The 71,911-nt window shown below is 47.9% G+C and overlaps 1 protein-coding gene across 1 annotated transcript; it reads left to right on the top strand.

Moving 5' to 3' along the window:
- Nucleotides 1-25,803: 25,803 nt before the first annotated feature.
- On the top strand, nt 25,804-68,445 carry LOC115459211 (interferon-related developmental regulator 2-like; the record flags this gene model as incomplete). Its single annotated transcript, XM_030189076.1, has 4 exons — nt 25,804-26,016; nt 34,845-34,904; nt 66,252-66,368; nt 68,361-68,445. Coding segments are annotated over exons 1-4 (308 nt in total), but the record flags the coding sequence as incomplete, so codon positions are not given.
- Nucleotides 68,446-71,911: the final 3,466 nt, after the last annotated feature.

Below are 71,911 nucleotides of genomic sequence, written 5' to 3'. Positions count from 1 at the left end.
CTACCTGTCGGTAAAACCAGTTTCTTATCCAGTTCACCACTTTCGGTCCTAAGTTCAACCCTTTCAGCTTATTCACGAGTCTTCTGTGGGGGACCGGGTCCCTCATCCAGTTCTTTGGTCACCCAGTCAAAAAAGTCAATAAGATTCGTTTGGCAGGATTTTCCTTTGGTAAAGCCATGTTGCCTCAGGTCCTGTAACCCGTCAGTTTCTAGAAAGTTAACTATCCTTTCTTTCAGCAGCGGCTCCATTGTTTTTCCTACCACCGACGTGAGACTTCTTCCCTGTCTCCACTTTTCACAAAAGTGGAGACAGGAACCACATCCGCTTGTCTCCAATCTTGCGGAACTTCTCCCGTCTCTAAAGATCTATTAAATAAATCTTTAAGAGGTACCGCCACTACCTCTCTGAGCTTCTTCAGTATTCTGGGATGTATCCCATCCTGCCCCATAGATTTGTTCACCTTCAGATTCTCCAGATGTTTATAAACTCTTTCTTCCGTAAACAGCGCAGTATCCGCTCCATTCCCAGACATTCCCTCGGCAGCCAACCATGGTCCTTCTCCAGGATTTTCCTCCGTGACCACCAAAGAGAAATAATTGTTTAGCACATTCGCTTTATGTTCATCACTCTCCACATAGCTATTCTCATTATCTTTCAGTCTCGCAATTCCATTCCTCTCTCTTCTCCTTTCTCCAATATATCTGAAAAAAGTCGTCACCTCTCTTTACATCTTTAGCCATTTTTTTCTTCAGCTTGCGCTTTTGCTAGCCGTATTTCCCTCTTCGCTTCTTTCAGTTTAATCCGATAATCTTTTCCATGATCCTCTCGTTGCGTTCTTTTGTATTTCTTGAACAAAGCCTCTTTTGCTCTTATTTTTTCAGCTACTTGTTTGGAGAACCATATAGACTTCCTGCTTCTCTTGTTTTTGTTTACTTTCCTCAGTCACCATATTTATAGCAGCCTTTAGCTTGGACCACTGTTTTTCCACTTCTCCTACGCCTTCCCACGCCAACAGCTCCTTCTTCAGGTATTCCCCCATTTTATCAAAATCAGTACGTCTGAAATCCAGTACTTTGAGTTTTGTGCATCCGCACTCCGCCTTAGTCCTTATATCAAACCATACGGTGTGATGATCACTATTATATAGGTGGGCACCCACCCGGATATCGGAAACACTACCTCCATTAGTGAGCACTAGATCCAGCATCGACCCTTCCCTCATGGGTTCCGTCACCATTTGTCCGAGCAAAGCACTTTGACAGACATCCACAATCTCCCTACTTCTTTCCGATTCCACAGAAGGGATGTTCCAATCCACGTCAGACAAATTGAAATCTCCCAACAGTAGCACCTCCCCTTTCATACCAATCTTTTGAATATCTTCTATCAGATCCTTGTCTAACTTCTCCGTTTGCGCAGGAGGTCTGTAGATAACTCCCGTGTGGATACAGGTTTCATCCGAGAAGAGGACAAACACAACAGACGCCCACAGGCGTTTATAAAACGAACACTTTGAACCAGCCCAGTAGTACATAAATAGAGGCTGCTCTAAAGCAGGTGAAAATATGTTTGTGTTCTCTTGTATTTTCCAAAACCGGTGAATACATTGCAACTCCAGCCAAAACTTCTTCTAAAGTATTGTTTAAAATCTTTAATAGTTTGGTTAAAACGGATAATGTATTATCAATTTCTAAAAACGTACAGCCATCTGCAAAATGTTTGACAAAGTTTTTCCAATCCAAGGCCTCTTTCCCTTATCAAGCAGCATAGTGTTGGAAGCTTTTGCCTTCCTCTCTTAGACAAATAGGGGACTGTTATCAATTTAGAAAGTTGCTGAAGATTTTCCTTTTTAGAAAGTACCTTTTAAGCTCTAACTGACTGGCCTCCAAGTTACTATCAGGCTCATTCTCGAAAGAGATGGACGTCCGAAAAGTGACATAAATCGGCACTTGGACGTCCATCTCACAAAAACGTCCAAATCGGTATAATTGAAACCGCACTTTGGACGTCTTTCTTGGAAGTCCGTCGCAAGGACATCCAAATCTCAAAGGGGCGTATCGGAGGCGTGTTCAAGGCGGGAATTGGGTGTTCCTAAGACTAATGGAACAAAGCACAAATGCCCAGCACTAAAACTTGGACATTTTGAGCTGGATCTGTTTTTATTACGAATAAAGCACAAAAAGCTGCCCCAAATGACCAGATGACCACTGGAGGGAATCAGGGATGACCTCCCCTTACTCCCCCAGTGGTCACTAACCCCCACCTCCAAAAAGTGTGGTGAAGAACATTACTTGCCAGCCTCAGAAGTCATATTCAGGTCCATGACAGCAGTATGCAGGTCCCTGGAGTATTTTAGTGCACTTCAGACAGGTGGACCCAGTCCCATCCCCTTACTACCTGTTACACTTGTGCAGGAAACTCTGAGCCCTCCAAAATGCACCAGAAACCCACTGTACCCACATATAGCTGCCCCCTTCACCCATAAGGGCTATGGTAGTGGTGTACAGTTGGGGGTAGTGGGGTTTTGGGGGGTCTCAGCACACAAGGTAAAAAGTTGTGTTCCTGGGAGCATTTTATGAAGTCCACTGCAGTGCCCCCTAGGGTGCCCAATTGCTGTCCTGGCATGTCAGGGGGACCAATGTACTAAAAATGCTGGCTCCTCCCACGTCCAAATGGCTTGACTTTAGACATTTTAAACTTGGACGCCTTTGTTCCGAAAATGGACGAAAATCAAAGATGTCCAAATCGCAAAACGTCCAAATCCAAGGACGTCCACGGTATTTTCGAACACAAAAGATGGGCATCCATCTTTTTCAAAAATGACCTCCCCACCTCGGAATTTGGACGTCTTAGTAAAACGTCCAAATTCTGACTAAAGATGTTTCTTTTGAAAATATAAATGCCAACATAAATGCCCGATCTCTGCAACACAACATAACTAAATCATGGTACAGACTGGACACATCTTCCGTTGCACCACATTAGCTTTATCAAACTACTTAACTACAACATCATTTTGTATTTGTCTACACCGGAGTCCGCAAGTGCTGCTCCGGAACTATGTAAGCCACATTGAGCCTACAAATAGGTGGGAAAATGTGGGATACAATTATGTAACAAATAAATAAATAAATAAAATGCCCCTCTATATCTTTGTCTTCATCCAGACTATACTGGTTATAACTAATAATTGCTGTTGCTGAAATTTGTTTGAAAGATGCTATTTTTATTACCAGAACTGTTTTGTACCTGCATTCCATTGGTTCAACTGACCAAAAAAAAAAAAAAAAGAAATTCTTTTCACTTGCAAGGGTGTTGGCCTCTAAGTTACTATATTTCAGTCTTCATCCTGATTTTATAAGTCCCACTCTACCCACCCACCCCTAGGTTAACTGTCCATCTAGAGACAATTATCTTCAATAAACCTTACATTGGTCAATACTCCTCATTCATATCCCTTAACACAGTTCACCTTTTCACACTTGTAAACCACATCAACATGTACTTCATTCAGTGCAACATGTTGGGCTTTAATCCTAAGGCGAACAATCTGGAACCTTAGAGCTTGCCCCACCTGTCTCCAAATATCTGCTGTGAAAGGTGACATCAACAAACTCAAGAAGGAATTGGACACAATTAAGGAAGCATCCAAGATTAATCAATTCTCAGCCAATTTACCACAAGCACTGCCACAGAGATTAAAGCAATTGAGGAATAGATGGGCCACAGTAGGCTCTAGTAGATTATGACCTGTGACACAGAAGCATTCACCCTCCCACCCATTGCCCTTATATAATTCCTTTGCTGTATTGGAGCATTATGGTACTCGAAACAGAAGTACTGATGTGGATCCATAGGCAAAGAATGTAACACAATCCAAGAGACATGCCCAAAACAATGAAAGATTGGTGCAATGCAGAAAATTCTTACTGCTAGGAAACTCCATTATCAGAGGCATTAGGAACACAGTTCAAAGGACCCAACCTAGTGAAGTACCTTCCAGGATCCTTAGCTACCAGAAGTACCGACCAAATACTGAACTTGATCTGAGAGTGTAGGATTACCATATGGCTCCAGAAAAAGGAGGCCAGATTGAGCCAGTCTGGGTTTTACTTCCATTGCTTTCAATGGAAACAAAACCTGGACTGGATCGATGTCCTCCTTTTTCTGGAGCTATGTGGAGGGGAATAATCGAATGGTGCCGGCGAAATACATGGCCGGCGATGTATTTTGGTGGCGCCACAAAGAGCTGGCCAGAACCGTATTTTCGAAAAAGATGGACGGCCATCTTTTGTTTTGATAATATGGTTCCAGCCAGCCAAATGCATTGGATTTGGCCGGGGTTTGAGATGGCCGGTTTCGTTTTTTAGCGATAATGGAAAGTTATGTTGGCCATCTCAAACCTGGCCAAATTCAAGGCATTTGGCCGTGGGAGGAGCCAGCATTTTTAGTGCACTGGCCCCCCTGACATGCCAGGACACCAGCCGGCCACCCTAGGGGTCACTGCGGTGGACTTCAGAAAAGCTCCCACGTGCATAGCTCCCTTACTTTGGGAGCTGAGCCCCCCAACCCCCCCCCCCCCATCAAAACCCACTACCCACAAATGTACTGCACCCACTAAAACTGCTCCAGGGACCTGCATACAGCCTCTAGGACTTATTGCTGCTGTATAACTTTGGCACACCAGTTCACACCTGAAGACTAATCTCTCTGAAAAAATCCTTTCTTGGCAGTTTACTCACAGTTAACTGCAGATCAGAGGTTGTGCTCCACTGGCAAAGAGGCCCCTAGTACTAATATTAGCAGTAGGTCAGAGCTGGCACAATAGTGTACAGTGCCCTCTTTCAGCACCATTCAAGGTAAGAACTACGTTCTCTAACGTGGGTAACACAGGAAAGGAATCTAAAACTATCTTACAAAAATGGCCACTACCGCATGGACTACAACAGGAAACAAAACAGGGCACACTCTGACCCAGTAAGCAGGGGGAAAAGCACCACGGGAGTAGAGTCTACCAACTACCAATACCTACACCCACCACAATGCATTGCTGATGTGACTCTGCAGTGCAAATAATAGAAACGGTGCTACACTCACCCCAGAGCCACATCACAAGCAGGCAAAGGCTGTCAGAAGACAGAACACATTCTGCTGTCATGGAGATGGGTACGGAATTTGAGGCTGGTGATAGAGGCTGGCAAAATATGTTTCTAATTGATTGTCTTAAGTGGGAGGGGGTTTGTGACCCCTGGGGGAGTACGGGGAGGTCATCCCCGATTCCTTCCGGTGGTCATGTGGTCAGTTGGGGCATCTTTTTGAAGCTTGGACCTGAAAAAAAAGGGACCAAGTAAAAGCGGCGAAATGCTCTTCATCGACGCTTTTTTTTCCATTATGGGCTAAAGCCAGCCATTTCTTAACCCCGCCCATGTCCCGCCTTCGCTTCGCTGCCAACACGCCCCCTTGAACTTTCGCCGGCTCTGCGACGGGAAAGCGGCGATGGTGTCAAAATTGCGACTTTCAATTATACTGATTTGGCTGCTTTTGCGAGATCGCCGGCCATCTCCCGATTTATGGCCGGCGATCACTTTCGAAAATGAGCAGGATAGTAACCCTATCTGAGAGGAGAGTAAGGATTCTAATACAGATGTCGTAATCCACCTGGGGACAAATGATCTGGCCAACAATAACAAGTTTAGAGCGCAGAGAGCATTCCAGAAGCTGGTTCGGACAGCAGCTTTTTCTGAAGTTATTTCTACATGTGGGAAGGGAGAAGAAATACTAGGTAAAACAGGGGAATTTCAAGAAGTGACAAAGTTTGGTGTAAAGAAGAAGGTTTCAGATACATAGGAGGATGGCAAAATCATGAGATATACAGTAATGATGGGCTACATCTTTCTGTGACGGGAAAAAGGATCCTTGGGGTGAAATTCAGACATATGTTTCTAGACATTTAAACTGGAGGGTGAGGGTAACAAAAGGAAACAAAGGAATTCAGAAAGTCACCCCCAGAAAACACATGATGGCAGAGGGAAAGGTCATGTAAATTAAAAATAAACATCCTAACTCAATCAGCACATGGAAAGAGAGAGAAGCAACCATTATTAACTAGTTTCCATGGTGTACAACTCTTTTCCCCATAGTTTTAAACTGAAACTTTCTCAAGAGGTAGAAACTTATCAGCCACAAGTATTAAAAAGGATACTAGCAAGGCTCAACTGTCCTAAAAGAAATATATTTTCTGTTCTTTGCCAGTGGAGAGGTAGCACTGCTACTGTCCTGAATTAGGTGTTAATTAAGGTGTGAGGATGTAGAATATTTGCAAAGGTTACTAAGGGCAATCTGAATTCTGGGTTAGGTTCAAAGGGTTTGTTTGAAGCAGTGTCCTTAGAATCTCTGAAATCTATGTAGAGAGGAAAGGTCCCACGTAACTTTCTTTCTGAGAAGTTCTGCGAGAAGAGGACATTTTACTGGGTAACTAACATTATTTTGCTTTGTGCTTGGTAACGTAAAGATTGAGTTTAAAAGAGGAATTGTAGGTTATTGATAAACAAAGTTTGAATTAAAAATGAATAAAGCAAACTTTATTAGCTAGTCTCCATATCCTTTTTCCCTATACTCATTCAAAGGAATCTTCAACACTCTGTCCTGTACTCTGTTTGCATAAGGTCCAAGAGTGCAAAAGTGGGGAATGTTTCTATAAGGGGCTCAATTTGAAATTACTCAGTTGCAATGTTTTGATCAGTCTGGCATGGTACCTTGTGTCTTTTCTGTTAGTCTGTTCCTATTCATGGAATTTAGGCAAATTTAGGGTCCATTTTACAAAGGTGTGGGAGGGCTAACGTGCAGGTAGTGCATGCCAAATCTGCACTACTGCTGGGAGGGGTTAGTGCTTGTTTGGCGTGCGCCAAATCCCACGGTAAAAAATATTTTTCTATTTTCTACTGCAGGGGCATTTCCAGCAGTAATCTGCAGCTTGGCCACATTGGTGCATGCTGCATGGTTACTGTGCAAACCCTTGCCACTAATGGCTGGCGGTAAGGGCTCAGGCAGTAAATAACCTTTTCTCCATCTCACTCTTAACTGCAGTCACCTGTTTATGCATGATGTCCCTTGCAGAACCTTCCAAGTACCACCTGAAATACTGTGTCCATTGATCCTGTACCACTGTCTTAGCTTCCAAGTTTTTGCATCAAAAGTGCAACATCAAGTTTATAAGTGAAAAATGCCACTTAAATGGTTGATCCCAAAAGTGAGGGTGTTGAAATTACTTTCAGTACTACTCATGTTAGATTCAGAGGGTGAAACCTCTAACAGCCAGTGCCTTTTACCTAAGGACAAGTCTCCTGGCCCCAGACCGCCAGGAGCCTACCTGATTCCAGCACCTCTGAAATCTATTCAAAATGAGTCTGGCAATTTTTGGGATGGGACTCCCCACATCTACCATATCCTGCCCAGAGAAGGTCCAATCTACTTCTGTCAGATCTGGTTGACCTCTGGTCTCCCAAGCTAGAAGACCACACTAGAATCTGCCTCTTGAGTCCCCTCAAGCATCACTTGGGGTCCATCCCAAGTGCAGGAACTCTTATTAGAAGCCTTGTGGCAACAAGCAATTAGAGCTCCACACAGCTTAAATATATTTAACCTGGTGTTCTAAATATATAATGCACAAAGTAAATAAAACCAATCAAAGAATCTTTAACTAGGCTGGTGAGAAACTTAACAAATATGATAATGATCTTGTATAGACAAACTCACTTGGAGAACAGTAAATTTACAGCAAATAAGTCACTTGCATTTATTCCTCTTAAGAATTATCTACTTGTACAACTAAAGCAATAATAGGAGACAAAAGACTCAGATCTTCATAGGCGGACTGGAATTATCAAACATTTCCCTTTTTAGTAAACACTATCTGTATGTGGAAAGATGTAATACATATGACATCTCCCAGTTGGTGAAATGTCATATGTGTGTGCTCGAAGCAAAGAGCTCCTATCTCTCAGAGAACATGTTCGTTCTCTTGAGGCTAGAGTAGCAGACTTGGTGGAGCTCAGGGAGACAGAGAGGTACATAGAGGAGACCTACAGGGATGTTGTAGAGAGGTCCCACCTCCAGTCCAGTAGCCCCTGTGCTACCTTGGAGGGAGGTCTCCTAGAAGGAGAGCATCACCCTGGTGAAGTAGGAAGTACTCCTGTAGACAGGACCTGCCCATCAGGGGATGTACTATCCTCTCGCACTGAGGATATGTCTCCAAGTGCTGCCCGGGAGGGAAAGGTTAGGGCAGCTGTTGTAGTTGGTGATTCGATCATCAGGCATATAGATAGCTGGGTGGCTGGTGGACGTGAAGATCGCCTGGTGACTTGCCTGCCTGGTGCGAAGGTAGCGGACCTCACACATCACCTAGATGCTGGGGAGGAGCCGGCTGTCTTGGTACATGTGGGTACCAATGACATAGGAAAATGTGGGAGAGAGGTTCTGGAAGCCAAATTTAGGCTCTTAGGTAGAAAGCTCAAATCCAAATCCTCCAGGGTAGCATATCTGGTGACTGAGGGACCTGGGCAGGGAGTGAAGGGGTAGGAACCCCTGGTAACAGCAAATCTCCAATAACCAGATCTATCCGATCAAGCACGGCCATGGGATTAGTTTGCAGTGGACCAGCAGGTACCTGCCATGAAAAGATGGGAAGTCCCTAGGAAGGGGGCAGGTTAGGGGTGGCAGTATTGAGCATCATTGCAGGGAGAGTAGGAGGACGGGAGTCAAGATTAGGGATAGCAGGTGTGCCCATGCTGGGGACACCAGACATGCGTCTGGGTAGGGGTACAGGATGATGGGGGGGGGGGGGGAGGAAGAGTGGGGGGAGGAACAGGTATCACAGCAGCTGGTATAACTGGTTGGGGGATGGTAGGGATAGCAGCACCAAGAGCTGTGGTTTGAGGAAGGGGTGAACAAACGTAGATAAAGGTGAGCCAGTTGATATTGTGTATCTGGATTTTCAAAAGGCGTTTGACAAAGTACCTCATGAAAGACTCCAGAGGAAATTGGAGAGTCATGGGATAGGAGGTAGTGTTCTATTGTGGATTAAAAACTGGTTAAAATTATAGAAAACAGAGAGTAGGGTTAAATGGTCAGTATTCTCAATGGAGAAGGGTAGTTAGTGGGGTTCCCCAGGGGTCTGCTTCTTTTTAACATATTTATAAATGACCTAGAGATGGGAGTAACTAGTGAGGTAATAAATTTGCTGATGACACAAAGTTATTCAAAGTCGTTAAATTGCAGGGTGGATTGTGAAAAATTACAAGAGGACCTTACGAGACTGAGAGACTGGGCGTCTAAATGGCAGATGATGCTTAATGTGAGCAAGTGCAAAGTGATGCATGTGGGAAAGAGGAACCCAAATTATAGTTACGTCGTGCAAGGTTCCACGTTAGGAGTCACGGACCAAGAAAGGGGTCTAGGTGTCGTCGTCGATGATACGTTGAAACCTTCTGCTCAGTGTGCTGCTGCGGCTAAGAAAGCAAATAGAATGTTAGGTATTATTAGGAAAGGAATGGAAAACAAAAAGGAAGATGTTATAATGCCTTTGTATTGCTCCATGGTGCGACTGCACCTCAAATATTGTGTTCAATTCTGGTCGCCGCATCTCAAAAAAGATATAGTGGAATTAGAAAAGGTGCAGAAAAGGGTGATAAAAATGATAAAGGGGATGGGACGACTTCCCTATGAGGAAAGGCTAAAGCGGCTAGGGCTCTTCAGCTTGGAGAAAAGGTGGCTGAGGGGAGATATGATTGAGGTCTATAAAATAATGAGTGCAGTTGAACGGATAGATGTGAAGCGTCTGTTTACGCTTTCCAAAACTACTAGGACTAGGGGGCATGCGATGAAGCTACAATGTAGTAAATTTAAAACGAATCGGAGAAACATTTTCTTCCCTCAACGTGTAATTAAACTCTGGAATTCGTTGCCAGAGAATGTGGTAAAGGCGGTTAGCTTAGCGGAGTTTTAAAAAAGTTTGGACGGCTTCCTAAAGGAAAAGTCCATAGTCCGTTATTAAAAAAAAAAAGTACAAATGAGAATGAAGTGGATAGAGCACCATTCACGGAAGAGAGCGTGTATGAACAACTTGAAAAGCTAAAGGTGGACAAAGCCATGGGACCAGACGGGATCCACCCCAAGATATTGAGGGAGCTCAGAGAGGTTCTGGCGGGTCCTCTTAAAGATTTGTTTAATAAATCCTTGCAGATGGGAGAGGTTCTGAGGGATTGGAGAATGGCGGATGTGGTCCCTCTTCACAAAAGTGGTGATAGGGAAGAAGCTGGAAACTACAGGCCGGTAAGCCTCACTTCGGTTATTGGAAAAGTAATGGAAGCAATGCTGAAGGAAAGGATAGTGAATTTCCTGGAAGCCAATAAGTTGCAAGATCCGAGACAACATGGTTTTACCAAAGGGAAATCGTGCCAAACGAATCTCATTGAATTCTTTGATTGGGTGACAGGAGAATTGAATCAGGGACGAGCTATGGACGTAATCTACTTAGATTTCAGCAAAGCTTTTGAAACTGTTCCCCACAGGAGACTTTTAAATAAACTGGATGGGCTGAAGATAGGAACCGAAGTGGTGAACTGGATTAGGAACTGGTTGACGAACAGACGCCAGAAAGGTAAAATTATGTATAATCATACCTGATAATTTTCTTTCCATTAATCATAGCTGATCAATCCATAGACTGGTGGGTTGTGTCCATCTACCAGCAGGTGGAGATAGAGAGCAAACTTTTGCCTCCCTATATGTGGTCATGTGCTGCCGGAAACTCCTCAGTATGTCGATATCAAAGCTCCATCCGCAGGACTCAGCACTTAGAGAATTACACCCACGAAGGGACACTCTGCCCAGCTCACCACCGCCGAAACGGGGGAGGGGAATTAACCCAGCTCATCCCCACACAAGTGGGGGAGGGGAATCCGTCCAGCTCATCCCCGCGGAGCGGGGGAGGGACACCACACCCGCCGATGCGGGGGGATCTGGCTTATCCTGCAACCGCACCCGCAGGAGGAGCTGACTGACCCTAACACCGCCGAAGCGGGAGGGGTACAAAACTGCCCTACAGCCGCACGAAGCGGGAGGGAGTGCCGGCAGAATTTTAAGTCTCAATCCAGCCCCGTAAAACAGAGGGGAGAGGAATGCAGCAGCTCACTGTAACACAAACTCGTCTTAACTCTTGAAGAATCCAAGTGAAAAAAACTTGAACACGAAGTCTTTCTGAAGTAACTGAAGACTGAACTTGAACCTGAAATGCAACCAGAATAAAAACAGTACAGATATCTGGGAGGGGCTATGGATTGATCAGCTATGATTAATGGAAAGAAAATTATCAGGTATGATTATACATAATTTTACCTTCCATATCATCAAGCTGATCAATCCATAGACTGGTGGGATGTACCGAAGCAGTACTCACCCAGGGCGGGACATAGAAATCCCTGACCGCAACACTGAAGCTCCAAACCGGGCCTCCGCCCGAGCAGCCACAGTCAAGCGGTAATGCTTGGAGAATGTATGGGCCGAAGCCCAAGTTGCCGCCTTGCATATCTCTTCCAAGGAGACGGAACCGGCCTCTGCCATCGAGGCCGCCTGAGCTCTTGTGGAGTGAGCCTTCAGCTGGATAGGCGGCACCTTCCCCGCGGCCACATAAGCCGCTGCAATGGCTTCCTTGACCCATCTTGCCACTGTAGGCTTAGCAGCCTGCAGACCCCTACGAGGACCTGCATACAGGACAAACAGATGATCCGATTTCCGGAAATCATTGGTCACTTCCAAGTATCTGATGATGACTCGTCTCACATCCAGATATTTAAGAGCAGAGTACTCCTCTGGGTAGTCCTCCCTACGAAAGGAAGGGAGACAGAGCTGCTGATTCACATGGAAGCGAGAAACAATCTTGGGCAGAAAGGAAGGCACTGTGCGAATAGTCACTCCTGCCTCAGTGAACTGCAGAAAAGGCTCTCGACATGAGAGCGCCTGGAGCTCGGAAACTCTTCTGGCTGAAGTGATAGCCACCAAAAAGACTGCTTTCAACGTCAGGTCTTTCAGAGATGCCCTTGACAAGGGTTCAAACGGCGGCTTCTGCAATGCTCTTAGCACCAGGTTGAGATTCCACGCAGGCACCACTGAGTGCAGAGGAGGGCGCAGGTGATTAACTCCCTTGAGAAAGCGCACCACATCTGGCTGCGAAGCCAGGGAAGCACCCTTCAGGCGGCCCCTGAAGCAAGCCAGAGCCGCTACCTGGACTTTAAGGGAACTGAGCGACAGGCCTTTGTCCAGACCTTCTTGCAGGAACGCCAACACTGAAGAAATTGGAGCAGTGAAAGGAGAAAGTGAGCCTGCTTCACACCACGCTGCAAAGATACGCCAAACCCTGGCGTAAGCAGTAGAAGTAGAGCGCTTCCTCGCTCTCAGCATAGTGGCGATGACCTTGTCTGAGAAGCCCTTCTTCCTCAGACGCTGCCGCTCAATAGCCAGGCCGTAAGACCAAAGGGGGAGGGATCCTCCATCACCACGGGACCCTGATGTAACAGGCCCTGCTCCACTGGCAGCCGCAGAGGATCGTCGACTGAGAGCCTGATCAAGTCCGCATACCAGGGACGTCTGGGCCAATCCGGACCCACCAGGATTACCCTGCCGGGATGCTTTGCCACCCGGTCTAGCACCCTGCCCAACATGGGCCAGGGCGGGAACACATAGAGAAGCTCTTGTGTCGGCCACTGTTGGAGAAGAGCATCTACTCCCAGGGATCGAGGGTCCCGTCCTCTGCTGAAAAAGCGCGGCACTTGGCAATTGGCCGATGACGCCATCAGATCTAGGCTCGGCTGGCCCCAGCGCTTCGTGATGTCCAAGAACGCCTGAGCAGATAGCTGCCACTCTCCGGGCTCCAAGGTATGGCGACTGAGAAAGTCCGCCTTGACATTCATGACTCCGGCAATGTGGGCCGCTGACAGCTGTTCCAGGTTCGCTTCTGCCCACTGGCATAGACTCATAGCCTCCTTGGCTAGAGGGGCGCTCTTGGTACCTCCCTGGCGGTTGACATAGGCCACAGCCGTGGCATTGTCCGACAGGACCCGTACAGGCTTCAACACCAGTACAGGGATGAACTCCAAAAGCGCCAACCGAATGGCTCTGAGTTCCAGGAGGTTGATAGACCACTTTGCCTCTGCAGGAGACCAGAGCCCCTGCGCTGTCCTTCCCAAACAGTGGGCTCCCCAGCCCGACAAAGAGGCGTCCGTCGTGACGACAATCCACTCTGGGGTCACCAGAGGCATTCCCGCAGACAACTTGTCTGTCTGCATCCACCAGCTCAGCGCCTTGCGCACTGCTGGATCCAAGGGAAGGCGCACAGCATAATCCTCCGACATCGGAGTCCAGCGCTGCAGCAGAGAGTGTTGAAGTGGTCTCATATGAGCCCTGGCCCAGGGCACTACTTCCATCGTGGCCGTCATAGAGCCCAACAGCTGCACATAGTCCCAAGCCCGAAGAGGAGAGGCTACTAGGAACTGGTCCACCTGAGCCTGAAGTTTGACAATCCGATTGTCTGGCAGGAACACTCTGCCCACTTGGGTGTCGAATCGAACTCCCAGATACTCCAGGGACTGAGTCGGGCGCAGCTGGCTCTTCTCCCAGTTGATGATCCATCCCAGGGAGCTCAAAAGAGCAACTACCCGGTCCACAGCTTTGCCGCACTCTGCATAAGAGGGGGCTCGGATCAACCAGTCGTCCAGATAAGGATGGACTTGTACTCCTTCCTTTCGCAGGAAGGCCGCTATGACCACCATTACTTTGGAAAAGGTCCGCGGAGCAGTAGCCAACCCGAACGGGAGGGCTCTGAACTGGAAGTGTCGGCCCAGGACTGCAAAACGCAGAAAGCGTTGATGAGGAGGCCAGATGGGAATATGCAAGTATGCTTCCTTGATGTCCAAGGATGTCAGGTACTCCCCTGCCTTCACTGCCGCTATAACAGAGCGGAGAGTCTCCATGCAAAAGTGCCGCACTTTCAAGGCCCGATTGACCCCTTTGAGGTCGAGGATAGGCCGGACAGAACCTCCTTTCTTTGGTACCACAAAGTAAATGAAGTAACGCCCCTTGCCAAGCTGACTTTCTGGCACCGGAACGACCGCACCCAGGCGGATCAGATTGTCCAAAGTCTGCTGCACTGCCACAGCTTTGACCGGAGACTTGCAGGGAGAGAGTACAAACCCGTCTCTTAAGGGTCGGCAGAACTCTAGCTTGTAGCCGTCTCTGATGACTTCCAGCACCCAAGCGTCTGAAGTTATTGTGGTCCACTCGCCCAGAAACGAGGACAGCCGTCCTCCAATCTGCACTGGGGCGTGGACCAAGACCCCGTCATTGGGTACGAGACCCTGGGGGAGGACCGGAGGGAGCACCTCCGGGACGGCGGTCTCTGCGAAAGGAATGCTGCTTGGGGGAGAAATTCCTCTTAAAGGAAGAGGGGGCAGAAGAACCCGACCTGCCCGGGCGGTACCGACGGGCTTCCTGAAACCGTCCTCTGGAGGTACCGGGACGAGCACTAGCCCGAGCCCTGACCTCTGGTAACTTCTTGCCCTTAGACGTGCCGAGATCGGTCACGATTTTGTCCAGCTCGACCCCAAAGAGCAGCTTGCCTTTAAAAGGCAATCTAGCCAGGCGGGATTTAGAGGCGTGGTCAGCAGACCAATGTTTCAGCCAAAGCCACCGCCGCGCAGAGACTGTCTGAGCCATGCCTTTAGCTGAGGCTCTCAAGACATCATACAGCAAGTCTGCCAAATAGGCTAAGCCCGATTCCAGGGCCGGCCAATCAGCCCTCAAGGAAAGATCCGAGGGGGAAGCCCGCTGCACCATAGTCAGGCACGCCCTGGCCACATAGGAGCCGCAAACTGAGGCCTGCAAACTTAAAGCAGCCGCCTCAAAGGACGACCTTAAGGCCGCCTCCAATCTTCTGTCTTGGGCGTCCTTTAGGGCCGTGCCACCTTCCACCGGCAACGCCGTTTTCTTAGTCACCGCAGTGATTAAAGAATCCACGGTAGGCCACAGATAGGCCTCACGCTCACTCACAGCCAAAGGATAGAGGCGGGACATAGCCCTAGCCACTTTAAGGCTCGCTTCTGGGGCATCCCATTGAGCCGAAATTAAGGTGTGCATGGCATCATGCACGTGGAAGGTTCTAGGCGGGCGCTTCGTCCCCAGCATAATGGCAGAGCCAACAGGGGCTGAGGGAGAGACGTCCTCCGGAGAGGAAATCTTCAAAGTGTCCATGGCCTGTAACAACAGGTTGGGCAAATCCTCTGGGCTAAAAAGCCGCGCTGCAGAGGGGTCATCCGCTCCAACCGAGCGGGGATCCGTCTCCTCCAAGGAATCCGCAAAGGACCGTTGGGAGACCTCAGACACGCTGCCCTCATCTACATCGGAGGAGACAAATTCCTCCAAGGCCTGGGAATCAACCCGAGGGCGTTTGCCTCTGGGAACCTCAACCTCTTTACCAGACGAGGGAGCAGGGGCAGCGTTGTGCATGAGGAAGGCCTGATGCAGCAGCAAAACAAACTCGGGGGAGAAACCCCCCAGACTGTGCACTTCCGCAGCCTGGGCAACAGCCCTAGACGCACTCTCAACCGGCGCTCGAAATAGCGGGGGAGAGACATGCTGCGCATCCAAAATGGCGTCCGGCGCGAAACTCCGCGAAGGAGCCGCGCGGGAAGAACGGCTCTTAACATTAGCCGGTTTTGTGCCGTCGCCCAAATTAAGGGCGTTCATGGCATTAATGTCTCCAACCTCAAGGGCGGCCCCCGAAGAAGCCGTCCGAGCCGCGTGGCCGGCCAAGATGGCGGAGGCGAGGAGCGGGGGATGGGCGTTTATGGCGGGAAAAACCGCCACGCCGGAGGAAGGACCGGGACATTCATCGGTCACTAAACTGTCACCCATCAAGGGCGAACCAGGCTGTAAAACCCCCGCATCCCCTCTAGAAGCGCTCCAGCGATCCGGGGAGCGACCCTTTGCGCCCTCGCCCTCCGACGCCATATGCCACGAGGAGAAGAATCGGGGAACCCCCTGCCCGCTATAAAAAGGTAAAATTACCTGCTTGCCGCTCCGAGCTGTAACGAACTGGTGTCCCAGTGAGTAGCTGCAATGAACGTTTAAATAAACGCCAAAATAAACGCCTTTAAAGACGTTAAAAATTTTTTTTTTTTTTTTTTTTTTTTTAAACGGAGCCAGCGGGAGGGGGGAGAAAAGGAGGGACCTGGCACCACCAGGTTTGCACTTGCTCAAAAGAGCCCTCAACCCCAGGCCTCAACAAAACCTAAGGATTAGGCTTGGAGGCCTAGCCAGAGCTGCTGCTGTGTGTGACCACCACCTGCTGAGATAGAGAACATACTGAGGAGTTTCCGGCAGCACATGACCACATATAGGGAGGCAAAAGTTTGCTCTCTATCTCCACCTGCTGGTAGATGGACACAACCCACCAGTCTATGGATTGATCAGCTTGATGATATGGAAGTGGTGGTTAATGGAATTCGCTCAGAGGAGGGAAAGGTGAGTAGTGGAGTGCCTCAAGGATCGGTGCTGGGGCCAATTCTGTTCAATATATTTGTGAGTGACATTGCCGAAGGTAAAGTTTGCCTATTTGCGGATGATACTAAGATCTGTAACAGAGTGGACACCTCGGAGGGAGTGGAAAACATGAAAAATGATCTGAGGAAGCTGGAAGAATGGTCTAAGGTTTGGCAATTAAAATTCAATGCGAAGAAATGCAAAGTGATGCACTTAGGGAATAGAAATCCACAGGAGACGTATGTGTTAGGCGGTGACTGGATGGACCATGCAGGTCTTTTTCTGCCATCATCTACTATGTTACTGTGTAAATGGACTTGGGGAAAATCCACTATTTCTGGGATAAGCAGTGTAAAATGTTTTGTACTTTTTTGGAATCTTGCCAGGTATTTGAGACCTGGATTGTCCATGGTTGGAAACAGGCTGCTGGGCTTGATGGACCTTTGGTCATTCCCAGTATGGCAGTACTTACGTACTTAAGTACTTACGAATTTTAATCAACAAGTTTGGTTTATCCTACAACTGCAATATTCAATATAGACACGAGATGGCAGTGTTGTGTAAATAATGCAGACAGCAGCAAGAATTTTAAACAAACATGACAGGCCCAAATAGTAGGGCAGAACAGACAATATTCTAGGTAAAGAGAACAAAACAATTAAACAGAACCTCAGAATGTATGAACAGGACACACTGACACAGAACAAGTTAGGGATTCCCCATTGTACACAACAGAGATGGGGGGGGGGGGGCGATACTTTTTAAAAGTACTTAAGTAAAAAGTAAAAGTACTGGCTTCAAAAGGAGTGAAGTAAAATGAAGTCTTATAAAAAAAAAAATACTAAAGTAATAAAGTACTGCTTACTACAAAGTAAAAAATATTAACAAGTTGGACCACAGAATCTAGTATGTTTACAAGCAAACTTCCGGGGGGTCATACAAGGTCCTTCCTAGACAAAAACAACACCCTGAGCATTGCCAGGGCCGCCGAGAGACTGAACCGGGCCACTGCCGCTCCCCACCCCCCCATCGCTGCTGCTGCCTAAACCGAGCATGCATGCCTGAGAGGAAAAGCAGCCGCTCAGCAATTGGGCAGAAGAACAACGCTGGAGGAAACTCCGGGTCCTCCCCGGGCTCCAAGGTTAGCCCGGCGCAGGAGTTCTCTCTCCTGCTCCTGTCAGGACGCGATCACTCAGATCCCATCAGGAGCAGGAGAGAGAGAGAAAGAGACCCAGGCGCCGGGCCCCGGGAATTTTGCCCCCCACCACTTGAAGGCCCTGAGCATTGCAGTCAGCAGAAGAACATTAATACATCTATTGGAAAACACAAGAAGCTGGATTAGTACAGATTAGTTCCACACAGACACTTGATGAATACCCGGCCTTTTTCACACATGAACAGAGGTAGCCCCTCATGAAGTATAGAATAATAGCCATAAACTAAAAACAGAAATATGTAGACAAAAATGAAACTGAACCACCGAGAAGCCATACTCTGCATACAGCACAAAACCAAAGAAACAGAACTAGTTATACATCCCTTTGTACCATGCAAAATATAAAGAGAGCAGATATACATTTTTAAAACTTACATATTCCAATTGTTACATTAAATTAACAAATAAAACAAAAATAGAAAATAAGGTAATACATTTTTATTGGACTAACATTATATTTTTTGACTAGTTTTTGGAGGCACAAAGCTCCTTCCTTAAGTCAGGACAAGCATACTATTACAGCAGTATACTGTCCCGACCTGAAGAAGTAGGTTTTGGTCCAATACAAGTGTCACCTTATTTTATTTTTTTTCTTTTATTTATAGTTATTAATTTTTAAAGTGTACTAAACCGCATTACTTCATCCTAAATTAAAAAATTAAATTATTTTTTCTACCTTTGCTGTCTGGCTATTTAATTATTCCAATTGTGTTGGTCTCAGTGTCTGGTTACTGCTTTCCTGTCTTCTTTGAACTCTCTTTCCAAGGGTCTTCTGTCCATGGATCATTTTTTCCTCTTCTGTCTTCTTCACCTCTTCCACTATAACCAACTCCGACACTGATCTGTTCCAGCAATGTGGGTGCTTGAGCACCCCAAATATTCAGCAAACCCTGTGTGTCCAAGGAGGGGTAACTTCTATTGGGTTTAGCATCCCCAATCATTTTAAGTTGACTCCTATGTTCCCACTTATCCAGTCTTGGCCAATTTCGCTCACTCTTCCCAGCCCATAGCCTCTGTCTCTCCCCCCACCCCCTCAATCTGTCCTGCCATGGATGATGGTAAGTAACAGATAATACCCCAATGTTTGGTAACAGGCCTGCAGATATGTCATGTACACAAGTGTTCATTCAAAAACTGCATATGTATTTCTTATCAAACATCAAGTTATATGTACAAAGATATGTACAAATTATCTATGGCAACATACTAAATTGACAAATGAGCATAACTATGTCTTGTCGGTTCTGCATAAGGCTGCTGCATAACAATTACTCCATCTGCCCAACTGGAGAAATATAACCTACAAATCCATCTACATGGCTGGATTCAACTACCCAGTTTCCGAATGGTGGAACTTGATTCCCAAGACATTAAGAAGCATTGCTGAGTACCTTCAGTTCAGGAAAGGCCTAAAAACCTACCTCTTCAAGAAATATTATGGTTAACCACTTACAATACAAATGTCTGACACTAATGTAATGATGATAATTACAATGACTGTAATGCAATGCTATATACAAAAGAATGTAACATCTACTAAATGAAATCATAAGCCACATTGAACCAACACCTATGTTTGGATAATTGTGGGATATAAGAATGAATGAAAACATACATACCTGGAGGTACCTAAAGGTCACTGTCAAGGCATGTATTTCAGCTTGCATCCTCTCCATAGTGCGACTATGAGGCCCACGATCCTGTTGTGATGGGTGATGACCCTCAGAAGCTCACCACGGAGAATGACTAACTCCTGCTGGACCACACTCACCCACTGTGGCACATGGGCCCCATAGTTAGCATCACTGCATCTGGAGCAGGGTCACCCCATGACCTGTAAGGGTCAAAAATGGCCTCTGGGTCCCATGTTCAGCAGGATATGCACCCTGGATGGGTGCTAGTGGCTGGGGGGGCACTGGCTACAGGGACACCCCATGACCAGTGGGTCTCAGGAATGGCCCCTGTAGCTAATGTCCCCTCAGCTAATGGGCCACATGTGCTTGGGCTAGGTTCAAGGATGGCATGCCTTCTACATTACTACAGGGAGCAGTATAGCATGTGCAACATCTTTACTCTAATTGTGCTGCAGAAGACAGCTGAGTATGTACATACTATCTTCTCTCTATATAAAAGGCAACACCAACGTTTTATTAAGCCTCCAGACGGAAGTGTGAAGGGGAGAGATATCCGGTTTCCCCATGAGTGTCTGCCCCGCCCTCTGTAACAAACAGTCAGTGAAGGAAAACAGCAGAGCACGAAATCAAATCGCTGGCTCTGTAACAGTGAAGGACTCAGAGGGGGGAGGGGAGAGAGGGCAGAGGGCAGGGGGACACACACTCCCACATGCACACAGAAGAAAACATTGCTAGCCCCCCGTTTCATTTGCATCAGAAACGGGGCTTTTTTACTAGTAGTTTGATAAACAGGAATGCCTGGATGTGCTATTATGGTTCCTCTGATTCTACCAACTGTTCCTCTGGAGATGTAATGGTACAAATTTCTTAGAACTGAGCACCATTATATATCACTTAATTTGTTATTGGAATTAGAAATAAAAATACTGAGCCATAGTAGTATATATTAAATGTTAACTGTCAGACCTTTGACCATTCTTCTCATTTTAGAGATCTCATGTTTTCTACTCCCTCCAGGGTATCCACTCTATTATCTTTGTGTCATCTACAAAAAGACAAACCTTTCCTTCGAACCCTTCAGCAATATCTCTCACAAATATCTTAACCAGAATCGGCCCCAGCACTGACCCGAGGCATTCCACTGCTCATTTTCCTTTCCTCCAAGCGGATTCCTTTATCACCACCCTCTGTCGCCTGTCAGGCAACCAGTTTCCAATCCAGTTCACCACAGCCCTCTCAGCTTATGAGTATTCTGTGAGGGACAATATGAAAGGTTTTGCTGAAATCCAAATAGATTACACCTAGCACATGTCCTTTATGCACTTCTTTGGTCACCCAGTCAAAACAGTCAGATTCATTTGGCAGGATTTTCCTTTGGTAAAGCAATTTTACCTTGGACCCTGCAACCCGTTGGCTTCTAGAAAGTTAACTATCTTTTCCTTCAGCAGCAACTCCATTACTTTTCCTACTTACCGACCTGTAGTTTTCCACTTCTTCCCTGTCCCCAATTTTGTGAAGAGGGACCAGCTTGTCTCCAATCCTGCGCAACCTATCTAATCTCTAAAGATATATTAGATAAAACCTTAAGGGGTCCCACCAGGACTTCTCTGAGCTCCCTCAGTATCCCGGGACATATCCCATCTGGCACCATAGCTTTGTCCACTTTCAGATTTTCAAGCTGTTTCTAAACACTTTCTTCTGTGAACGGCACAATATCCACTCCATTCCCAGATACACCCTCAGCAGCCAACCATGGTCCTTCTCCAGGATTTTCTGCTGTGAACACTGAAGAAAAGTAGTAGTTTAACATGTTCTCTTTATCCTCATCACTCTCCACAAAGCTGTCCTTAGCATCTTTCAGTCTTACAAGTCCATTCCTAGCTTTTCTCCTTTCCCCAGTATATCTGAAAAAGGTCGTTACCTCTTCATCTCTTTATTCCCTCTCCCCCCTCCCAAGGGGTCCAATATCTTTCTTCTTTCCCTCTCTCTGGTCCCCCTCCCCCCCCCCCCCCCCCCCCCCCCACACTAGGGGCTGGCATCTTTCTTCTTCCTTCCTGCCTCCCCCTAAGGGCCAGTATCTCTCCTCTTCTTCCTTCCCTCAACTTCTCGCATTTTTCTCTCCCCCCCCCCCCCCCCCACTCCGGGTCCATCAAGTATCCCTCTCTCTCTCCTGCCCTCCTCCCTGCGAGTCCAGCATTGCTTTGCTCCTACCCATAAAATCCCCACATTTCTTCCTCCCCTCCTGCAGTCCGCTATCTCTCACTCTTCCCTCACCGCCTCCATACCTGCCAAGTCTCCCGCATTCAGCAGGTCATCTCCCACACTCCCACCAAAGCGGGAAAGTCTCCTGCTGAGATCCACCGCTGCCTCTCTCTTCAGCAGCAAAAGAAGAAAAACAAGCGCAGGGCCACAGCAGCCTTTAGGCATGCACTGTTGGCTCTGCTGGTCCTCTGCCCTGGAGTGGGAAATTGATGTCAGCGGGGGCAGAGGATGGCAAAGCCGACAGCACATGCCTGAAAACTGCTGCGACCCAGCTCTTGTTTTTCTTCTTTTGCCGGCACTGCTGTTGCAACATAGGGAAGGAGAGAGGAAACACGGGGTACTGGCTGGAAAGGGTAGGGGAAGAGGGAAAGGGTGTCCAGAGGGAGGCAGGAATAAATGGAGAGAGCAGAGGGGAGAAAAAGAAAGGTGAGGATGCTGGAGGGTAGAGAGAGAGAGATATGGGGAGAGAAAGAGGGGACATGGAAAAGGGCAGGGGAGAGACAGGTTGCTGGGGAGAAGGAAGGGAAGCAAGAGGGAGACCCTGGTTGGTGAGATGGAGAAAGAGGAGAAATGCTGGATGAAAGAAGGGAAAGAGGAAAATGCTAGGAGGGGGTAGAAAGAGAGAAAAAGCTGGATGAAAGAGGGGTACTGAGAGAGAGAGAGAGAGGAGTGGAAAGATGGGGAGAGAAAGAGGGGACACGGAAAAGGGCAGGAGAGAGAGAGAAGCTGCTGGGGAGAAGCATGGGAAGAAACTGGGGGAGACCCTATCTGGTCAGACGAAGAGATGCTGGATGAAAGAAGGGAGAGGGAAAATGCTGGAAGGAGGGAGCAGAAGGAGGGAAGACGTTGGACGGAAATATAGGGAGAGAAGAGGAAAGACACTGGAAGGATGGGGAGAGAGAGAGGGCATACTGAATGGAAAAGGGTAGAGAGCAAGGACTGTCTAGAAGGAAGGGGAGATAGAGGGAGACAATGGATGGAAGGATTGGGAGAGGGTAATGGGTAGAAGGATGGGAAGAGAAAGAAGGATGACACTGAGTGGAAGGGTAGGGAGAGAAAGAGGAGCCGCTGGATGGAAGGATGCAGACAGAAAGAGGGGGAGATACTGGAAGGATGCCATACTAGTACAGACCAAAAGTCCATCAAGCCCAGCATCCTGTTTCCAACAGTGGCCAATCCAGGTCACAAACACCTGGCAAGACCCCAAAAAAGTACAAAACATTTTATACTGCTTATCCCTGAAATAGTGGATTTTCCCCAAGTCCAATTTAATAATGGTCTATGGACTTTTCCTTTAGGAAGGTTTGGACAGCTTCCTAAAGGAAAAGTCCATAGACCATTATTACTACTACTACTTTACATTTCTAGAGCGCTACTAGGGTTACGCAGCGCTTGGGGAAAATCCACTATTTCTCGGATAAGCAGCAGTATAAAATGTTTTGTACTTTTTTGGGATCTTGCCAGGTATTTGTGGCCTGGATTGGCCACTATTGGAAACAGGATGCTGGGCTTGATGGACCTTTGGTCTGTCCCAGTATGGCAATACTTATGAAAGAGGGGAGATGCTGGATGGAAAGGGGGAGAGGACAGAGTTAGTGAAGGGGCATGGGGAGAACAAAAGTGAGGAAACGATGAAACTCCATAGGAAGATGAAGTAAAAAGAAGGAAATTAAAGAATGGATAGTAAGAATGAATTAAATCTGGACAGAGAGAGAGAGGCAGAAAAATAAATTGAAGAAAAAGGAGAGAAAAATGACAAATGGACAGGAAACCCTGGCAAGAGAGTTAGGAGAATACAAAGGAAAGCAGAATCAATAGACTGGGACCAACACAATTAGAAAAAGTAAATGGCCAGACAACAAAGGTACAGAAAATAATTTTATTTTTAATTTAGGATAAAGTAATGTGGTAGCTGTGTTAATAAAGGTTAATACATACAAATAAATCACAAAACAGAAAATAAGGTGATACCTTCACTGTTTTTTAAAACATTTTTGATTAGCCTTCAAAGACCAGCACTTCCTTCCTCAGGTCAGGCGAGGATACCATTACAACATTTTATTGTCCTGACTTGACCTGAGGCAGGAGGTTTTGGCCTCTGATTGAAAAGAGTATTAGGCTATTAAATAAAATATTTTCTGATATGGCTGTGGGATTGAGGTGTGCCAGGAGGTGGAGCCATGTAGAGTGGGTGGAGACAAGGCAGAGTGGGGCAGGGCTGGGGGTGTATACTAAACTCTCTCAAAAATTGGGACCCCTTGGCAACTCTGCACCTGGCTCTGAATTGCAAACCTTCCCTGTTTAGCTGCCCGTGTCATAGCCATGCTGCCTTCAGTTGGTGCAGGCACCCTTTCTCCTTCCATGTCTTGCCTCATCTGATGCAACTTCCTGTTGCATTAAAGAAGAAGGGACACAGTGGAGGAGAGAGTACCTGTGCCAGCTAAAAGCAGGGCAGCTTTGATGCTGGTGCCTATACTGATATGATTTGCAGTCCACTGAGCAGGCGGAGGGGAGGGGTGGGGGCGACACCAGGCCATAGGGAGGGGACAGGCACAATTCAAGGGAGCGAGAGAATATGCCACTGCACGTGAAAAGCACCTTTAGGCATGTGAGCTGGCGAAGGGACCTAAGTACTTGTGTACAGTGGTGTAGCTATGTGGGCCCACGGGGGGCCTGGGCCCCCAAACATTTTGTCTGAGCTCCTGGTTTTGCTGGCAGGGGTCCCCAACCCCTGCCAGCTGAAGCCTTGTTCAGCACCGCTCTCCTGTGGCGCCACATTCCCAGCCCTGCTGTCTCTTCCTCCTGACATCCTGCACATTCCTTTCAGTGAAATCGAGCATGCAGAGTTTCACTTAAAGGAGCGTGCATGACGTCAGGAGGGGCGCAGCAGGACGGGGGGGGGAGGGGGGAGTGAGGCTTGGGGGGGGGTGGCGGCAGCAGACTAAAATGTGCCCCTCCACCTCAGGCCCTCTCCCACCGCGAGGTCTGGCTACGACCCTGCTTGTGTCACATGCCTAATACTTGTGACTTTGTATATGAGTTCAAACGGCGGCCTCGGGAGCCTTCTTCAGAAGTCTTGCAAGATCACTGCTTGAACTCTTCGCAGCCATTTTGAATCAGCGCCAGGACGGGAGGTAACAAAACAGTCTGCAGCCGCCCTGGGCAGGAAAGAGAGGGGCTGTTTCCTGCCCTGAAGAGGTCAGTAGACCACCAGGGCAGTACAGTGAGGAGAGGATAGGACACCAGTGGGGGGGTGTGACAGAAGGGCAGGGTGGTATGTGATGGGGGTGGGGGAACAAGGTGTATCTGTTGAAAAAGCTGGAGCATCAGTTGGAAGTTGGGAGCAGAGCAGGAACCAAGGCCCAGACTGGAGGCAGTGGAGGCAAGCCCCAGGCTTTAGCTCCTAATTCCCTTTGTGATCCAGCAACTATGAGGTTTTTCCCCCAACAGAGAAGTCTGACTATATTGCACAAAAAGGTCCCTCTGGGTCTCCTCCACCCTGTCAGAAGGCAGAACATACCAGAAAGCCTTGCAAAGGAAAAATCCCTACCATTAACCAGAGCTATCCTCACTTATTTATTCCTTTACCCTTAATCGTTCTGTTTACCCGTCTTATCTAGATTGTAAGCTCTTTAAGCAGGGACTGTCTTTTTGTGTATGGTGTACAGTCAGCGCTGCGTATGCCTTGTAGCGCTATAGAAATTATAAATAATAGAAGTAGTAGCTGAACCATACCTAATTTCAGTCAGTGCCTGGCACTAGAACAGAACTGAGCTCAGGCCCAATTGACCCAGGAAAGGAACAATCCCTGCAACATTCTGAAAAGGGCGCTTCCCTCAAAGTACACGTTGGCCACGTATAGTTGAGAAGTTTCTCACTTAAGAAAAGATTACCCGTTGTAGGCTGCAAAGCACCTTCCTTCCTGTCTCGCTTTCCCACCTGCTCTCGACACGTCAGCTGCGCCGCGCCGTGTGTTCCGGGACTTGTAGTCCTGACGCTGCCGTGTCACAGTTGAGTGTCCCGCGGCGATTGTCGTCTGAAAACTACATGTCCCAGGAGGCGCAGCGGCTGATGCCGGCGGCGGGAGCTGAGCGCGTCGCGAGTCAGACAGTGTAGCGGGGTGAAGATGGTGGAACTGGCAGCGGCGTGCTCTTTCCTCGTGCAGAGCGTTAGCGTCACAAGCGACGGGAGCGGCACCCCCGGTCTCCGGTTCCTCCACCCTCTCAGCGCAGGCGGCCGACCGGTCTCTTGATACCGAAACCAGCAACATGCCCCGGGCGCGCAAGGGCAACTCGCAGAAGAAGGGCGGCCGGGGTGAGTGGCCGGGACAGGGGGAGGGTGCGGGACAGGAACAGGTGCAGGCCCTCGAGCTTCTCTGACGTAGGTTAATCAAGCACCTGAATAACTTTTCCTGATTATGGTGGCAGTAATGGAACAGCTGTTTGATTGGAGGGGTCGAAGAGGCCAATCTCTAGCCTTGCCCCCTCCCCCCAGTGATGCTATGTGGGTAAACTATTGATGGAGTCTTGGCACCCGGGGGGGGGAGGGTGGTCACCCCACCTATTCTGCTGGCTACGGGCCTAATCGCTGTAGCAGAGATTTTCAACTTTTTTCATCTTATGGCACCCCCCCCCCCCCCCCTCCACTCATGTTATCTCTATGACACTTTGTACCCATACATTGTATTATTCCTGTGATACTTTGTACCCATACATTGTAAGCCGCACTGAACCTGCTATCGAGCGGGAAAGAGCGGGGTATAAATGCAACAAATAAATAGACCATTTATTTATTTGTAGTATTTGTATCCCACATTTTTCCACCAATTTGCAGGCTCAATGTGGCTTACATTACCGGGTAAAGAATTACAAATGGTATTGCATTAAGGCACATACATGGTAAAATAGAATACAATATGGTATTGCATAGAGGTTCCTGAGTAATAGAATAAATTATAACATAAGTTAGATAATCAACTATAGAGAGTTCATTTCCGGCATGAGAAATAAAGTGGTAGTGCGTATTGCGTAATTTTCATTAGTAGCAAGGAGGTAAACAGTCATGTGTAGAGAGTTCGATTTTGTCTAGTTCATGTAAAGTCTAATTGTTCAGTATTTAGGATGGATCATTATGGTATGCCTTCTTGAATAGGTCAGTTTTCAGTAGGTTTCGGAAGATTGTTAGGTCGTGCATTGTTTTTATGGCCTTCGGTAGTGCGTTCCAAAGTTGCATGCATATGTAGGAGAAGCCGGATGCATATGTGGATTTGTATTTAAGTCCTTTATAGCTGGGATAGTGGAGATTGAGGAATGTGCATGCTGTTCTTTTTGTGTTCCTAGTTGGCAGGTCTATGAGGTCTGACATATAGATCGCGGTTTCCCCGTGGACGATTTTGTGGACCAGGGTGCAAACTTTGAACGCAATTCGTTCTTTTAGTGGGAGCCAGTGTAGTTTTTCTCTTAGGGGTTTGGCGCTTTCGTATTTCGTTTTTCCAAATATGAGTCTGGCTGCTATGTTTTGGGCAGTTTGAAGCTTCTTAATGATTTGTTCTTTGCATCCGGCATAGATGGCATTGCAGTAATCTAGGTGGCTTAGCACCATTGATTGTACCAGTCTGCGGAATATTTCCCTTGGGAAGAATGGTTTGATTAGTTTGAGTTTCCACATTGAGTGGAACATTTTCTTTGCTGTGTTTTTCGCATGGCTTTCGAGTGTGAGATTCCGGTCAATTGTAGCTCCAAGAATTTTCAGACTGTCTGAGATAGGAAGGATGTAGTCTGGGGTGTTTGTGGTGCTGGGTTTGTTTGTGTTATATTGTGAGGAGAGAGTGAGACATTGTGTCTTTTCTGCATTTAGATTTAGTTGGATTGCGTCCACCCATGAATTCATTATTTGGAGGCTGTGTTTGATTTCATTTGTGATTTCGGTTAGATCGTGCATGAACAGGATGTAGATCGTGACATTGTGTGCATAGATGTACGGATTGAGTCCTTGGTTTTTGCTAAAGGTGTCATTAAGTTAAAAAGGGTTGGTGAGAGCGGTGATCCTTGTGGTACTCCGCATTCAGGTTTCCATGGTGATGACGTTTTTGAATTTGATATCACTTGATATGTTCTTGCAGTTAGGAAGCCATTAAACCATCTAAGTACGTTTCCTCCAATCCCGAAGTACTCTAAGATGTTCGAAAGTATTTGGTGGCTGACCATGCCGAACACGCTGGACATGTCAAATTGTAGGAGAAGCACATTATTTCCGGTTGCAATTATTTGTTTGAATATGGTTAGGAGAGTGATTAGCACTGGTGCTGTGGTTGGATCGAAATCCTGACTGTGATTCATGTAGTATTGTGAATTTGTTTAAGTAATCGGTAAGTTGTTTAGTTACTATACTTTCCATTAGTTTGACTACCAGAGGAATGGATGCTACTGGTCGATAGTTGGTTGTGTCATTTAATTTTTTCTTTAAATCTTTGGGTATAGGGGTGAGTAGTAAATTTCCTTTCTCCTTGGGGAAAAGTCCGTGTTGTAACATGTAATTCATGTGTGATGTGAGGTCTGTTATGAATTGTTGGGTGGCGAGCCTTATTAGGTTGTTGGCACAAATATCCAGTTTGCAGTGGGATTTGGCAAATTTGTTAATTGCTTGAGTGATGGTTTCTTCGGTTAGAAGATCGAAGTTTGTCCAGATTCGATCTGCTGGGTATTCATTGGGGGTTGGGTCCAGGCAATCCATGAATTTTTCGTGATCAGTGGTATCGTGGATCATAGTTTTATAAATTTCTCATTAAAGTGTTTGGCGAGGTTGTCTGCTGATGGGGTGTCTGTGCTGGTTGTGGTAACCGGTGTGGTGTCTAGTAATTTATCCACGAGTTGGTAGAGTTTATGTGCGTCTTTGTAGTCTGGCCCTAGTTTGGTGGTGTTGTATGCTTTTTTGGTTTGTCTTATTGAATATTTGTATTTTCTTTGCATTTGTTTCCATGCGTTAAGTGTACATTCATCTTTCATTTTTTTCCATGCTTGTTCTAGTCTCCTGACTTGTGTTTTTAGAATTTTCAGTTCTTCTTTGAACCAAGGTATTGAGTTTTCTCTTCGTGTGGTTCTTGTTTGTAATGGTGCAGTTCTGTCTAGTGTGCTCCTGCATCTGTCGTCCCAATTTAGTAAATAGTGTTTGGAGTCTGTTTGTGCTATTCATTCATTATTGTAGATCTGTTGCCAGAATGTTACCGGGTCAATTTGGTCTCTCGTGGTGTAGGTTGTGCGTTCTTGCTTGAGGTACGTGCCTTTTTTTCGACACTGTAGGGTTAAGTTTAGCTTGTGGTGATCTGACCAAGGTATGTCTGTCCATTTTGTGTCTGTTAGTATAAGGTTTAAGTCTGGGGATAGTTTGTGTGTGATGAGGTCAATTGTGTGTCCTTTGACATGGGTAGCTTGCATACTAGGCCAGCTAAGGTCCCATAGTTGGAGGAAGTCCTTGCATTCATGTGCATTGGTTGCATTAGGGTCTTCTAGGTGTATATTTATGTCCCCAATTATAGGTAGATTGGAGTTAGATACACGGGTATTCGATATGAAATCCATAAAGTGTGGTTGGCATTCTTGCCAGTTACCTGGTGGTCTGTAAAACAAGACAACTTTTAAGTTGTCAAGCAGGGTGGTATGGTTAATTCTAACTGAGGCGATTTCAAGTTTTGGTGTTATAATAGACTCGGCAGTTGTTGTAACAGTGAAGTGAGATCTATAGATTAGTGCTAGGCTTCCTCCTTGTTTTTCTTTCTTTGTCCAGTGAGTAATTTTGTAGCCTGGGGGGCAGAGTTCCAAAATTATGGGGTCTTATGGTCATGGATCCAGGTTTTGCTGATGAATAGTAGGTCGAGATTGCTGTGATCCAGTCTGTTATAATTGTTTTATTGATTACTGATCTGGGGTTTATGTATCCCACTTGAATTATTTGGTAGGGGTCCGTGTTTGGTGGTGTGTGGATTTTTATTAGTTGTCGTTCCTTTGTATTAGTGGGGCCTTTATTTCCTTTCTGTTGTGGTTGTCCGCATGTTGGTAGTTTTCCGTTGTTTGAACTGTGACCAGTTTGATAGGGTGTATTGTGTCCAATCAATCTTTGGTGTGTGTGTAGTATGGGTATCATGTTACTTTCAGTGAGTGGAGTAGTTAGAGTTATGCGAATTAATGTTATGGAGTAAATTACTAGTAACAGTTTGAAGGTATTCATTTTGATATTGGGTTCAATGTGGTTTCTGAAACTGGTGGGGTTTCTGAGGGCAATGTCAATGGTCGGAGGTAGGGATCTTATTGATTGCATAAGGATGATTTACTCACAGTCATTGTTCAGCCGTGGTATCCCAGGGTACTGAGGTTCTTATAACTGTATCTCCAGTCAGAGATGGGGATCTCGGTAGGACGGCTGCAATGCAGGGTTGAGGACAGTCGATGCAGGCAGGCGCGGGGCGCCGGCTTCTCCCAGAGTGATCGTGGGCCTCCCACACCGTTGTTGCCGCGATCTACGTGGAGTGGTGATGGTCGGCCACGGGGTTGGGCTGGCTGCAGGGTCTCCGTCGGGGTCATGATTCACATTGTCCTTCCGACGCACGGTATTCCTCTTCCTCGCTGCTCTGCAAGGTCGTGGTGGACGGTCTGTTGCTCGGCGCTCTTTGCTTTCCAACAAGCGGAGGGGCACCACCTCTGTGATGGGGGTAAAGGAGGGCGCTGTTGTCCAAGCCGCTCCGCGATCCCGGCTAGGGGGAAGTCGTCTCTGGTGTCGGACCACCTGGGGAGGGCCGTCGAAGAAGTTTGCAGCCGCTCGTCCTACGATCTGCAGGTGAGGCCTTCTTTCCGGGGGCGGGTGGGGATTGAGTCCATCCAGGGCTGCGCCTCGGCCACGAGGCATGGCTGGAGCTGTTTGGAGCTGGATCCCAACCGGGGTCATTGGAGCAGCAGCTCCGTGACCCTCTTGTCAGCCACCATCTTTTAGTCCATCATTTTACCTTCTCTCCTCTCTGCACATAGGCCTTCATTTTACTTTCTCCCCTCTTCACGCAGTCCAGCATTTTACCTTCTCCCCCTTCCCCCCACCCCCCCCCCACAAGCAGTCCAGCATTTTACCTCCCACCCCCACACACACACAGTCCAGCATTTTACCTTCTTCCTCCCCCCCCCCCGCACTCAGTCCAGCATTTTACCTTCTTTCCCCCTCTACCCCACACGCAGTCCAGCATTTTACCTTCTTCCCCCACCACACACAGTCCAGCATTTTACCTTCTCCCCCTCCTCCCATACATAGTCCAGCATTATACCTTCTTCTCCCCTCCCCCCCACACACAGTCCAGCATTTTACCTTCTCCCCCTCCCCCGTACGCAGTCCAGCATTATACCTTCTTCTCCCCTCCCCCCCCACACGCAGTCCAGCATTTTACCTTCTCCCCCCCAACACGCAATCCAGCATTTTACCTTCTTCTCCCCTCCCCCCCCCACACGCAGTCCAGCATCTTACCTTCTCCCCTCCCCCCCAACACGCAATCCAGCATTTTACCTTCTTCTCCCCTCCCACCCACACGCAGTCCAGCATTTTACCTTCTCTCCCTCCCCCCGTACGCAGTCCAGCATTTTACCTTCTCCCCACCCCCACGCAGGTCAGTATTTTACCTTCTTCCCCCCTCTCCTCCCACATGCAGGTCAGCATTTTACCTTCTTCCCCCTCCCCCCCACACGCAGGCCAGCATTTTACCCTCTCCCCCTCCCCAAGTACACAGTCCAGCATTTTACCTTCTCCCCCCTCCCCTGCACGCAGTCCAGCATTTTACCTTCCCCCCCCCCCCCACACGCAGTCCAGCATTTTACCTTCCCCCCCCCCCAACACGCAGTCCAGCATTTTACCTTCCCCCCCCATACGCACTCCAGCATTTTACCTTCTCCCCCTCCCCCCTACACGTAGGTCATCATTTTACCTTCTTCCCCCTCCCCTCCCACACGCAGTCCAGCATTTTACCTCCCCCCCCCCCCCCCACATGCAGTCCAGCATTTTACCTTCTCACCCCTACCCCGCACGCAGTCCAGCATTTTCCTTCTTCTCCCCCCCCCCCCCCCCCCACACACACACACACATAGTCCAACATCTCTCTTTCTTGTTCCTTCTCCGGTCAGTGACCGCCTATGTAGAAGCAGGAAGTTGTATCAGAGAGAAGGCTCCAGGGTTGGTGCAAGCAGGCTGTATGAAGTGCTGCTCAATGTTACCGACCACTAGAGATGAGAAAACTTTTAAAAGACGCATTCTGTTCCGGCACAAATTAATCTCACCCTCAACTCCCGCGGCGAACACCTGTAGACTGGCTGCGGCACACCAGTTGAAAAATGCTGTGCTGAAGAATAATACCGCACAGCATTATATCCAATCAAATTAATACAATCATATTATACCAAAAAGCATAACTTTATTCAATTTAAACATAAATTCCTACTAATTAGTGGAGATTAAACAAACCACTGGTGCAAGGTATTTAACAACTATGACACTCTAAAATTCTTTTCAATTCACATTTCCCATGACTTTGTATAACATACACATAGTCAATTGACTTATATTTCTCATTCCAAATGAAAAGATGTTTGTATATTCACGTATCTAATCCATAAGCGAGTGTCAGTTATATGTCCGTTGATAAATAAGAGAAATTATCAATGTCCTCGTAGTGAGTCAGTATCCTCTGAAACCATTGACTCCACTCCCGAACCAGATCTTCTATCAAGTTCTTCTCACAACAGTGTTAGAATCTCACACATATCCACAATTGTCCACAGATCTCAACACGGCCTGTGTTGAGATCTGTGGACAATTGTGGATATGTGTGAGATTCTAACACTGTTGTGAGAAGAACTTGATAGAAGATCTGGTTCGGGAGTGGAGTCAATGGTTTCAGAGGATACTGACTCACTACGAGGACATTGATAATTTCTCTTATTTATCAACGGACATATAACTGACACTCGCTTATGGATTAGATACGTGAATATACAAACATCTTTTCATTTGGAATGAGAAATAAGATAAGTCAATTGACTATGTGTATGTTATACAAAGTCATGGGAAATGTGAATTGAAAAGAATTTTAGAGTGTCATAGTTGTTAAATACCTTGCACCAGTGGTTTGTTTAATCTCCACTAATTAGTAGGAATTTATGTTTAAATTGAATAAAGTTATGCTTTTTGGTATAATATGATTGTATTAATTTGATTGTGTAAGTATAGGTTATAATAGAGGGATTAATTAAAATTAACCGATAATTAAAGGATTTAAGACCTGGATTGTTAGTTTAGCACAGCATTATATGAGATATTTAATGTAGCTTTTGCATCCTAGAGAAAAAAAAGGCATTTTTACGTTTCTTGGGCAAGGTCATAGAGCAAGTGGAAGTTAGAGAAAAGGAATGGCCCTGTTATGTAAACCCCGCTGTTAATTCTGAGATTAGAGAATTAATTATTTAATGTACTTTGTATTTTAATCACCTTTTCCACCAAATCAGAGCTCAGGAGCTGACTGTTACCTAATGCCATAGAAAAATAATTTCATGGCTGCAAAAATAAATTAATAGTACCTTTCTTCATTGATCAAAGTGAGGTGAGATCAGCTCTTCCAGAAGATTGCATTGTAAAGGGCTTATTTACTAAGCTGGATAACTTAATGTATGCTAACTGCATTACCTTTGCAGTTAATGTGCTAATTTGTACATTAACAGCTAATATGGAACAAGATGGAGAATGGGTGGGGGCTGCATCTTAAAGTGAATGCAGAGGTTGGTAGCTTGGCAGATAATGTGCCTCTGTTAATGTCACCTAAACGGGTGTAGCTAACTGCATCATGTTATCTGCAGTGCCATTAGCTGTACCCAGCAGTTAACAAGAGGCTTTGCAACTAACAATGTGGTAATTTTCACATGCCACACTTTCTTGAATAGGCTCCTAAGTGTTAGGAAATTCACATGACATATTAGTGCGTGTGTAAATCAAGGAGCAGTAAGGTATTGTACTGCTCTTACGTTGACTCTAAAAGTTTATGATTCAGGTGAAACAGACTTGGAACCCAAACACGTGTCATGTATCAAACGACATCCTGTTGGCACTCTGAGGAAATGCAACACTGGCCATTTAAGGGAGAGTGCACAGGGCGTGGTGGGCGTAGATTAGCCTGCAAGGTCCCACTGATGGAAGAGGTCTTCTAGGAGGAGTATCTGAACTGCCACTTTTCAGGATTTTTGTAATCCCGACATCTGAGTTGCCTTATAGCTTGGAATTTTCAGATTCCTAACTAAATAGTTTTTTATGTGATCCTTAAATATTTTTAATCTAGGGGGTCACGCCAAAATTGTGGGCACATCTGATGCATAGATTCTTAACAGACTGTTGCACACATGAAGCAAAAACAGCTACCGCACTTTTCTGTTGTATCATCAAGGCCAGCGTTAGGATAGGGCAATCAGGGCGGTCACCCTGGTTGCCATGTGACGAGACACCACTAACCAAGGGTCACAAATCACCCATTGGGGGAGAGAGTGAGTGTACAAAAGGCATACCTAAGCTGGGGACAGGAATTCTTCCCCCTCCTGCCCCCCCCCCCCCAGATCCTGTGTCTATCTAGGGTGGAGTAGAGAGAGCATACATACATTTCCCAGGGGAAGCACCAGTGACAATACCTACCAAGGGTCCCCTAGTTTTAGAGCTGGCCGTGCTTCTCATTGTACCATAACCTGTCAGGGAGGCAGAAATATCGTGTCCTCTTACTGGCATGATCCTGTCATTGGGTTGTGTCTTATTGTTTGAGGTGCTGTAGGCAACTTCAGAAAGGGTGGGGTGACTACTGCTCAGGGTATTGGCATTAATCTGGGGCATTAATCTGGTGTGAGGTTCTACAAGGGGGCTGCGGCTGGAGACAGGAGTGGGATGTTGGCAAATTGTTTTCCTTTGGGTTATTTATGACTAGTTCATAGCTGATAGCTGATAACTATGCTCCTATCTTACAAAGTCTAAAGTCCAATGGAGAAACCTGGCGTGAACTCATGTTATTTTTTAAAAATTATATTACTGAATTTTGGTTTTCAACTTTTTACCCCTTTATGACCCACCTGTTGCTGTGGTAACAGGGTCCTTGAGGCAGGAGCTGCTGCAGCTACAGGTTTCAGCCAAAGCCAACCGTCTGAAAGGTACAGTTGTTCTGCCTGTCCCAGCATGGCCTTGTGTGACACTGTCTCTTGTCCTCTGATGTTGTCATCTGCTATACTCCTACTGCATGGCGCACTTTCATGTCTCGCCTCTTAAAGGAAGTCCTTGTTTTTGTGAGTGGGATAGTACTGCTAAGACAGATTCCAGGTCTATAGGAACTGTTACTGATTCTAAAGACTGGGGACCCTTCAGTAGATCCATAATCACCCTTCAAATTCATTTCATACATAAAAAGAAATGGCTTGGTTCTTCATCCAAGAATATTCAAATCGGCTCCACTTCTGTGATTCTGGTTAACTTATTAAGGGTATTGTTATGTTAGTTTCTTAAATGGAGCTCATTTTGATTGGCTATTACAAAACATGGAGGGGCATTTTAGATAGAACGTCTAAATCTGAATTTGGAAGTTTTACACAAAACGTCTAAATTCTGAACAGGAAAGAAGGTCATTTTCGAAAAAGAAAAACGTCTATCTTTTGTTTTCAAAAATACTATGGATGTTTTTTTTTTTTTTTGGGGGGGGGGGGCATTTTAGAATAAAAAATGTCCAAAATCAAGCCATTGGGACGTAGGAGGAGCCAGCATTTTTAGTAGACTGCTCCCCCTGACATCCCAGGACAACAATAGGGCACCCTAGGGGGCACAGCAGGGGACTTCATAAAATGCTCCTAGGTACACCTCTCACCATTGCTCCTTTACCTTGTGTGCTGAGCCCCCCCAAAACCCACCCCAAACCCCACTACCCCCAACTGTACACCACTATCATAGCCCTTATAGGTGAGGGGGACAACTATATGTGGGTACAGTGGGTTTCTGGTGAGATTTGGAGGGCTCACAGTTTCCTCCACAAGTGTAACAGGTAGGGGGAGGTAGGAGCCTGGGTCCACCTGTCTGAAGTGCACTGCACCTACTACTAAACTACTCCAGGGACCTGCATTCTGTTGTAATGGACCTGAGTATTACATCTGAGGCTGGCATAGAGGCTGGCAAGTAATGTTCTTAATCACAATTTTTGGGAGTGGGAGGGGGTTAGTGACCACTGGGGGAGTTAAGGGGAGGTTATCCCTGATTCCCTCCAGTGGTCTTCTGGTCATTTGGTGCACCTTTTTGTGTGGAGTGGAGGAGTAGCCTAATGGTTAGTGCAGTGGACTTTGATCCTGGGGCAGTGGGTTCAATTCCCACTGCAGCTATTCGTTATAAAAACAGGTATACCTCAAAACGTCTTAAGTTTTAGTCCTGAACGTTTTTGTTTTGTTCAGTTATGGCTGAAAAACTAAGTCTTAGGAATGCCCCAAGTCCCACCTTGAACACACCCCTGGCACGCCCCCTTGAGATTTAGATGGACTTCTGACGGACCAGAGAAAAACGTCTAAAAAGAGGTTTCAAAAATACTGATTTGGACGTTTTTGTGAGATTTATGTGCAGATTTATGTGCAGATTTATGTCACTTTTTGGAAGTTTTTCTCTTTTGAAAATGAGCCCCAAAGCGCGCGACTTTTTTTTTTTTTTTAATGCAATCATGACTTTTTGGTTTCTTATTCTTAATTGTTTAAAATCCTACTATATAAATGAAGAGTGACCGACGTGCCGCAGGTCACAAATCTCTCCCTACATTGTTAGAACTTAGAAGCAGTAACAGCAACACGTAGAGGCAGGACCAGCGGTATGTCACAGCTGTCTCCCAACGTCGTTAGCCTTAGTCCTAACCACACCCAACTCCTACGCCTGCAGCCCCGTACTTTTACAATGCGAACAAAGGGGCGCAGAAAGCCAGTTACCAAACGCCCCAGCGGCCGGGATCGCCCCCTTACCCCTGTCCCGCCAAGGTCACTACCGCCCCCCCTGAGGTCGCTGCTGGCCCCTCTCCGTTGAACTTACAGCGCTTCACCTCCGAAAGCGCAGCAAACAGCGGAACATTGCCTCCCTTCGGCCTTCCTTCCCTCCCTGTGTCCCGCCCTCACCAAAGTTACATCACGCGAGGGCGGGCCGGGCCACACAGGGAGGGAAGGAAGCCCGAAGGGAGCTCATCTGTCTGCTGCTCTGCGCTTTCAGAGGTGAGGCACTGTGAGTTCAATGGAGAGGGCTGGCGGCGACCTCGGGAGGGGGGGGCGGTGGCGAACTCGGAGGGAGGAAGACACCCTGGAACTGTGAGAAAGGGAGGGAAGGGGCCTGGAACTCGGATCGAGGGAGGGGCCCGGAACTCGGAGGGAGGGGCTGGAGCTTGGAGAGATGGAGGGGGCATGGAAATCGGAGGGAGGGAGCATGGAACAGGGATGGAGGGAGGGGAGCCTGCAACAGGGAGGGAGGGAGGGACCTGGAACTCGGAGGGAGGGAGGCCTCGAACTCGGAGTCTCTCTCTCTCTCTGAACTCACTTTCACACTCTCTCACACACACAGAGTGGGACAGCAATGCCAGGAATGGATCCCATCCAAGAAGACAGGAGAAGCCTCCACAGAAAGTCAAAGCAAAACAGCAAAAGTAGAGGCTGACAAATGCGCAAACCAATAGGGAGATAATATCAAAAACCAGTTTATTCAGAATATTCATATCAAGGACCCGACACGGTCTGTGTTTCAGCGCCAAAGCACCTGCCTCAGGGGTCACAATCAACTTTCTCTGAGAAGAATCTGATAGGCTTGAATAATTCCTTTATGTAGGCAAGTTAATCCACAGAAAGAACAAAGGAACAGCCAACCGATCAGCAAACACCATGTGACAAGAAAAATATTCTGAATAAACTGGTTTTTGATATTATCTCCCTATTGGTTTGCACATTTGTCAGCCTCTACTTTTGCTGTTTTGCTTTGGGAATAGATCCCAGCCACGTAGCTCACACACACCACACATACAGTGAACTCATTGAAGTCAAACAATAACGCACCATACCCCATATAGGTTACAGGAACATGTATGGGGGGGGGGGGAGCAGGTGACTCAAAAACGAGCCCTGCTTTGATGCCTCAAGCAACTCTGTCTCTCTCTCTCTGAACTCACTCTCACACACTCTCTTCTCTCTCTTTCACACACACACACTTTGTCTCTCTCTCTCTCTCTCTCTCTCTCTCTCTCTCACACACACTCTATCTCTCTCTGTCACACACAGAGCGGAACAGCGACGCCGGGAATGGATCCCAGGCATGTCGCTCACACACACCACACATACAGTGAACTCATTGAAGTCCAACAATACCGCACCATACCCCATATAGGTTACAGGAAGATGTAGGGGGGGGGGGGGGGCAGGCTACTCAAAAACGAGCCCTGCTTTGCTGCCTCACACAACTGGCTAAGGAGCAAATGACCCTCCACTGTCACAGGGACTCCTAGCAGCTCTCTCACACACATATACACACTGTCACTTTCTCTGTACCCCCAACTTTTCCCCGCACCCTTTCAAGCACTACACATTACGTTCATCAAATTTTACTTCATATGTCAGAAATAAAAAATATTGCCAGTTTTAATGGGCTTAACAGCTTGTATTTCTATAAATGGGAGCATGGGGAAGTTTGTCCAGCTCTTTTATACAGTGAGGGGGGGGATAATCTTAAGACTTGTTGCTTGTTTACCCATGCAGTGGAGCTCATAGTAAAAGTTCACATTGCCATTCAGTAGAAGTCTTCAAATATTCCCCAGTTTAAATGTGGGCAGGGGGTGGGGGGAGGTTGCAGGAGAAGGACAGAATCTATTTTAGTTCTTAGAAAATGTAGATATCTTCCTTTGTCAACTAGGGCCAGTTTAAGAGACCGTTGTGCCCTGAGCCAGCTTTTGGTTTGGCACCCTCCCATTGGCATGCCCCCATTGTCATGCACTCCCCCTCAGGGCATCCTTCCCCCCCCCCCCCCCCCATCCTGGCCTACATTTAAAGGCAGTTTTCCCCCACCTGAATATTGACAGTGTTTCACCTAATGGTATCTACATTAGCCCCTGCGTCTTCCCTCTGCCAAGCCCCTGTGAGAATAGGAAGTTATGTCAAAGGAGATGCCAGGGCACAGCAGAAGGAAGATGCTGATGTGGGTTGCTGGTATCTTTAGGTGAAACGCTGTCTGTTTGGGAGGGGAAAACTGCCTTTAAAGATAGACTGGGAAAAGTGATCTGAGGCAGAAAGAGGAAGGGGGTTGCCGTCTCTTCTTTTTTCCCTGCACATGCACCACCACCAGGTAAGCTCTGGGTCAGTGACTTCACAGATTCAGGCATTTGGCGCCCTTTATCTCCGGTGCCCTGAGCCAGAGCCTCACCTAGTCCATAGGTTAAGGTGGCCCTGTTGTCAGCATACTTTTAAAGGAACTCTGTATTCTGAACGCCCTTTTTACTAAACTACATTCTATGGCGTCCCACAAAACAATCCAGAGACTTGTGGGTTGTGCCCCTCTACCAGCAGTTGGAGATAGAGAGAACCTCCGAAGTTTGCTATATGTGGACCTGTGCAGCCAGCTGAACCTCAGTATTCTCTCTATCTAGCAGGTGGAGGGACATCTCTGTGCAGCTCTGGTTTGATCTGGCCACTGGTTTCTTTTGGGCCTAGTTTAGCACAGACAGGGGTTGAGTGGCTGTTTGCAGCTTGTGGTGTACAACCTGGTGGTGCCAGGTCCCTCCCGGTCTCCCCCTACCTTTCCTCCGTCGCCCGGGGCTGTTGGCCTGATCGGGTGTTTCCTTTCTCTCCTGACTAAAAAAAAGGTAAGAGACTTTGTTTTTGTTTAATCATACGGAGGAACTAGACATTCTGCCGAATCAGTTTTGTGGCAGGCGTTTGTGGAGCAAGTCTGTGCCTTCTGAGGCGGCGAAGCGCTGCTCCCGGTGTGGGGGCCGGAGAGCAGCATTGGGGGAGTGTGAGTCCTGCCGCCGTCAGCCCGTGATGGGGGTTTCCATCAGCCGTCTGGTGAGGCGGAAGCGCAGGGGATAGTTCCGGCAGTTTCCTCGGGGCAGTTAGTGCAGCGCGCATTGGCGGGCGCCATTTGTTCCTCTCAGGTGCGACCCGCTCCACACTTGGTGGTTGATAGACAAGAGGTGCAGCGACCTTCTGTGGCACAGGCTCCGATGGAGGGAAGCAATGTACAGGGAGCAGGGGAGTCCCTTGCAGTTCCTTTTACCACGGATTTTGTTTTATTAATGCACAATGCCTTTCTTTTGAAGAAGTCAGGAGCTTCTCTTCTGGCAGCCCTGTCTCTTCCTCACCAAACTTCAGTTGCTGCAGCCTCTCAGTCTTTCCTGCCAAAACGTCCCTGGGTGGAGATTTTGGATCCCGAGGAGCTATCTGACACAGATGGCCCGGTTTTGTCTCTGGGCTCTCCCTCAGAATCTTTGGATTTGGCAGATGAGGTCACCGTGCTCTCTGAGGAGGGGGATGATCCGACGGCTGCCTGCATTTTTCGCAGAGAAGAGCTTCCTTCCCTGATTGTTAGGGCTTTTGAGGTTTTGGCCATTTTCTCCCTGAATCGTCAGGGGGAACAGGTCCGGTGCCCTCTATTATGTCTGGCACCAAATGCCGACCTTGTTCCTTTCATGTGCATGAGGCCATGAAGATCCTTATTTTGGCGGTGGGATACGCCGGACAGTGGGCTTAAGGTTGCTTAGAGCTATGTCACGTCTTTACGCGCTACCTGCTCCTGACTTAGACTTGCTGAAGGTCGCTACGGTGGATTCCTTAATCACAGCGGTCACTAAGAAAACCACTCTCCCTGTGGAGGGTGGCACGGCGCTCAAGGACCCTCAGGATCGTAAGTTGGAGACTTGCTTGAAATTGTCCTTGAAGTAGCGGCCCTTTCCCTGCAGGCCTCAGTTTGTGGCTCCTATGTGGCGCAGGCATGCTTATCGTGGGTACAGAACACTTCCTCTCCGGAAGATCTCATGGCTGTTTTGCCGGCCTTGGAGTCCAATTTAGCCCTCCTTGCAGATCTTCTTTAAGATCTTTTGAGGGCTTCACGAAGGAGTTTTCCCTAGCGGTCACCGCGCATTGCTGGCTGTGGTTGCGGCATTGAGCTGCAGACGTGGCCTCTAAGTCATGTTTAGCAAGGCTTCCTTTTAGGGGAAAGCTTTTGTTTGGGACAGACTTAGAACAGATTGTGAAGGACCTCAGTGACTCTAAGGGCCAGCGCCTCCCGGAGGACAGGTCCAAGTTTGTACGACCGGCAGGACTTAGACCTAAGTTTAAGGATACACAACGTTACCGTCCAGGTTGCAGGGCCTCTTTTCAGAGAGCAAGGTCTTCTCAGAGGCCTCAGCCCTTTCGAGGTGACAGGCGGGCCTTCCTTTCCGGTAACAGAAACCAGCCCGCAGCCAGGTCCGCCCAGTGTTGGGGCCCTGGTCCATATCCAGCTGGTTATTGGGGGCAGACTGTCCCTATTCCTGGTTGAGTGGACCTGGTGGAGGTTGACGGCTACAAGTTAGAATTGGCTCGTCCTATAGTAGACTCTTTTCTGGAATCTCCTTGCAAATGTCCCGCCAAGGTGCGGGCCATTCAACACTCCCTCCTCAACTTACAATGGCTGGGTGCCGTCCTGCCTGTACCCCCAGCAGAAAGGGGTGTGGTCGATACTCCATTTATTTTGTGGTGCCAAAAAAGTCCATACATTCACTCGTTATTATCGGGTGGATGTGGCAGCTCGTCATGATGCGGTGTTTGGCACGGCGGTGATTTCTGCAGGGTTGGGGGTGTCCCGCCCTACTTGAGGACTGCTTGGGTACATCCCACAAGTCTCTGGGATTGATCTGTGGGACGCCATAGAAGGAAAAATTTAATTCTTACCTGATAATTTTCTTTCCATTAGTCCCAACAGATCAATCCAGAGGCCCCAAGGGCAACTAAAATGATAGCGGGGATAGGACAACTTCCCTATGAAGAAAGACTAAGGAGGCTAGGGCTTTTCAGTTTGGAGAAGAGACGGCTGAGGGGAGACATGATAGAGGTATATAAAATAATGAGTGGAATGGAACAGGTGATGTGACGCGTCTGTTCACGCTTCCCAAAAATACTAGGACTAGGGGGCATGCGATGAAACTACAGTGTAGTAAATTTAAAACAAATCGGAGAAATTTTTTCTTCACCCAACTCGTAATTAAACTCTGGAATTCGTTGCCGGAGAACGTGGTGAAGGCGGTTAGCTTGGCAGAGTTTAAAAAGGGGTTAGACGGTTTCCTAAAGGACAAGTCCATAAACCGCTACTAAATGGATTTGGGAAAAATCCACAGTTCCGGGAATAACGTGTATAGAATGTTTGTACGTTTGGGAAGCTTGCCAGGTGCCCTTGGCCTGGATTGGCCGCTGTCGTGGACAGGATGCTGAGCTCGATGGACCCTTGGTCTTTTCCCATTGTGGCATTACTTATGTACTTATGTCTGCAGTTTTGTTGTGGTTGGTTAGTTTTTTTCTGGTTCCGTTGTCCTGAATGTTCCTTCGTTTGATTAAAAAATAAAATAAATATAGAAGTGGTGGAAGTATGTTGGGCAATTGATCTGCCAATGTCAGGAGAGTTTTCTATTGTTTCCATTCCACTGCTTTGGTATAGTTCATACTGAGGTTCAGCTGGCTGAACAGGTCCACATATAGCAAACCTCAGAGGTTTTCTCTGTCTCCACCTGCTGGTAGAGGGACACAACCCACAAGTCTCTGGACTGATCTGTTGGGACTAATGGAAAGAAAATTATCAGGTAAGAATTAATTTTTCCTTTAACCTGCATTGACTGTCCCATAACGCCTAATGTGGAAATTCTTATGAAGAGGTATGGTTGGTGGGCTGTGCCTTGCATTTAACATACAGGTCATTACTGCATGTTAACTGCTAATGTGGCAGATAATGCAGTGTATCTAAGGTCATTTGGCGTTATCGGATATGCTATTAATATGTGCTAGTTGGTGCTCCTTGTTGCTTCCTCCTCCACAGTGTTGCAACCCCCCCCCCCCCCCCCCAAAAAAAAAAAAAAAGTTACCGCATTTTAAGTGCCTTAACTTTGGCGCTGAACATGTCCTAATTGCTCTTATTCCTCCTCTTCAACCCCACTGCCACCATCATTGCTCCATCCTTGGATGTCACCTGACACTGCCATTCCTCATCTCTTCTCTTACAGCCATTCTGCTGTTAAATGCAATAAATAATGCATTAAAGTAGGAACTGCTTTCACTGATCTACACAACTTACTCTACACTTTCAATGTTAAAGGAGGAGTGGCCTAGTGGTTAGGGTGGTGGACTTTGGTCCTGGGGAACTGAGGAACTGAGTTCGATTCCCACTTCAGGCACAGGCAGCTCCTTGTGACTCTAGGCAAGTCACTTAACCCTCCATTGCCCCAGGTACAAATAAGTACCTGTATACAATATGTAAGCTGCATTGAGCCTGCCATGAGTGGGAAAGCGCGGGGTACAAATGTAACAAAAATAAAAAAAAAATTATAGAAGTATTAAACAAAAAAACAAAGAATAAGAAACCAAAAACTTATGGTTGCATAAAAAATTCACACCCTTTGTGATAGCAAATCCAAATTAGCTCCATTTTAAGGAATTGCCTTAACAATGCCCATAATAAGTTTATTAGAATCACAGCTGATTTGAATATTCTTGGGTGAAGAACCAAAGCTGTTTCTTTTGTATGTATCAAGGGAATTTGAAGCAAAGGACTAAACATGTTGGTTACGGATCAACTGAAGGATCCCCAGTCTACAATTTTGAATAACTTTATCATGGAGTTCCCATCATTGTAAAGTGGAAAACGTTTGGCACCATCAAGACACAATCTTGATTAGGTTGTTCCTCCAAGTCAGTTCTGCAAGTTAAAGAAACCGGTTGCTGTGAGGTCTAAAATTGTAAAAGTGTATGCATGATTTCTGCTCTTTACACTACACTAAACATCTTAGTCCATGTAGTCCAAAATAGTGCGTAAGTAGGCGACTACCTGGCTCCCTGTTGTAAAATTACCCTTATGATGTTCCACATAGTGTTTGCAAAGAAACTCTTAATGGGCACTACATGAATATTGCTTTTTGAATATTTCTGTATTTGTTCTTTCATTTTGTATAGATTTAAGTGACACAAGCTCCTACTTTAGATTCAGGTTCGCTTTATTTGATATACCACTAAGGAGGCCATCTTCATAGCAGTGTATAATACAAACCACAAGAAAGTCAACTACAATAATAAAGGAATAGGAAGCAATCCAGCTTACCTCACAGAGAACAAAAAAAAAGAAGAACCCAGAATAGGCAGCACATTGAAAGGCAGCCACTCTATAAGAGTGACTAAGTGCTGGTAGGTCCAAAATGCTGCTAGAAAAGAAACGTTTTAAGAGCAGCCTTCAGTTCTAAATGAGATCGTAGTACTTGCATTTTAGTCTGCACTTTTTGACAGCAGAATATGAAAACTGTGCAGGGGTATGAAGATTTTTACAAAAGGTTCAGCAGTGTGATATAGCAGAGGGTGCTACTCTCTGCCAGTGATCGAAGCAGCACATTGGAGTCCATGCATCTGGTAGATGAGAGCAGGAGCAAGTGCTTACCGAGCATATCTTCACTTAAGTCAACCTGGCATTATCTTTCCCTGTATCAGGTTCCTAAATATGTTCGGATACAGGTGCAGGAGCAGGTCTTAGGCTTTTATGATCATTAACCCCCAGATTCTATATATAGCAATTACAGTTGCTTGTGCAAATCCGTGTTCATAGCTGATTTACGCACGCAACTTAATTGATAAGCCAATCAGTACCAGTAATTGGCTGTTAACCAGTAATTGACTGCATTTTGTCCTTTAGATTGTAAGCTCCTTTGAGCAGGGACTGTCCTTCTTTGTTAAATTGTACAGCGCTGCGTAACCCTAACAGTGCTTTAGAAATGTTAAATAGTAGTAGTAGTAGTTAACAACCAGTAATTGGCCTTAATTGGAAGTTATGCGTACATTGTATGAATAACGATGTGTGTGTAACTCAGCGCTTAATTTCAAGGGGGCATTCCTGTGAGTTCAGCTCATCAATTAGCTGATTATTTTTGTATCAAAATCTCTCAAATTAGAGATCAGTTCTCTATTAGTGCTTTAGATTGAGAACCTATTGGTAGCTCTATCTCTCGGGTTTCTGTAGACAAAATGTGGATAGAATTTGCCCCTATAACTTGGTCTATGGTTTATGCACTTTACAGAAAGTGTAGCACTACTTATTGTGCCCTAGATACCTACTCCTTGTATGTACTAAAGGCTGCTTCTGGTCACTTTAAGGGTCCTGTTACGTTGGCTGCAAATGCTTCTCGCTGCAGGACACTTTTCCATCAGAGCTAGGAGAAATTATGGGTTTTCACAGTTGGAGTTATTATAAAGAACCTAGAAATCTAGGGCCAGATTCTATATAAAGCACCTAAAAAATCTGCGTAGTAAACATTTCCGCTTAAGCGTATTCTATAGGTGGCACCTAGATTTAGGCACAGAATGCACCTGGATTATGGCACGGCTCTCTAGTTCGCTATATAGAATCCGGCACCTAGTTTCTAATTATAGACCGATAGTTTATATCTCTTTTTTTGTTAAGATCTTGAAGGATTGCTTGCATCACAGTTGACCAAGTATTTGGAAAAACACGATTTACTGCACTGCTTACAATCTGGCTTTAGATCATTTTTCAGCACCGAAATGGTCATTCCTTAGCGCAGGCAGCAGATGAATCCATCAACTGGTGAGTTGTGTCCGTCTACCAGCAGGTGGAGATAGAGATCGCTGACTTCAGTGAGTGGTATTGGACTACCAGCCCCTCTGTAAGCTAGTATATCTCTATCTCCAGCAGGTGGTGTACGTCTCCTTACCAGCTCCTAGATTTTCTGCTTTGGGACTCCTCCTGGGCTGCTGTTTGCTAGCCAGTTGAGTGTGGGGGTGGTTGGCACTGGTGTCATCCTTGGCGGCATACCTCTTTTGGGGGTCCCTGCCTCACCCCGTGTCCCACGTCTGTCTCTCTTCCTGCTTTATCTTGCTTTCCTCTGTAACCTTCCTCACCTTAAAAAAAAAAAATTTAACAGGAAACAGCTGCAGGAACTGTGTTTAAAATAAATAAATGAGAGAGAGAGAGAGGAATGGAGGAGTGGCCTAGTGGTTAGAGTGGTGGACTTTGGTCCTGGGGAACTGAGGAACTAAGTTCGATTCCCACTTCAGGCACAGGCAGCTCCTTGTGACTCTGGGCAAGTCACTTAACCCTCCATTGCCCCATGTAAGCCGCATTGAGCCTGCCATGAGTGGGAAAGCGCGGGGTACAAATGTAACAAAAATAAAATAAAATTTTCAGCATTGCTGAACAGAGTTGGTACTCCGGCTCTCCGTTTGAGCTGTCCTGTCAGTGTTTGTTGGAGGGAGGCTCATTTTCAGCGCGGGGTGAGTGCTTTGATTTTTTTCCCCCCTCGGACTTGTGCGGTGATTCGATATGGCCGCCGAAGTTGTCAAGCGCTGCTCCCACTGTGGTAAAAAGAGATCCACAGTGGGGCTTTGTGTAGTGGGTTGCTCCAAGTCTGTGCCGGCTGATGCTGCAGCTGTAGGAGAACTGTCGGCTTCCCGTGCTGAGAGCGCGTCTTCGCGCACCATTTTGTCTCTCCCCGCCAACGCGGCTCCCGCCAGTCAGCTGATGGCGGTTTCGGAGCCATTGCTGACGGCTGAGTCAGAGACTCTTCCTGCAGCTCCAGCACGTTGTCAGGATTCCTATTTAGTTTCTGGGGGCTCTGGGGATCCATTTTCGCCAGAATTTGTTCTTTTGTTGCATCAAGCTTTCCTGTTAAAGAAAGCTACCTCTCAGCCTATTCCTCAGGCTCCTGTGCTTCCTGTTCATTCCTCGGAGGCAGGATTTGAGCATTTATGTTTAAATCATCTTTATTGGTAGCAATAAAACACTTTAACAGTACTTAAAAAAAGAAAATGGTAATATTCATATACATATAAACTTTTGCATACGATTCTTGCTCCCAACATTTAATTTCCCCCCCCCTCCCAACTACACTACCCTACCCCAGCGGTAATGCCTATATCCGTAGTGGACTTTGCCATTATTTGTGTTTTCCCATTCCTTGTGTAAAATAAGGCCTGCAAGCCACATTATACAACTAAGACGCTCTTCATCTATAGCATAACAGTCATTATATGATCCCGAGCCCTCCCCCCCCCTCCCAACCCTCCCCCTTTCTATTGCTAACGCCCCAATTTTAAGCAAGTGATTTAACGACCAAACCCCAATAATAAATCCCTAATTGAAGAGGACACTTTTTATGCAACACCTAGTTCAGTCATCTCCTCTGTCAGAAATTCAGTATAAAGCTTCGTCCTCCCGGGGGAAGAGTTAACCACAAAGGTTCCCACTGCTTCCAAAACTGTTCCCCAGGTTCACTGTCCCATGTTTTGACCTGACATCGGTCCAGTCTCATTTGTGTGATCATTTGAGATCTCCAATAAGTTAGGGAGGGTTCCCTCTCCGAAATCCAAAATTTTAGAATGGTGGCCAGCCCAAAATAAACGGCCATCTTTATGTACCCCTTGAAACCTGCTGGCGGCGAAGAGGAGTAGCTGTATTTATGAAATATGATAAGGGGATCCCTCAACAGAGTGCAACCCCATTGGCCCTCCACCGCTTGTAACATCCCCTCCCAAAACCGTTGCACCCACTGACAGTGCCAGAACATATGGCCCAAATTCGCATTAGCTATACCACACTTCGGGCATGTACCGTCACACCGGGCGACGAACTTAGCAGCCCTCCTCGGGGCTATATACATTCTAAGTAAAATTTTGTACAGTCGTTCCCGTTGTGGGATCGAAAGGCTCATTTTATACAATTGTTTTATTAGGGATTGACATGTCTCTACTGTCACTTCACATTCCAGGTCTTCTGTCCACCCACGGGCCAAGCGCGCATAGTCTATCTCTGTAGCTGTGTCCCTCAACTGTTGAAGATGAAATTTAAGTGGCACCGACAATTGTGCTCCCAAGGTGTACATTTCCGCCAAAACCTCCTGCACATCTTCCGTGAGGTCTGTCCAGCAGAGGGAGGCGACATAATGCTGTAGTTGAAGATGTGCAAACTGATGACCCGCCCCCGTTCCTATTAATTCTGTTAGCTCTGTGAAAGACCTCACCTTCCCCTCCCCCGTGAGCACCTGAGACAAGTAAATTACCCCCTTTCCAGCCCACCTCTTAAAAATACTTCCACCCTGACCTGGTGGAAAATCCGGGTTATCGCAGATGGGCAGGAGGGGAGTCACCCGTGCCGTGAACTGGTGTCTCCTGCATATCCATCTCCAGGTAGCCCGGAGGGCCGATAACATGGGATGAAGCCGGAGCGCCCCCCGTGGCATCCCCCGTCCCCCATGCAGAAGGCAACTAAAATGCCACCCCGGGAACCACGATACCTCTACGGGGGTCAGGGAGAACTCAGATGTGCCTCTAAACCAATCGTTTATATGTCTCATCCCACAAGCCACGGAGAGGAGCTTTATGCTAGTTAGTCCCATCCCGCCGCTCTCCCGTGGTGTGACCAGTGTCGACATCGGAAGGCGGGGTCTTTTCCCCTGCCAGAGAAACTGTCGTAACAGCTTGTTTAGGCCCTTCTCCTCCTTGCCCTGGAGGAATATCGGCAATTGTTGGAATAAGTATAACCATTTAGGGGCTAGCAACATATTAACCAGGGCTATCCTCCCCCAGAGAGACAAGGGCAGCGCCTGCCAGAGTGACAGTTTCTGTTTTGTCAGTTGCATCAAAGGTTTGACATTACATGAGTATAACACTCTTAAGTCTCTAGGAATCAGGACCCCCAGGTATTTCAGTTGTCCCTCCCATCTCAAAGGAAAGTCCCCCCTCCATTTACGTTGTATTGTCTGATCTAAAGCCATGGCGCAGGATTTTTGAATGTTTAATGAGAAGCCAGAGAGTCTCCCGTATTCCTTAATTACAGATAGGGCCTTCTCCAACGAGGGTTGCGGATCTGTCAGAGCAATCACAATATCATCGGCATAGGCCAATGTTTTAACAATTTCAGATCCAAGGTTCACCCCTTTTATCTCATTGGAGCCATTCAAAAGTCTGAGTAAGGGCTCTAGGGAGAGGTCAAACAGCAGAGGTGATAGGGGGCACCCCCGCCGCGTCCCTCTATAGATAGGGAACCGTTCAGATCTGCCCCTATTAACAGCGATCCTTGCTCCCACATCGGTATATAAAACTTGTATGAATCTTCTAAACCCTCTCGGCACCTTCATCCATTCCAACACATGAAAAAGGAACTCCCATGACACACGGTCAAACGCCTTAGAAGCATCCAAACTGGCTAGTATCATGGGGTCTCCCCGGGCTGCACACTGCGCCATGGCCAAGAGTATTCTGCGCACATGTAACACCGAGTGTCTCTTCGGTATGAATCCCACCTGCGCCTGGCCCACTACCTCTGGAATATGCCTGATCAGTCTATTTGCCATCACCTTAGACAGCAGTTTAATATCCACGTTAATGAGGGAAATAGGCCTATATGATTCGGGATCCTCCGCCAGTTTACCCGGCTTAAGGAGCATTACTATTAAAGCCGTGTTCTCGTGTTGTGGGAACTCCCCTGTGTCCAACACTGCATTATAGTACTCTAGCAGGGATCCCATTATGGGAAGTTGCATTGCTTTGTAAAATTCCCCAGAATATCCATCCATCCCCGGCGCAGAATTCAATTTTAGTCCCTTTATTGCCTTCTGTAATTCCCTAGGGTGCAGGGGGGCGTCCAGAAAATCCTGCGCCTCGTTAGAAAACTTCTCCAACCCTGCCCTGTCCAAAAGTGCAGTAACTTCTTCTCTGCCAAGGGGACTCCCACTAGCATACAATTGTTGAAAGTGCTCTTGAAATATTTTCAGGATCTCCTGTGTTTGGTTTGTGACCTGACCATTATCCCCTTTCAAGGCAGCTATGGTCCTATTACCCCCCCCGACTTTAACCATTTTTGCCAAGAGGCCACCTTGACGGTGCCCATATCTATGAAACCTATAATTCTGGAAAACTAGCTGCCTTTTGTTTGTTCGTGTAGCAAGGAGTTAAGTGATGCTTGTATAGATAGATAGTTATCCTTTGTGTTTTGTGTTTGAGACGTCAGCATTGCGCGCCTGGCCCGCCGTAAACGACCAGACAGATTTAAAATATTAGCCGCCAATTTTTTGCGCCTTGTGACTGTATATTGTATAATGTCTCCTCTTAAGACGGCCTTGGCAGTACACCAAAACAGCTTTGGGTTTGTCTTATGTTGCCCATTATTGTGCAAGAAATCCTCCCACCTCTCTTTCAGAAATTTAATAAATTCAGGGTCTTTCACTAAATAATTGGGAAATCTCCATTGTCTCACTGTGGGACTACCCTCTGGGGCCTCTAATTCCACCCATATCGGCGCGTGATCTGAGACCACCACTTGTTCTATTTTTGCCTCTGTTACCCCAGGGAAAAGCGAGGGAGAGACAAACACGTGATCGAGTCTCGCCCAAGACCCATGCGCCCTGGATCTGTGTGTGAAATCCCTATCTTCAGGGTGTAACAGTCGCCATGAGTCCATTAATCCCAGAGATGTGGCAAATGTCGATAACACCTCTTCACCGCCCTTTCTCCTTGTCCCCGTGTTCCTACTACCCGTGCAGTCCACTTCAGGGTCCATCAAGGCATTCATGTCACCAGCTAGTATTAGATGTTTGCCTTGATATGGGAGCAGTTCCTTTAAGAGATGAGAGAAAAAACCCGGGACCTGAGGGGTAGGGCCATATACAGACAATAGATAAACCTCCCTTCCCTGGAGACATATCTTTAACAGGAGATATCTTCCTTTGTCATCTTGGAGAATTTTTTCAGCTGAGTATACTAAAGAGCGTCTAAATAGGATCGCCACCCCTCCTTTGCGTTCTCCCGAGGAGGCCCATTCTACCCCTCCTACCCACATTCTCTTTAACTTCTTGTGCTCTGCCTCTGACAGTCTTGTCTCCTGGAGACAGGCCACATCAGCCTTAAGCCTGTTCAAATGGGTCAAAATTTTTGTTCTCTTTATCGGAGAGGAGATCCCCCCCACATTCCAGGAAACTATCTTACAAGACAGAGCTACTTGGTCTTATGCTCCAAAAACCAAAGATCTTACTTATATATGTGAAGACTAGGGGCCCAGCCCTCCCCCCGTCCTCCAGATACCCTTTTATTTGATCCCACAAACAGAATTGGCCTCTCCGTCTAGTTTTAAGACACTTGCTCTTATAATGTCCTCCCACCCAGTCCTCCCTTCCCCCCTCCCTGCCCAAGACCCAGACCCTTTGTTTTACGCAATTTCCTCTAGCCTCCCCCCTCCCCCCCTTCCTTCCCCCCTTCTGCAATTTATAAACCAATGATGAGCCTATGCCCATCTTAGAAATCACCTTAATGCAGAGAGCCCCCGCTCCCTCCCTTCAGGGTCACAACCATCCCAATTATAACATTACCTAATATTCAAACTTATAAACCTTGACCTGTCATACATCACTGCATGCATCTTAAGTCCGGTGCACCAGATTGATACTCCATCAACGACCTGCACCCACTATTTCAATGTCTGCTCCGCTTCTTACTCATTCATGATGGGTCTGCTTTGTCCTCTGTCATCTGATTAACAAACTCTGAGGCCGTCTTGATCGAGTCAAACACCCTCCATCTGCCATCTCTATGTATCTTTAGCACTGCCGGGTAGATTAGTGTAAAACGGATCTTTTTCTCCACCAGCTTAGTGCACAGGGGATGAAATCGTTTCCTCTTCTCCTGGACGCCCGCAGAGTAATCCGGGAAAATCAGCACTCTATGCCCATCATATTTCAAAGAGTCTCTTTTTTCTTTGAAGCCACGCAGGATCTCCTCCTTGTGCAGGTAATTATGAATTTTTATGATGACTACGCGTGGTTTAGGCTGCTCCACGTGCTGCCTGCCAATCCTGTGTGCACGTTCCAAACATAAAGCACCGTTGCTGTCAGAGAGAGCAAATTCTTGCTTTAGCCAGCCCTCTAGAAGTGGCCCCAGATTTCTCTCCGCCACAGACTCTGGGAAACCCACTAGCCTCAAATTTGAACGACGGGCACGATTTTCCAGGTCCTCGAGTTTATCGTTTTGTTGTTGTAGTTTAAGCTCCAAGTCTCGCAGTCTGGGCCCAGCCGTGCTCCACGTGTCCTCCACCGCCGATACCCTGCCTTCCAGGTCCAGCGTGCGCTTCGCCAGTTCGGATATAACCGTATCCATCTTATCAAACTTGCCTGCTAGCACTGCCAGTCTCGGCTCCAAGGCCAGCCCCACCGCCGCCGATATTTGCTCCATCTGTTTCTCAGAGAACTCCGATTGAGTTCCCGCCATGCCGCCCGCCATCTTAGCGTCCGCGTTTAGCGGCGCGGTTTTTTCCTTTTCCATTTTTTGATTTTTTCTAGCTGCGCCTGATGGCATCTGGAACACAGCCTGCGTCGACCACTGTTTAGTTGTCAAGGTCAAGGTTCCCCGGCGTTTAAGGGTTCGTTTTCATTAAGTTTTTAACGGAAAGAAGCGAGGGGCTCAGGAGCACAGCTACAATGCAACCGTTGCCCTCAGCGCATCACGTGATCTCCGGATTTGAGCATTTATTATCTGCTCAGGATTCTTTCCCTTCCAAGAGGAGGAGAACTGCTATTTCTGAGGCAGTTTCTTTGGGACCTGGGTCCTCTTGGCTGCTCTGTCAGGGGACTCTCTTCGTCCTTCTAGAACAGAAGATTTTGAGGAGGGGGAGTTAAAACAGGAAGAGCCTGATGACCCCACTGCGGTGCAGGTTTTTCATAAGGATGAGCTAACTTCGCTGATTTCTAATGCGTTGGCGGTGTTGGACATTGCTGATCCAGAGTCTACTGTCCTCCTCTTCGGTCAATCTTAAGATGACCAGTACCCGTAAGCCTTCTAAGGCGTTTCCAGTTCATGAGGCTATTCAGGAGCTCATTTCTGCTCAATGGGCTGAACCTGAGGAGAGTTTTAAGGTGGCCAGAGCAATGTCTCGCCTTTATCCGGTGGTTTCGGATCAGGCAGACAAGTATGTTCTTCCAACTGGGGATGCCTTGGTGACCACAGTCACAGAAAAGACAACTCTTTCAGTTGAAGGATACGCAGGACCATCGTCTAGAGGCTTCTTTAAAGCGTTCTTTTGAGGTGTCTGCTTTGGCTCTTCAGGCATCTATTTGTAGTTCATATTCAGCCAGCGCCTGCCTTAGTTGGCTTCATCAGGCGCAAGAGCAAGATCTGGAGGAAGGTTCTCGTTTAGAATCTGTCAGCCTGTTTGGAATCTGGGTTGGCTTATCTAGCTGACCTCCTTTTATGATTTGGTTCGTTCTTCAGCTAAGCTTATGCTTCTGATGGTGTCTTCTTGCCGTCTGTTGTGGCTGTGCCATTGGTCAGCAGATTTGGCCTCTAAGCAGAGACTTGTCATCCGTTCCGAGGTAGACTTCTCTTTGGAGAAGATTTTAGAGAAGATTGTCAAGGATTTGGGTGACTCGAAGGGTCAACGTCTCCCTGAGGATAGAGCTCGGTCTGCTGCAAAGCCCTCTTCTAATTCTTCTGCTCGATCTTGGTTCAGAGAGGTACACCGTTATCGTCCTGGTCGGCCGGTTTCTAACTTTCAGCGGAGACCGCTTTCAGCAGCGTTCTTCCTTTCGCAATGATAAACGCTCTGCAGCCTCCTCTTCGCATCCCAGGCCTGCAGGACGTCCTTCACAATGATGGGGCGCAGCTTCACTCTTCCATTCCAAAGATTGGAGGTCGGCTGACCTTGTTCTTTGAAGAGTGGGCCAACATTACTTCAGACCTTTGGGTACTAGGTGTTATCAGAGACGGTTACAAGCTAGAGTTTTCTTCTCCCGTTGGCGACGTTTTCTTGGAATCCCGTTGTGTATCTTCTGCCAAGCGGGTAACACTGCAAGAGACTATTCGTTCCCTTTTGTATCTCGGGGCGATTGTTCCTGTTCCACCTTCCGAGATTCGGACGGGTCGTTATTCCATTTATTTCGTGGTACCTTGAAAGGGAGGTTCCTTTCAGCCCATTCTCGATCTCTGCAAGGTAAATCAGTTCTTGAGGGTGCGTCATTTTCGCATGGAAACGTTGCTGTCTGTGGTAGCAGCGGTTCAGCCAGGAGAGTTTCTCACGGCTTTGGACCTCAAGGAGGCCTATCTTCACATTCCTATTTGGCAGCCACATCAAAGGTTTCTCAGCTTTGCCGTACTAGGACATCATTTCCAGTTCAGGGCGCTTCTCTTTGGCCTTGCTACAGCTCCTCGGACTTTCTCCAAGGTCATGGTGGTTGTGGCAGCATTTTTAAGAAAGGAAGGGATCAGGGTTCATCCCTACTTGGACGACTGGTTGATTCGGGCCGATTCGGCTCGGGAAAGCCACAGAGCAACCGACAGAGTCATTTGTCTGTTGCGGTCATTGGGCTGGGTGATCAATCTGCCCAGGAGTCAGCTGGTACCTTCTCAACAGCTGGAATACCTAGGAGTTTGCTTCAACACAGCGTTGGGACGTGTCTTCCTTCTGGAGGAGCGTGTTCTCCAGCTCCATTCTCAGGTATCCGTTTTTCTCCGGTTGTCCAGTCCTCGAGTGTGGGATTATGTTCAACTTCTCCGTTCCATGGCGGCGACCTTGGAGGTGGTCCCTTGGGCCACAGCTCACATGAGACCGCTTCAGTTTTCCCTTCTGTACAGGATTATCAGTGCAGGCTCCCTTGGCTTTCCAGGGCGAAGCGCAGCTTGACATGGTGGTGCCACGGTCCTTGCTTGCGGAAGGGTGTTTCTCTGGCAATGCCTCAGTGGATTGTAGTGGTCACGGATGCCAGCCTGTTTAGCTGGGGAGCTCTTTGTCTGCAACGGTGTGCCCAGGGGACATGGTCATCAACCGAGGCCGGTTGGCCGATCAATTGCCTGGAACTCAGAGCAGTTTCCTGTGCTCTCCTGCAGTTTCAGTCCCTAGTGGAGGGGAAGCAGGTCCCAGTTTTGTCAGACACACGATGGCAGTAGCATACATCAATCGTCAGGGTAGCACCAGGAGTTCGGCTCTGGCAACAGAAGCGACGCAACTTCTTCAGTGGGTGGAGGCTCATCTGGAGTGCCTGTCGGCGGCTCACATTGATCGGGCGCGTTGTTCTGCGGATTGCTATGCACCCGGGTCGGGTCGTTCTGGTGTCTCCAGATTGGCCTTGGCGTCCTTGGTATGCGGATCTAGTTCGACTTCTGGAGGAGCCACCTTTGAGGCTTCCAGTCCTACCCGGCCTCCTCCATCAGGGTCCAGTAAACTTGGAGGATCCCTACCACTTTGGTCTTACGGCCTGGCTATTGAGAGGTAACGTTTGAGAAAAAAGGGCAATTCTGATGTTGTTATAACTACTCTTTTGCAGGCTCGTAAGCGATCCACTTCCATAGCGTACACCTGTGTTTGGTGCACCTTCATGGCCTGATGTAACGAGCGCGCGTGGTCTCCTTTTCAAGCTTCGGTGCCTCAGCTCTTGGCGTTTTTGCAAGGCGGATTACAGAAGGTCTAGCCTATAACTCACTCCAGGTGCAGGTTGCAGCCCTGGTGTGTTTTCGGAGTAGAGTGTCAGGCTCCCCTTTGGCAGCGCATCCGGACGTGGTTAGTTTTTTGTGGGGGGCTCTTCATCTGCACCCTCCCTTACGTCAGCCCTGTCCGGCTTGGAACTTTAATTTGGTTCTGAAGGCGTTGCAGAACTCTCCCTTTGAGCCTTTGCGTACTGTTTCTGATAAAGACCTCACCTTAAAGGCAGTATTTTTAGTAGCTATTGCTTCGGCGCGGAGGATTTCCAAAATTCAAGCCCTCTCTTGTCGAGACCCTTTTCTATAGTTCTCGGAAGCGGGAGTTACGCTGCGTACTGTGCTTTCCTTTTTGCAAAGGTTATCTCAGTTTTTCATCTCAATCAGCCTCTTTTTCTGCCTTCCTTTTGGGAGGACGATTTTCCAGGGACGTTTCAGAAGCTTCATTTGTTAGATATGCATCGCGTCCTCCTACGTTACTTGGAGATGTTTAATGATTTTAGTCGCACAGACCATTTGTTTGTTCTTTCTGGTTCTCGTTGTGGCCTAGCAGCTTCTATGCCGACTATTGCTAGATGGCTTAAAGAGGCTATTTCCTCAGCGTACTTGTTAGCTGGTCGGATTGCGCCTATGCCTTTGCGGGCGCATTCCACTAGGGTGCAAGCGACTTCATGGGCAGAGTCGTCAGTGTTGTCTTTGCAAGAGATCTGTCGGGCAGCTACTTGGTCTTCTGTTCACTCGTTTTCCAAGCATTATAGAGTGGATGTGGCAGCCAGATCCGATGCTGCTTTTGGGTTGGCAGTTTTGACTAGGGGGGTGACGGGGTTCGCTCCCTGTTTAGATACTGCTTTGATACATCCCACCATTTGATGGATTCATCTGCTGCCTGCGCTAAGGAAGGTAAAATTATGTCTTACCTGATAATTTTCTTTCCTTTAGCTGCAGCAGATGAATCCAGCATCCCTCCCTGATTTCCGTCGCAATTTTTTGATCTGTTCACTCGGGAATGTTGTTGTTGTTGTTCCTCTCTGTTCCACATGTTTTTTTGTTTTCCAGTTTTCATGCAAGTTATACATTTGGAATCAACTTTATCTTCAGTTTGTTATGAAGTGTTCTGATGTTGTTTCTCTTCGGGTGAGGAAGGTTTTCTGTTGCTTTGTGATGAGATATATACTAACTTACAGAGGGGCTGGTAGTCCAATACCACTCCCTGAAGTCAGTGATCTCTATCTCCACCTGCTGGTAGATGGATACAACCCACCAGTTGATGAATTCATCTGCTGCAACTAAAGGAAAGAAAATTATCAGGTAAGACATAATTTTACCTTTGTTCTTTAGTTGATAACTAGTAAAAAAGACCCGTTTCTGATGCAAATGAAACGGGGGCTAGCAAGGTTTTCTTCAGAGTGTGCATGTGGGAGTGTCCCTGCCCTCTGCCCTCTCTCCCTCCCCCTCCCCCCTCCGAGTCCAGTCCTTCAGTGTTAAGTTTCCTGCTGTGCTGTGTTTGTGTTACAGAGAGAGTGAGGGCATCTCTCTCCTCCCCCCTCTGAGTCCTTCACTGTTACAGAGAGAGGGATTTCGTGCTGTGCTGTTTTCCTTCACTCATGGGGAAACCGGATTTCTCTGGCGCTTCACACTTTCGGCTGGAGGCTTCATAGAACGTTGGGGTTGCCTTTTATATATATAGATGTGCATCAATTATTGTGTGAATGTAAAAAAGACTTGATACTACAATTCAATCTATGTAGCACTTTTTAATTTAGTAGATCATAGTATTCTATTAAACGTCTTAGAGAATACGGGGATTGTTGGTCAAGTTCAAAAATGGTTTTGTTGTTTTCTTACACAGTGCTCATACAGGGGTTAAAATGAATGACAAGTTTTCAAATATAATGTTTGTGGAGTCCGTCATGGCTCCCCTCTATCTCCCATTCTCTTTAACATTTACATTCATTCTTTAGATTTCCTCTTGGAACAACAGGTTGTCCGCTTATATGGTTATGCAGATGGAAACATAGAAACATGACAGCAGATAAGGGCCAAATGGCCCATCCAGTCTGCCCATCCTCTGTAACCACTAAGTCCTCCTTTTTCTAAGGTATCCCATGTGCCTGGCCCACACTTTTTAAAATTCTGACACAGTCTTTGCCTCCATGATTTCCACCAGGAGGCCATTTCACGCATCCACCACCCTTTCCATGATAGAATATTTTCTTAGATTCCTCCTCAGTCTGTTTCCTCTTAACTTCATCCTTTTCCCTCTCATTCCAGAGTTTTCCTCCATTTGAAAAGGGCTCACCGCTACTTTTGCCTTCAAGAATTGGTGTAAAGTCCACAACTAAAAGTATCCATGGACTTTCAGCAACCTGCGGCTCTTTGAAAATTGCCCTCTAAATGAGTAGCTAATTAATATTTTATGAGATGGTTTTGATGCTAGTAGACTGCATACTTTGAGCTCATGATCTAAAGGAAAGGGAACCAGAAAGCCTATTTCTCCAGAATAAGCCACTCCATGAATGAACCTGGGCAACACTGACCCACTCCACAAATACATAGAACTCCTAGTATCAACCTTCAGCTTCTACAAAACGTTGGAAGGTACAAAAGCTCCTCTCCTAGACATCTCTTCCTCTTTCATGCTTCCTTCTGCTTAATGAGCCCTGAGGATTTAAAGCTGCGATGATATTTATGTTGTTGTTTTTAACAGTTTGTTGCTGAACTCTGACCTCACAGCATCCGGCTTTGTGTGTTTCTCTGGGCTTTGGGGATATTGGTCTTTTGAGAAGCTTTCTCTACAATGTTCATTAAGAGAGGCATTCCCGCTTATTCTGTAACCTAGCACTTCATGTTAGGCATTATATATGGTGCCAATCAATAATAGTTGGGTCCTAATTAGCACAATCTGAATTTGTGCACACTTCTTGCCACATGCTATTCTATAACTGTGTGCTCAAAGCTCGTAGTGTGCAACTCAGAAGGGGGCGTGGCCATGAGATGTACATGGGCCAGTCAGGGGTGCTCCTAAAATTTTCACGCAGTGTTATAGAATATTAGGGATGTGTGCCCAAATTGGGTGCTGGGAATTACATCAGGTTTCAGCGGGTGCAAGTCCTGGCTTATCTTTGAGTGTCCATTATAGAAAATAGCATTGAACGCCGAATTTGTTTTGGCGCTTTTTACGGAATCTAGCCCTAAGTGTGCAGAAATGTTATAGAGTAGTGGCACTTAGTGCACCAGGGGTGCCAATATTTTGCAGTTATGTGCATTCTGTAACGCACACACTAAAGTCGCCTAACATGTAACTGCAGAGGGGTTATATATGTGGGCGGGTGATGGACCTGTCACTAAGCGACAACGCGCAACTTCTACAGTGCTTTCAGTTGAGCACATTACATGGCACACAGTTCACTGGCTGGCGTAAATTGGCAGGCTGATCGCTAGTATTTTGTGATGGGTTAGGTGTGCCTCAGTGCTCTGATAGAGTTGGTGTCTACATTGCCTACATCTTGGTGCCAAGTTATAGAATTGCCCCCGTTGTGGCTCTGTTAAGAGGGCAGGAACCAGGAGCAAGGTCTGCTTGCCAGCTCTTGATATCTTTCCAACAGAGACAAAATCCGAGGGAGTGAGACTAAATAGCTGGTATCCCAGTATACTGCAGTGCTTACGGGGCATATTACAGGTCTGGTGAAAATTGCACAATTAAGATTTTGTAAGTTCAGAATGGTTTCCATATCATCATGCTGATCAATCCATAGACTGGTGGGTTGTGTCCATCTACCAGCAGGTGGAGATAGAGAGCAAAGCTTTTGCCTCCCTATATGTGGTCATGTGCTGCCGGAAACTCCTCAGTATGTTCTCTATCTCAGCAGGTGGTGGTCACACACAGCAGCAGCTCTGGCTAGGTCTCCAAGCCTAATTTTTAGGTTTTGTTGAGTACCTGGGGTTGAGGGCTCTTCTTGAGCAAGTGCAAACCTGGTGGTGCCAGGTCCCTCCTTTTCTCCCCCCTCCCGCTGGCTCCGTTAAAAAAAAAAAAAAAATTTTGGGACGTCCTTAAGGGCGTTTATTTCAACGTTTATTTCAACGTTTATTGCAGCTGCTCACTGGGACACCAGTTCGTTACAGCTCGGAGCGAGAAGCAGGTAATTTTACCTTTTTATAGCGGGCAGGGGGTTCCCCGTTCGGTCTCCACGTGGCTTATGGTGTCGGAGGGCGAGGGCGCGAAGAATCGCTCCCCGGACCGTGTGTGCGCTTCTAGCGGGGATGCGGGGGTCTTAAAGTCTGATTCGCCCTTGTTGGGTGTCAGTTTGGAGGCCGGTCAGTGTCCCGGGTCTTCCTCCGGTGCGGCGGTTTTTCCCGCCATAAACGCCCATCCCCCGCTTCTCGCCTCCGCCATCTGGCCGGCCACTCTGCTCGGACGGCTTCTTCTTGGGCCGCCCTTGAGCTGGGAGACGTTAATGCCATGGCCGCCCTTGATTTGGGCGACGGCAAAAAAAGCGGCTAAAGTTAAGCGCCGTTCTTCCCGCGCGGCTCCTTCGCGGAGTGTCGCGCCGGACGCCATCTTGGAGTGCGCAGCATGTTTCTCCCCCGCTCTTGCGAGCGCCGGTTGAGGGTGCGTCTAGGGCTGTGGCCCAGGCTGCTGAAGTGCACAGTCTGGGGGGTTTCTCCCCCGAGTTTATTTTGCTGCTGCATCAGGCCTTCATTATGCAAAATGCTGCCACTTCTCTCTTGTCCGATAAAGGGGTTGAGGCCCCCGGAAGTAAACGCCCTCGGGTGGATTCCCAGGCCTTAGAGGACTCTGTTTCCTCTGATGTAGATGAGGGCAGCGTATCTGAGTTCTCCCAACGTCCTTTGGGGATTCCTTGGAGGAGACGGATTCCCGCTCGGATGGAGCGGATGACCCCTCTGCAGCGCGGATCTTTCGCTCAGAGGATTTGCCCAACCTGTTAGTGCAGGCCATGAGCATTTTGAAGATTTCCTCTCCAGAGGATGTCTCTCCCTCAGCCCCTGTTGGCTCCGCCATTATGCTGGGGATGAAGCGCCCGCCTAGAACCTTCCACGTGCATGATGCCAAGCACACCTTAATTTCGGCTCAATGGGATGTCCCGGAAGCGAGCCTGAAAGGGGCTAGGGCTATGTCCCGCCTCTATCCTTTGCCTGAAAGTGAACGTGAGGCCTTTCTTTGGCCTACCGTGGATTCTTTAATCACTGCGGTGACTAAGAAAACGGCGTTGCCGGTGGAAGGTGGCACGGCCCTAAAGGACGCCCAAGACAGAAGATTGGAGGCGGCCTTAAGGTCGTCCTTCGAGGCGGCTGCCTTAAGTTTGCAGGCCTCAGTTTGCGGCTCCTATGTGGCCAGGGCGTGCCTGACGATTGTGCAGCGGGCTTCCCCCTCGGATCCTTCCTTGAGGGCTGATTGGCCGGCCCTGGAATCGGGCTTGGCTTATTTGGCAGGCTTACTGTATGATGTCTTGAGAGCCTCGGCTAAAGGTATGGCTCAGACAGTCTCTGCGCAGCGCTGGCTTTGGCTGAAACATTGGTCTGCTGACCACACCTCTAAGTCCCGCCTGGCTAAGTTGCCTTTTAAAGGCAAGCTGCTCTTTGGGGTCGAGCTGGACAAAATTGTGACCGATCTCGGCACGTCTAAGGGCAAGAGGTTACCAGAGGTCAGGGCTTGGGCCAGTGCTCGCCCCGGTAACTCCAGAGGATGGTTTCAGGAAGCCCGTCGGTACCCGCCCGGGCAAGTCGGGCTCCTCTGCCCTCCCTTCCTTCAAGAGGAACTTCTCCCCCAAGCAGCATTCCTTTCGCAGAGACCGCCGTCCCGGAGGTGCGCCCTCCGGTCCTCCCCCAGGGTCTCGTACCCAATGATGGGGTCCTGGTCCATGGCCCAGTGCAGATTGGAGGACGCCTGTCCTCGTTTCTGGGCGAGTGGACCAGGGTAACTTCAGACGCTTGGGTGCTGGAAGTCATCAGAGACGGCTACAAGCTAGAGTTCTGCCGACCCTTAAGAGACGGGTTTGTACTCTCTCCCTGCAAGTCTCCGGTCAAAGCTGTGGCAGTGCAGCAGACCTTGGACAATCTGATCCGCCTGGGTGCGGTCGTTCCGGTGCCAGAAAATCAGCTTGGCAAGGGACGTTACTCCATTTACTTTGTGGTACCAAAGAAAGGAGGTTCTGTACGGCCTATCCTCGACCTCAAAGGGGTCAATCGGGCCTTGACAGTTCGGCACTTTCGCATGGAGACTCTCCGCTCTGTTATAGCGGCAGTGAAGGCAGGGGAGTTCCTGGCATCCTTGGACATCAAGGAAAGCGTACTTGCATATTCCCATCTGGCCTCCTCATCAACGCTTTCTGCGTTTTGCAGTCCTGGGCCGACACTTCCAGTTCAGAGCCCTCCCGTTCGGGTTGGCTACTGCTCCGCGGACCTTCTCCAAAGTAATGGTGGTCATCGCGGCCTTCCTGCGAAAGGAAGGAGTACAAGTCCATCCTTATCTGGACGACTGGTTGATCCGAGCCCCCTCTTATGCAGAGTGCGGCAAAGCTGTGGACTGGGTGATTGCTCTTTTGAGCTCCCTGGGGTGGATCATCAACTGGGAGAAAAGCCAGCTGCGCCCGACTCAGTCCCTGGAGTATCTGGGAGTTCGATTCGACACCCAGTGGGGCAGAGTGTTCCTGCCGGACAATCGGATTGTCAAACTTCAGGCTCAGGTGGACCAGTTCCTAGTAGCCTCTCCGCTTCGGGCTTGGGACTAGGTGCAGCTGTTGGGCTCTATGACGGCCACGATGGAAGTAGTGCCCTGGGCCAGGGCTCATATGAGACCACTACAACACTCTCTGCTGCAGCGCTGGACTCCGGTGTTGGAGGATTATGCTGTGCGCCTTCCCTTGGACCCAGCAGTGCGCAAGGCGCTGAGCTGGTGGCTGAAGACAGACAAGTTGTCTGCAGGGATGCCTCTTGTGACCCCGGAGTGGATTGTCGTCACGACGGACGCCTCTTTGACGGGCTGGGGAGCCCACTGCTTGGGAAGGACAGCGCAGGGGCTCTGGTCTCCTGCAGAGGGCAAAGTGGTCTATCACCTCCTGGAACTCAGAGCCATTCGGTTGGCGCTTTTGGAGTTCCTCCCGGTACTGGCGTTGAAGCCAGTACAGGTCCTGTCGGACAATGCCACGGCTGTGGCCTATGTCAACCGACCAGGGAGGTACCAGAGCGACCCTCTAGCCAAGGAAGCCATGAATCTATGCCAGTGGGCGGAAAGCGAACCTGGAACAGCTGTCAGCGGCCCACATTGGCCGGAGTCATGAATGTCAAGGCGGACTTTCTCAGTCGCCATACCTTGGATCCCCGGAGAGTGGCAGTTATCGGCTCAGGCGTTCTTGGACATCACGAAGCGCTGGGGCCGGCCGAGCCTAGATCTGATGGCGTCATCAGCCAATTGCCAAGTGCCCGCGCTTTTCAGCAGAGGACGGACTCTCGATCTCTGGGATAGATGCTCTTCTCCAACAGTGGCCGACACATGAGCTTCTCTATGTGTTCCCGCCCTGGCCCATGTTGGGCTGGGAACTAGACCGGGTGGCAAAGCATCCGGGCCGAATAATCCTGGTGGGTCCGGACTGGCCCAGACGTCCCTGGTATGCAGACTTGATAAGGCTATCAGTGGCCGACCCTCTGCGGCTGCCAGTGGAGCAGGGCCTGTTGCATCAGGGGTCCCGTGGTGATGGAGGATCCCTCCCCCTTTGGTCTTACGGCCTGGCTATTGAGCGGCAGCGTCTGAGGAAGAAGGGCTTCTCAGACAAGGTCATCGCCACTATGCTGAGAGCGAGGAAGCGCTCTACTTCTACTGCTTACGCCAGGGTTTGGCGTACCTTTGCAGCGTGGTGTGAAGCAGTCTCACTTTCTCCCTTCACTGCTCCAATTTCTTCAGTGCTGGCGTTCCTGCAAGAAGGTCTGGAGAAATGCCTGTCGCTCAGTTCCCTTAAAGTCCAGGTAGCGGCTCTGGCTTGCTTCAGGGGCCGCCTGAAGGGTGCTTCCCTGGCTTCGCAGCCAGATGTGGTACGTTTTCTCAAGGGAGTTAATCACCTGCGCCCTCCTCTGCACTCAGTGGTGCCTGCGTGGAATCTCAACCTGGTGCTAAGAGCCTTGCAGAAGCCGCCTTTTGAGCCCTTGTCGTGGGCATCTCTGAAAGACCTAACGTTGAAAGCAGTCTTTTTGGTGGCTATCACTTCAGCCAGAAGAGTTTCCGAGCTCCAGGCACTCTCATGTCGAGAGCCTTTTCTGCAGTTCACTGAGGCAGGAGTGACTATTCGCACAGTGCCTTCCTTCCTGCCCAAGATTGTTTCTCGCTTCCATGTGAATCAGCAGCTCTGTCTCCCTTCCTTTTGTAGGGAGGACTACCCAGAGGAATACTCTGCTCTCAAATATCTGGATGTGAGACGAGTCATCATCAGATACTTGGAAGTGACCAATGATTTCCGGAAATCGGATCATCTGTTTGTCCTGTTTGCAGGTCCTCGTAAGGGTCTGCAGGCTGCTAAGCCTACAGTGGCAAGATGGGTCAAGAAAGCCATTGCAGCGGCTTATGTGGCGCAGGGAAGGTGCCGCCTATTCAGCTGAAGGCTCACTCCACTAGAGCTCAGGCGGCCTCGATGGCAGAGGCCGGGTCCATCTCCTTGGAAGAGATATGCAAGGCGGCAACTTGGGCATCGGCCCATACCTTCTCCAGGCATTACCGCTTGACTGTGGCTGCTCGGGCGGAGGCCCGGTTTGGAGCTTCAGTGTTGTGGTCAGGGATTTCTATGTCCCGCCCTGGGTGAGTACTGCTTCGGTACATCCCACCAGTCTATGGATTGATCAGCATGATGATATGGAAGGTAAAATTATGTATCATACCTGATAATTTTCTTCCATTAATCATAGCTGATCAATCCATAGCACCTCCCAGATATCTGTACTGTTTATATTATGGTTGCATTTCAGGTTCAAGTTTAGTCTTCAGTTCCTGTTCAGGAGGACTTCGTGTTCAAGTTTTTCAATTGGATTCTTCAAGAGTTGAGACGAGTTTGTGTTACAGTGAGCTGCTGCATTCCTCTCCCCTCCGTTTTACGGGGCTGGATTGAGACCTAAATTCTGCCGGCGCTGCCTCCCGCTTCGTGCGGCTGTAGGGCAGCTTTGTACCCCTCCCGCTTCGGCGGTGTCAGGGTCAGTCAGCTCCTCCCGCGGTGGTTGCAGGATAAGCCAGATCCCCCCGCATCGGCGGGGTGGTGTCCCTCCCCCGCTCCGCGGGGATGAGCTGGACGGATTCCCCTCCCCCACTTGTGTGGGGATGAGCTGGGTTAATTCCCCTCCCCCGTTTCGGCGGTGGTGAGCTGGGCAGAGTGCCCTTTGTGGGTGTAATTCTCTAAGTGCTGAGTCCTGCGGATGGAGCTTTGATATCGACATACTGAGGAGTTTCCGGCAGCACATGACCACATATAGGGAGGCAAAAGCTTTGCTCTCTATCTCCACCTGCTGGTAGATGGACACAACCCACCAGTCTATGGATTGATCAGCTATGATTAATGGACAGAAAATTATCAGGTATGATACATAATTTTACCTTCTCTACATTTGCTACTTAGGAAGCTGCAGGACTGTCGATTCGATGGTCCTAAAAGGAACTCTTGACTAGAGAATGACACGGGGACAAAGTTTGTCCTTGCCCCATCCCCGCAGGTTCTGTCCCCACCCCATCCCCATGGGCTCTGTTCCTGTAAACGTAATCTGCAGAAGCTTCGAACACTTAAAATATCAAAAAGGAACAATATACTGTGCAACTGTTGTTTATAAATCACATATAGAAAACAATAATAACAACGAGCAACTATAACCCTCCCCTACCACCACCACCCTCTACCCTTCCAACTCCAACAATAGCTGACTTCTACTACCCCAAGGAATCCTAATCCACCCTGTTAAAATGTCCAGGGTACAAAATACAATCCATTTTGTACTCCCTAATGGGGGAGAAATATGCCCTATGAAGCACTGTTACAATTTTTTAATCTGTGGATGAATAAGATGTCATCAACAATCTCAGGATTCAGTCTAGCTCTCCTGTCTTCCACAGTCCTTCCTGCAATAGAAGATGTCTTCTTAGAAGATATACTGGTAGCAGGAATGACCAGGATCCCCCATGCAAATTTTGCTAATTGTGGCCAGCATGTTTGCTTGTTTTTCCAAAAAATCAAAATATCATTGTCTGCATCACTCAAACATAAATAACAGTCCAGTTTCTTAACAGTCTTCAAAGTAGAAATGATACAGGGACAAAGTTTGTCCCCTTGGGATCTGTCCCTGCCCCTTCCTTGCGGTTACCATGAGTCCCTGTCCCTGTGTCATTCTCTACTCTTGACTTAAAGGTTCAAGAAACAACAGAGTCAGAGCAGGCCTCCAGCTGAGCTCATTCTGAATTTTCTGCCATTCTAATGCCTCAGACATCAGCTGGTTTGTGCACTGCAAGATCAGTACAGCCAGCCCGCATAAGATCTGCACAACCAGCCCATGAGTTTTAAAAGTGCTGGTGGCATTACAGAGGATGTTGGGGATGACGGGTGGAGGCGGCACTGCAGCAGCATAGAGGCATGAGCTAAGATTTTATTGGAAGCTGGATACATTTATCAGGCGATCCCCCCCTTCCCGCTCGTGTGCTGGTATCTCTTAGGAAAGCATTGCTGACTTCTCTGTTGGGAACAAGCTGTAGTAATACTGAGTACTGCAAGAACATTTCCCATATTTGTGCTTAATAAGCACTCTGTGATCAACTGCTGGAAATTTTGCTTGCAGGAGCCCGTAATGGTGCCAAGGATGACTCGCAGGCTAGCGATGATGAGGTAGCAAGTGAGGTGCTGAGTCACTACAGTAGCGCCAGCGAGACCACCAGTGTCGTAGAGGAGGGGACAGGTGAGTAACACCCTACCCCCCCCCCCCCCCCCCCCCAGAGAGTGGAGGTAAACCTGAGAACAGGCAATAGTAGTAGGCAGCTGGGTGAAAGGAAAGTAGATTGGGATTGCCTTAGTTCAGACAGTCCCTTGGTTTTGTAGATAGACGCCAGGTAAACTTGTGCATCTGTGCACCACACATTTGCTAACTGGCACCATCTTTCTCCAATGTTTATTTACTTGGATTTATCATCTGCCCATCTTTACAACTTCAAGTAAAAAAAAAAATCACATAAAACATCAACACAAGAATATGCATTAATCAGAGAGATAACCAACATAAGAACAAACCATTCTAGAACTAAGACTAAGATGACAACAATATTAAAATGGCTCATAACACTTCATAGGGATATACTGTGAAAGCATCAAAGGAGAGAACATTAATAATCCCCTCTTACAGCGGATGCCACAAGGGGCCAGCTTTTTTGAAGGTATACAGTTATAAGATGGGTATTGCCAAATGTAAGCCCATGCCCGTTGTGACGTGTCGTAAGCTACACAGCTTTTTGTATGCTAACCCTTCTCAAAAGAAATCTTTCAAGTGTAAGAGTGGACTATTTGATACTCTCCTATTTTGATGCTTTCATGGTATGTTCCTGTTTTGGTTTTGATTATATTATTAGAGCCTATTTTTGTCTTTGTATGATTTGGTAAGAACATATCATAAGTACTGCTCCAGTCATTCATGAGGAGGCAGACAGACTAAAAGTCACACTGAAAAGCCAAGATAAATCTCAGCTTCTTTGGCTTCTTATTCCAAAGGCACTTTCCTTTTTGAACTAACTGAACTTCTTTTGGAGTGGAGCAAAGGACTAGGGGCCCGATGCACAAAGGGGGATTAAAGTTACCGAGTTGCAAACAGCAACCAGTGCACAAAGGGGATCGCATGCAGATGAGATGCACAGATTCCCTTTTGTGCATCGGTCACCATGTGCACAAAAATCCCTGGTGGTCCAGTGAACCATTTCCGGTCCCCCTCCCCCGAAAGAATTCCCAGGTGGTCCAGTGGAACTATCCCCCATGCCTCACCCCCCCCCCCCCAAAAAAAAAAACAATTCCATGGTGGTCCGATGGGGGGCCCGGATTGTTTTTTTTTGGGGGGGGGGGATCGGGGCACCGGGAGGGGGGAATGGTACAGGGTCTACAGATCACTAGGATCACTAGGGAATTGTTTCAGGGGGGGTCACACGGGAATCGTCAGAAGGGGAGAGGTAGGGAGAACAAAGCAGGCTGCCTGCTTGTGCTTCCCTCCCCTCCTCTCCAACAGCTCCAGAGCAGCTGTAAAATTTGCTCTGTAAGGCTAGGCACTCTGGAGCTGTGCATCACTCAGAATGTTCGTTAGAATACTCATTGTAATACATTGCATGGGGATCTCAGTGGCTGCTAACAGCACACATTAGAGCCACAGTAAACCCCTTTGTGCATTACTCGCTAAATAACATTTGCTTTAGACTGGCTACAACCAGTCTAAAGCAAATGTTCCTAGCACAGCAAGCTTTGTGCATCGGGCCCTAGGTCAGGGGAAACCAGGTGATGTAATGGGAATGCAGCTTCTAGGTGGTGGTAAAAAAAAAAAGTCCCAGTGTGAAATAAACGGATGATGTTAAAGAAAATAAACTCCGGTGACCCGACATGGCCACATTTTGGCAAATGCATACATCAGGGCAGTGGTGACTTTGTAAACAAATGGAAACAATTATTTCTTTGAGCTTCGGACAGTCTTGCTCCAGAGTGTATCTCGGCATAGGAAAAAATGCATTTGCATTTTTTTTTCTGTGGTGAAATATACTTTAGAGCAAGATTGTCAGATAGTCAAAGAAATAATTGTTTCCATGTAGTTAACGAATTCACCCCTTGATACAGTAGAGCAAAAGCAGGTCTGTTGGGTAGCATGCAATCCCAGTGCCTCAACCCTGCCAACCTGCGCTATCATTTTCTTTTTGACTTGCAGTGAGTGAGGGTGTGGATGAACAGACTCTGCAGGATGAAAGAGAAGATAAACTGAAAGAAAGTATCGACAGCGTCATGGACAGGAGGTGAGATGAGGCCAGAGGCAAGCTAGTCACAGAATAAAATCCCAGGAAGCTCATGCAGTAGAATTGGTAACAGTATGCATACATTTTAGAGAAGGCTGAATTCTGGGATTTCCTCATCAACTGGGACCGGATTATTTTCTGTAACAAGAATGTGCCTTGCTGCTGAGATCAAAGACCCAAGAGTCAGACTTCAGACTGTGTGAAGCAAATGCAGCATGTTTGATGAGCGACCATCTCTCCTCATCTATTTCTTGAACTACATTGCGTCTGCAAGGACTATGGTCTTACAGTTTGTAGAGTATATGCTTATATGAATAAGCAGTGCCCTTGTAGCTGTCTTTATCCAAGGACAAGCAGGCTGCTTGTTCTGATGTGGGTCCACATCCGCGTGGAGCCGGGAATCGACATTTTCAAAAGCAAAATATAAACTTTTGCCAGAGTCTTCTGGCGTGCGTGCTGCGTGGACTGACTTCCCGTCCGCCCACTGCGCGAACGCGTCTCCTCAGTTTTTCTGCGACGAGGTATGACTGGTTCCTCCTGCGCTCCTTGTTGAGGCCCGGGAAAGGAGTCTTCATTTTCGCAAGTTTTTTCGCCTACTAAATCGTTGGTTTGTTTTAAAAAAAAAAGAAAGAAGTTAATTCTCTTAGTTACTTCCTTAGTATTTTCTCCTATTTTTAAGTTTTTCTTTGTTTTCGACGCGGCCGGGTTTCTCTCCCCTTTTTGTGCCCCTTTCATTTTGGCACAACCGCGTCTTTTGATTTCGCCGTGGCCATTTTTCCTTCCATGTCATTGAAGACACCCAGCAGCTTCAAACGTTGTACTCGGTGCAACCGGACCATCTCAGGTACCGAAACCTTGTGTATCCAGTGCCTTGGGCACGACCACAGCAAAGCTGCTTGTAGTCTGTGGCTTCGTATGAAGAAACGGACCCAAGTGAATGGAGAAGCCCAGTGAAAGAAACTTTTTGGGGCTCAATCCGGTCCTTCGACGTCAGCATTAACATCGGTACTGAGGTTGTCGGCATCGACGTCGGGAGCAAAGGTAATGGTTGCTGAGAGACCAAGTTGCTCTGAGAGCAGTGAGGCATCGAGTGGGTCTCCACCTGGTCCGAGGCCTCCTGCTATGCACACCCCCCCACCCCGGGACCGACCATCATCGGACCCGACCCCGAGGAGACATGAGGATTCCACGTCGTCCTCGTCGGTACCGAGGAGTCCCAATGACAGGCATCAAGCGAAAGCGAAGAAGCACCTTCATCAGTCTCCTTCTACACGCGGTGCCAGGAGCTCCGGGGCGTCGAGGGACTCGGCACCCGAGAAGCATTGGCGCCGGACTGCTATGCCAGTCTGCTTCGGTGTCGGGGGTGCTTGCGCCTTCTGTACCGTCTGCTACAGTGGTGTCTGGCCTTCCCTGCGGTGAGCTCCCCGTCATTGGTGGTCAGCTGCCACCCAGGTCGACTCTCCGACGTCAGTGGAGGAAGCTTCACCGCAGTCCAGGCGGGCGTCAACATCGCCATCGAAGATGTCGATCCTCGGCGTCGAGGCAGGCTCAGTCTCGGAGTGCCCTGAGAGAGGTCTTATCCGATACTGAAGAGGAGCGTTCGTGGGAGTCAGAGGAAGAGAATACAAAACAACTGAACAACAGCCAAATTCAGTTCCAAAAGGTCATAAAAAGGCATACAATACTTGAAAGCATGAAGATTACCCTCAGAAACCAAGGTGTAAACCAAGGTCTGACCAACAGGACCCGTTATCTATATAAGATTGTGGGGCCCTTATCGTTTCACCCACTTCTGGGCTTCATCAGGAACAACCCAGTTTAAACAAACTTATGCAGGGGCATTCATCTCGCTGGCAGGAATCCACTAGGAACACCAGACCCACGGACACCAAAATCTTATATAGATAACGGTCCTGTTGGTCAGGCCTTGGTTTACACCTTGGTTTCTGAGGGTAATCTTCATGCTTTCAAGTATTGTATGCCTTTTTATGACCTTTGGGATTGGATTTGGTTGTTGTTCGGTTTGTTTTGTATTAGTTTACGCAACTTAGATCAACATCTCATACTGTTACCTATTTATTAGTCAGAGGAAGATCCCAGATACTTTTCTTCTGAAGAGTCGTATGGGATTCCCTCTGAACCTTCCCTTCCACCTGAAAGGAAACTATCTCCTCCAGAGAGTCTGTCCTTTACTTCCTTTGTCCAGGAAATGGCTACGGCTATTCCTTTCCCTATGGAGGTTGAGGATGAGCCCAGGGCTGAGATGCTCAAGGTCCTGGACTATCCTTCTCCACCTAGGGAGGTTGTGACGGCTCCTCTACATAAGGTACTGAAGGAAGTCCTTTTGCGGAACTGGTTGTTCCCTCTGTCTGGCCCTGTGATCCCAAAGAAGGCTGATTCCCAGTATCAGATCCATGGTGAACTTGGGTTGATGAGGTCTCAGTTACCCCACAATTCCATGGTGGTGGACTCTGCCCTCAAAAGAGCCAAGAGTACTAGAGACTATGCTTCGGCGCCCCCGGGCAGAGAAGCTAGGACATTGGATTCTTTTGGGAGGAAGACGTATCGGGCCGCTATGCTCGCCGCCCGAATCCAGTCTTACCAGCTCTTCATGAGCATCCACTTGCGGAACTCGGTGAGGCAACTGTCTAGCTTGGTTGATGCCCTCCCTCCGGAGCAGGCCGGGCCTTTTCTCCAGGTAGTCAGGCAGCAGAAGGCGTGTAGTAAATTCCTGGCCAGGGGCACTTACGACTCTTTTGATGTGGCATCCAGAATCACTGCTCAAGGGATGGTGATGCGCAGACTCTGGTGGCTGCGTGTCTTTGACCTGGATCATTCAGTCCAACAGCGGATGGCGGAATGTACCTTGCTGGGGGGGACAATCTTTTTGGTGAAAAAGTAGAGGATCTTGTTGACCAGATCAAGAAGCATAATGATGCTGTGGTTTCTCTCTCCCGCCGGGCATCTTCTGCTACCACCTCCTCAATTAGGAGGTATTTTGGGGGGAAGCGGAGTGCTCCCTATTCCTATGCTAGGCGTAGGTACACTCTGGCTTCTCAACAGCCTACCCAGGCTCAGCCCCAGTGCACTCGTTCTCGTCAACAGCGTGCGCCCTAAGGCCCCTGCTGCTCCCCAGCAAAAGCAAGGAACAAGCTTTTGACTGGCTCCGGTTCAGCATAGCCGCTGTAACAGTGTCCGTACCGGACGACTTGCCGGTTGGGGGGGGAGGTTAATGTTTTTTCACCAAAGGTGGCCTCTCATAACCTCCGACCGGTGAGTTCTTCAAATAGTCTAATTAGGAAACGCCCTCAATCTGGAATCCACACCTCCAAATTGTCCACTGGGAGCTCATTCTTACAGCTCCCAGCACAAGCAGGCACTTGAAGAGGAACTCTCCGCCCTTCTAAAGGCCCATTTGGTCGAACCCGTTCCCCCAGGGGAAGAAGGGCTGGGATTCTATTCCAGA

This window comes from Microcaecilia unicolor, unplaced genomic scaffold (assembly GCF_901765095.1).
Source record: "Microcaecilia unicolor unplaced genomic scaffold, aMicUni1.1, whole genome shotgun sequence".
Classification (NCBI taxonomy): Eukaryota; Metazoa; Chordata; class Amphibia; order Gymnophiona; family Siphonopidae; genus Microcaecilia; species Microcaecilia unicolor.
The sequence above is the reverse complement of the archived record's forward strand: the minus strand, read 5'-3'. Positions and strand labels throughout refer to the sequence as shown.